Below are 72089 nucleotides of genomic sequence, written 5' to 3' on the forward strand. Positions count from 1 at the left end.
GCCACAAGTATGAATTGATTACCATATGAAGATGGGAATGGTCCCATGAAGTCAATCCCCCAAACATCGAACACCTCTAACTCAAGATAGGCTGTTGAGGCATCTCATTCCTCTTGGAGATATTTTAAACCCTTTGACATCGGTCGCATGACTTTACAAAGCCCCATGAATCTTTGAAGAGATGAGGCCACCACAAACAACATTGAAGAACCTTAGTGGCGGTTTTTGAAACGCCCATATGACCGCCACTTGGATCTGAATGGCACATATTTAGAACACTTGGCACCTCTTCATTCGGGACACAACGCCGAAGCAAGCCATCCACCCCGCGTTTATACAAGATTGGTTCATCCCATAAGTAATGTCTTGCCTCCCTCTTGAGCTTCTTCTTTTGGTTCTTGGAGAAAGAAGGTGGAAACTCCCCACATGCTAGAAAGTTCACCAAGTCGGCATACCATGGGAGATCCTTAACCTTAATGGCATACAAGACATCATCAAGCATTCTATCTTCAATTGGTAGACCATCATAATGAATTTGATCACCCTCAAGGCGAGAAAGATGGTCCGCCACAACATTTTCCGCACCCTTCTTATCCCTAATCTTTATTTCAAAAGTTTGTAATTCATGAACCCAACGAATCAACCTTGGCTTGGACTCTTTCTTGGCAAAGAGATACTTGAGAGCCGCATGATCCGTAAAGACAATGGTCTTGGAACCCAACAAATAACACTGGAATTTCTCGAAAGAGTGAACAATGGCCAAGAATTCTTTTTCCGTTGTTGTGTAATTCTTTTGGGCCCCATTAGTGTATTGGACATATAGTAAATCACATAAAGCTTCTTGTCCACACGTTGTCCCAAAACACCTCCAATTGCCCAATCACTAGCATCACACATCAATTCAAAGGGCAGATCCCATCTTGGGGCTTGAACAATGGGGGTAGAGATTAGGGCCTTCTTCAATCTATTAAATGCTTCCAAGCATTTATCATCAAAAACGAACTTAACATCTTTTTGAAGAAGATCATTAAGGGGCTTGGCAATGAGTGAGAAATCCTTGATGAATCTTCTATAGAAACCCGCATGACCCAAAAATGATCTCACTCCCTTGACATTCACCGGATGTGGAAGCTTCTCAATAACTTCAATTTTGGCCTTATCCAACTCTATTTCTTTATGAGAGATCTTATGCCCAAGCACTATCCCTTCCTCCACCATGAAATGGCATTTCTCCCAATTCAAGACAAGATTAACCTTAACACACCGAGCCAAACATTTCTCAAGATTAACTAGGCACTCTTCAAATGAAACCCCACCTACGGAGAAATCATCCATAAACACCTCCATGTCTTCCTCCAACATGTCTCCAATAATTCTCATCATTCATCTTTGGAAAGTTGCGGGGGCATTACAAAGGCCAAAGGGCATTCTCCTATAGGCTAAGATCCCATAGGGGCATGTAAATGATGTCTTCTCTTGATCTTCGGGGTTGGAATTTGGAAAAATCCCAAATAGCCATCAAGGAAGCAATAGAACTTGTGCCTTGTTAGTCTCTCTAACATTTGATCAATGAATGGAAGGGGAAAGTGATCCTTTTTGGTGGATTTATTTAGACGTCTATAGTCTATACACATCCTCCAACCGGTGACCGTCCTAGTTGGAATGAGCTCACCATTCTCATTCTTGACTACGGTCATACCCCCCTTCTTAGGAACGACATGAACGGGAGAAACCCACCTAGATCTTGAGATGGGGAATATGATTCCCGCATCCAAGAGCTTGGTGATCTCTTTTTTCACCACCTCTCCCATTTGAGGGTGTAGCTTTCTTTGTCGTTCAATAGAAGGGAGGGTGCCTTCCTCAAGCGTTATGTGGTGCGTACACACAGTGGGGCCTATACCTTTAAGATCATCGATAGTATAGCCCAAAGCACCTTGGTGCTTTCTTAAGACACAACATAACGCTTGAGCTTGGCTCTCGCTCAAGGATGCACTAACAATTACGAGGTAAGTGGAATTTGGGCCTAAGAATTCATACCTAAGGTGTGATGGTAGAGGTTTGAGCTCTACCATAGGCACACCTTTACCTTCTTTTGTTGCGGCCGCTTGCAAGGCTTCATGGCTTGAGATCATCAAGCACAATTGTTCATCCACTTCCTCCATGCTTCCATTAAGCAATTCCTCATAAATGCTACCTCCTTGCATGGGACACCTAGCTTGTCTTTGTTCATTAAAACATTCTCAAGAGCATCGTTAGAGGTGAGAAAGTGCTCATGCATGGAAGACACAACATGATCAAGAGAGTCAATCATCATGCAATTTTCAAGAGAAGAACTTGGATATTTCATGCTTTCATTCAAATTAAATTCTATGACCTCATCCTCAGTGACCATTAGGTCTTCGTCTGGAAATTTGTTGTCTTGTATTGGAGTTCAGTCTTCTATTGGAAAATCTGCTAGGAAGTCCGACACCACAGATCCTTTGATAGCTTTTTGTGGCATGAACCTTACATCAAATTGGGCTAGATTGACTATCCATCTCGATATGCGTCCATTGAGTGTAGATTTCTCAAATAGATACTTAAGTGGATCTAATAGGGAGACCACGAAGACGGTATTCACTAGCATGTAATGTCATAACTTGGTTGTGGCCCACACCAAGGCGAGGCACAACTTCTCGAGTGGTGTATAGCGTGCTTCGTATTCGAGCATCTTTTTTCTTAGATAGTAGATTGCATTCTCTTTGCATTCTACTTCTTGTGCTAGCATAGCTCCCATTGTCTCTTTGGTAACCGTTAAATATAATCTGAGAGGTATTCCGAAAAGTGTTGGTGCTAACACGGGAGGATTTGCGAGATAGGCTTTGATCTTTTCAAAGGCTTTTTGACACTCGTCATCCCATATTACTGGTACGTTCTTCTTGAGCTTTTTGAAGATTGGTTCGCATATTGTCGTCAATTTTGATATGAACCTACTTATATATTGCAACCGGCCAATAAATCCTCGAATCTGTTTCTCATTCTTGGGCGGTGGCATTGACATGTTCGCTTTGATCTTGGTTGGGTCTACCTCTATTCCTCTGGAGCTTATGACATAACCCAAAAGCTTGCCTGAGGTGACTCCAAAAGCACACATAGCTGGATTCAACCTCATATTATATTTTCTTAGCCTTTCGAAAAATTTCCTTAAGGCTATTTGATGGCCTGGACGTTCTTTTGATTTTACAATCTTGTCGTTGACATATACTTTGACTTCTTTATGCATCATGTCATGGAATAAGGCAGTTGCTGCACGTTGGTAAGTAGCATCCGCGTTTTTCAACCTGAATGGAATTACCGTGTAGCAGTAAGTGCCCCATGGTGTTATAAAAGATGTTTTCTCCATGTCTTCTTCTACCATGAGAATCTGGTTGTAACATGCGTACCCATCCATGAACGAGAGTAGCGCGTGATTTGTCGTGTTATCTACAAGAATATCGATGTGTGGCAAAGGGAAGTCGTCCTTTGGACTTTCCTTATTTAGATCTCGATAGTCGACACACATTCTTACCCTTTCGTCTTTCTTCGGTATTAGGACGACGTTGGCGACCCATTCGGGGTATTTGGATACCTTGATGAAACCTGCAGCTATTTGTTTTTGAACTTCTTCTTTTTATTTTAAGAGCTACGTCGGGTTTCATTCGACGTAACTTTTGTTTTACGGGTTTCATTCCTGGAATTAGTGGTATAGTGTGTTGAGCTATTTCTCTATTAATGCCTGGCATATCTTCGTATGACCAAGCAAATACGTCGATAAATTTTTTAAGTAAGTTAATTAAATCGGTTCTTTCTTGTTTATTCAGTTTTAATCCGATTTTAACTTCTCTTTTATGGGTTGAATCATTTGAGATATCAACAATTTCAGTTTCTTCAATTACCGGTGTTTTTTTCGAGTGTTTCCATTGCTTTAATAATTTATTTGTCTTTTTCATTGTTCGTTAAGCAATGCTCGTCATCTTGGGTTAGAGAAGAACACGAGAAGTAAGGAGAAGGAGAAATATTATTATACTCTGAGATCATTACATCAAAGAGTGATATGTCCTCAGGGACTTGATCTCTAACTATTCTAGGAGAAGAAATAGGAGGGGAAGGTGCTACTACTAAAGACTTAGAAGACTCTAGGGGAAAAGACTCCGACTCAGACTTTGACTCAGACGACTCTTCAAACATTGGTCCTTGCCCTGTCGTGATGGATATCTTCCTTCCACTTGGAGTAGTCACCTTGATAGTCTTGCGCCACCCTTGTAGTGATCCTTCAGCCGGAGTGATTAACTTCGAGGGGTCGAAGCTTTTGCTTTGTAGGACTGTTTGAATGAGCGAGGAGTTATCCTCTTTATAAGTTGGCTCATTCTTTTCTCGCCCAAACAGTAATCCCATGACGTTAAAGTCAAAGCATGGGGGTGCTTTCTCCTTGTGGACAGGAGTTGGGATTTCATTAGTGAAGTAGAAATCCAAGAAAATCTCAAATCCCGGTTGTCTTATGCCGTTTACCACAAATGGCTCGGGAAATTCATGGCATGGATAGTCCTCTCCTTCTTTTATAAATTGACCATTAAGTGTGAGAGGGTAGCGATCCATTGGGATTGCTCTCTTTTGAATGCGAGCGTCCCTACGTGCTTTTGACCTTTCTTGGGCTCGCTTGAGATCTTTCCGAGTCGGTTCGAAACCAAGTCTGAAAGTGTCTAACTTAGGGAGGCCAGGTGACTCCAGCGATTTTTCCATTCCTTTCTTCTTTCCTAGGGTCATTCTAGGAAAATGTCCTTGTTTCTTCAGCATGGCATTTACAATCATGTTGGAATGGGGGTCATGGCAAAGAGGGGTCCTTTCATCCTCCTAGATTAAGGAGACTTCTTCGTTAAAGCCCCAAAAGTCTTCATCATCCTCGTCGTGCTCCATAGTAATGATTGGATTCTCTATGGACTTGATCCTCATAGGCGAAGCATCGATGGTGATAGGAATTCCCCCAACTATAGCTTTTACTTGTTGGTGGAGAGATGAAGGGACGGCCTTTAGGTCATGAAGCCAAGGGCGTCCCAACAGCAAATTGAACGAAGCTTTAACGTCTACTACTTGGAAAGTAGTAGCATGTTCTATTGCTCTTGCCGTTACATTCAGGGTAACTTTGCCAAGAGCTTGACGACGAGTGTTGTCATAGGCCCTTTTTCCTTGTGTAGACGGCGTTAAATCTTCATCCCTTATGCCTAGCATCCTCGCAGTTCTAAGTGGACAGACGTTGATGGCCGATCCATTGTCTACAAGAGTCATAGGAACATTCATCCTCTTGCAAACTACCGTGAGGTTTAATGCCTTGCAGTGTTTGTCACCTTCCGGGGGTAAATCCTTGTCAGAAAAGGTGATCAAATAAATTGGACTAGGAAGATCACTTGTGAGGAAGTTGGCTAATCCCTCTGGAGTAGTGTCAGAATCTATCCCAATTTTGTCCAAGGCATTCATTACAGCCAACCTATGTTCTCGAGATGTTGCCAAAAATTTCCATACGTTCATCTCAACTTTTGTCTTCATAAACATCTTAACAATATCATTGTCTTCAATGATAGGTATGGGAACTTGTTGTGTGGTTGGCATAGGTTGTGTTGAAACGGGAGGTTGCATTCTCCTGGATCTTGTGAGGACGTCTATCGATGAGTCTTCTTCAACCCAAAAATCATCCATGGCGTATGACGTAGAGGGTGGAGATCCCATTATGTCTTTTAAGTAGACATCTTCTTCATCACTATCCCAAACTCCATTAATAGTTGCATCGTCTTCTTGTGGAACTTGGACTAGTTTCTTTTCATCAATCATTTTTTGAACCAAATCCTTGAATTTGAAACAGTTTTCTATAGTGTGACCCCCTGATTGATGATACTCACAGTAATACATATCGGTCCTTTTCAATGATTCGAATGGTCTTGGTTCGAGAGGTTTGATCTCGCCACTCTCGGAGAGCATTTCAAACATTTGCACATATCGGATCCCAATTGGAGTGTAGATTCTATTACTCTTCTTGGGTTTTTCAGTGACTTGTAAAGAAAAATGCTTTGCCTCATAAGTAGCTCTCACTGGTGTGAATTCCCTTTTAGGTTCATCTTTCGGAAGTGGAACCTCGTCACATTTCTTTTGGGGTTCCCTTGTAGCTTTGAGAGCTTCACGTAGTAAATGCGATACCTCCATCATAGACAGCGTGAGCAATTGTATATCTTCCTTACTTGCCGGTTCTGGAAGGTTATCTTTGACATCAAAAAAGGTTTCCACCTCTTTTTCTGTGGCATAGATCTGTTTGACAGGTCTAATGAGAGACGAGGGGTCAACCTCGTTTTTCTAATCAGAGATAGCTAGGGTATAAGCGAGAGGTGCATTATCGATGCTTGGCTTCTTACTGGAAGGAGGCAATGGCAGCTTGTTGTTGTCAATTAAGTTTTGGATAGCTTCCTTAAGCTTCCAACAGTTTTCGATGAGATGGCCCCTACCTTGGTGATACTTGCAGTGTGCATTGGGGTTCCAATTAGCCGACCTCTTTTCGACTTGTGGGTCCCCAAACAGTCCAATAGGAGTTATATAAGACCTTTTGCATTTAATCGATCAAATGCGGTGTCATAACTCATGCCAATGGGAGTAAAGTTCCTCCTAAATGGTTTCTTTTGTCCTTGATTGTTCATAGAAAGGACTTCTCCTAAATTAAAAGTGCTAACGTTGTTTGAGTGGGTGGTTTTGGAAGAAGATGGATTGTCGTTCTTCTTTCCTCTCTAGCCACTATTGGAGTTATTGTTGGCAGCTTTTAACTTGGCCAGGTCGTCTTCAATATTGATTCCAATGTCATAGATGGCCTTGAAGGTATGGATATTATTTTGATACTTGAGATTCTTTAGGCTATGTTTTCTTTATATTTCTATGCTCTTTTTTAGTCTTTTATGTCGTGTTTTTAGGGAATAATGCTTGATTTTCCTGTTTGTGTGTTAGTTTAGAGAAATGCGTGCTTTTAGTGGTTTTCTTATTATTTTATTCATTTCTCGGCTTTGTCCCTCGCTTCTCCGTTTGTTTGACTTGTTTTGTAGGTGTGTCGAGCTTCCCGAGATTTAATCATCAAGGATGGAGCTCAAGTGCATTCAAGGAATTTAACGGAGCCAAGTTAGGGAAGCCAAGCACGCAAGTCAAGCCAATCCAAGAAACAAAGGAAAATGAAGGCTTACAAAGTATCAAAAAGGACCTTTGTGAATTGTTTCGGCCATATCTCGAGTTCTACAGATTTGATTGAGGTGATTCAAGTTGGTTTGGAAACTAGACTTGAAGAGCTTTCCAATGATAGGTTGCACGCCTTCATACAATTCTTAGATCGGAAGTTACAGCCTTCCGAAGTTGGCCCTGGAAAACTGCCGCGGGCGCGGGCTACAGTACCCACGGGCGCGGGGTTGCTGCAGCTCCAAAACTGCCGTATTTAGGCAGTAAGCACCCGCAGTTGTCCTGAGGGCTCCCCGAGGGTGCGGGCCTTGGCCCCGCGGGCGCGGGCTTGGGTCGCGGGCGCGGGTTTCTAGGTCTTTTACGATTTTAAGCTTCTTTTCTTCTTTTGTTTATATAGTTTTTGGTTTCCTTTATTCTTCATTCATGTAATTATTTAGTTTTAGAATAGTTTTCTCTCTCTTAGGTTGAGAGCTTCTCTCTCTAGATTAGGCTAGATTAGGAGTAGTTTTAGAGAGAGAAAGTAAGGAATTTCAATGGTGATTGAGAGATTGAAGATGCAAGTGTGACAATTGTGTTGGAGATCTTCTTAATTATCAATGAGCATTTCTAAACTCTATCTCATTCAATTGCTTTGTTTAATTTGATGTTTGTTTGGTTTGATTTTTATATTTGATGTTTGATTAGAGTAATTGTTTTTGATATTTTGTTGATTCTTGTTCTCTATAGTTGATAGTTGATTTGATGATGTTGTTTGAGTAGTTGTTGGCTAGGAATTGGGTGAAACTTGTATGATTGATTAATTGTGATTAATTTTGGAATTGTGTTGATTAATTGTTGAGATTAAAGTGATTAATGAAGGTTTGCATGTGTGTAATTTAATTAGGCCTTGAGAATTATGCTAGATTGCATTGTAATTGCTAATGACATGAACAATTGATTTAGGAATTGCAATTATCAATTGGTTTTGATTGTGATTCTCTTAGTTTGTTATTCATAGTGAACCCTAGCTTAACAATTAGGAGATAGCTCTTTGATTACTATTGATTGCTCTTATCATTTAGTCCTCACAACCTTTGATTGGCATGCTCTTCCCAAGTTGTTGCAATTGACATGATTACTTGTTGATCCCCGTTCCTAGTGTTTTATTTTCTTGGTTACTTGTTTTGTTAGTTGTTAGTATTCTCTCTTACCTTCGTCTTCGTCCTAGCTTAGGCGCATAATTGAAAGTGCTTGAACATTACCGTTCCTTTGGGTTCGGCCCTTGACTTGCCTCTATACTCGTATTTAGGTTTGTTAAGTGTTTATAAATTTAGTTTGACCGAGGGAAGATCAGATAACGGCCTAGTTTTCCCCTCGTCAGTTAAAGATTTGATTTTTACTGCTTAGTGACATGCTAGGTGATGAGTGACATTTATGTCACTCTTAGGGGTAGTATTTAGGTATTTTTCCTCTTATTTTTCTTAGGTTTTTCCACCTCATTTATCCTCTTATGGCTTCTTTATGTGTTGATGAAAAGTAATGCTTATTTGCGCTTATTTTGATAATCTTTATGCATTATTTTATCATCCCCATGCTCTCGTGAACTTTGGTATCTTCTGCAGGTTCCATGACGGTCCTATGCACAGTGGGAGGCCCCTTGGCCAAGTATGGAAGCCATGGACAAAGGCAAGAGGAGCAAAAGGAAAGGAGAGGAAGCAAGAAAAGGAAGTGCAAGAGGAGGTGTGGCCGAACCTCTGAAAGGTCCGGTCGAACCTAGGTGTGGTCAAACTTTTGAAAAGTTTGACCGAACCTCCAGGGTGCAGTGAAGGCAGTGTCAAACCAGTTTTCAGCAATTTTGCAGGAGAGGTCGAACCTCAAAAGTTCGACCAAACAAGGATCAGGGAGGTTCGACCGAACCTACACAGGGTTCGACCGAACCTACCCTGAGTCCGACTGAACCTACCCAGAGTTCGGTCGGACCTTTTCCCGATCTCAGCCAATTTTGTACGGACTATTTAAGGTCCTTTTGAGATCGTTTTTAAAAAGAAGGAAGGACAGTAGCCTAGTTTTCAGAAACCTCTCTTAGTTTGAAACATTCCTTAGGATTAATTTAGCTTAGTTTTCATCAAATCAAATCATTGTATTAGTGAAATTCAAGAATTATTCTCAAAGTTTGGCAATTTGTATTCAACATTTGAAGCTTCAATTAGTAATTTCTCCAACCTTCTTCCTTTTAATTTCAGATTTTATTTAGTATTTGCATGTTATTTAAATCTTCTTAGTTCTTGGTAATTTGTTATTGGATGATAGTTATTTCAAATGTTAACCACTTTTCCCCAATTATTGAAGTATTTAGAACCCTAATTCTTGATTGCATGTTGATAAACATGAGTTGTGAGTAGTCTTCTTGCTAAGGGTTGGGTGAAGCTCGACCTTTTGGGTTAACTATGCAAATGTGGGAGAAGAATTGATGTTTGTATTGCAATTAAATTGATTATATGAGATTGCTTGTTAGTTCCTCATGATAGGTTTAGCTACCCTTGATCAAGCGGCTTGCGAAGGCCGTTCACTCGGAGCAGGGCCTAAGTACAAAGGAACAGGCGTCAGTTTCCAAACAAAAAGAAAACAGGCGTCCAGAAATTCAAATACTCAAAAATATGCTAAGTTTACCTCAGCAAGGACCCCTGCAATCCCGTCTAGGTCAAGGGTGCCGACACCCCTGACCGCCTCCCTTTCAGCTGGAGGAACTGCCCTGATCATAGACTTGGCCATCTCTACCAAGTCAGGCTCCTGAGGGCCGGCTGCATCAAGCATAAACAAACGGATTAGACCTAGTAAAAAAGGGATCAAGTCTAAAATTTACAAGGACAACTTCATACTTCTAGGCGGCCCAGTTGGAGTTTTAGAAGAAGTGGCCGGCTGTTTCTCAGCCGCCACCTGTTTCCTGGCAGAACCAGGAGAGCTCGCAACAGTCGTCCTCCGGGCCTTGGGGTCCGGCTGTTGGGAAGATGAAGTTCTTGGAGCACCCGTCTAAAAAAGAAGAAAAAAAGTCTATATATGCATAAACACAACTCCAAAAAGAGGGTGAAAGGTTCGGAGCTCACCAAGGGTGCCCCCTTCTTGGGGGAGTCGGTTGAAGTTTGTTGCATGATGGAGGCCCGCAACATGGCCGCCGCAGTCTTGGAGGCGGTGATTTTTCTCATGGCGTCAGCGGCAAAAACAAACGGCAAAGTTAATAAAAGTCATAACAAGAAATGTATGGAACAACAGAGTATTCGACAGGCCGGCTACCTCTTGAGCACCGACTGCTGAGGCCACAGGCGGCCAAAAAGTACTCGTCGTAGAGCCATTTGAAGCTCGGGACGCAGTGCAGGGGTACTTGCTCTCGTACCCCTGAAGTAGAGTCGACCCTCGACTCTACTTTAAAGAGTCCTTTATCAAGGATCTCTTTCCTAGCTTTGGGGGGAACAGGCGGCATGCTACGGCCGCCTGCAAGAAGGGGCGGATTCCTGTTCCACCTATTGAAGCGCTTGTTCAGCTCAATGTCTGAACTCTCAATGATGAGGAAGGTGCTCCGCCAGTCCTTCCACTTGTTTGCTTTACCTCTCGTCATGAGGTAGCCCCTGTGGCTTGTCAATTGATACCAGCCGGTACCGCCTGTATTAGGTGTCCGGCTGAGATAGTTCATATGGGCGAAAGCCTCGAAGCTCGGCTCCACCCCGTGCAGTTCGCACCCGGCCACATAGCCGAGTACGTTGACCCAGGAGTTTGGGGCTAACTGCCATAACCCCAACTCATACCCATCCAAGATCCACTGAACAGTCGGATGTAATGGGAAGCGAAGCCCTGCCTTGATGGCCGCCTCGTAGCAGCCAAAGCAGGCGCTATCATAACTGGAACCAGCCGGCCAGACGACGGTGTCTTCTGGATCCGGCACAAACACTAGAAAGTCGGGGCCCATGGTGTGGTTCGCAATAAAGCTCTCCACTTTCTCTTGCATGGTTGTGATTCGGCCCCGAGGTACCGTGCAGTAGTAGGGGGTATTTAGCTCTCGGTAAGAGGCGGATGGCTCCGCCCAATTGTCCCCCTTCTCAACTGCGTGAGAAAGTCTCGCCTCTTGCAGGCGGCTGTTTTTCTCTTCTGTGTCCAAAGAAGCATGGCCAGAAGAGCTTGACTCGGAATCGTCCTCTGACGAGTCCGAAGAGGACGACTCCTCCCCTCTCCCGGAGGGGCCCGCCTCCTCTCTTTGAAAAGGAGCAGAATTGTTAACTGTTAAATGGGAAGGGGTCACTATGACTCCTCCCTCATAATTCCCGGCTTTTAGGCCGCCTTGTTTCACTTCCACATTTGGCGCCTGGTCAGATGTTTCACTAAGCGGCACCCTGTGGGAGGAGCCGTCTGAATTTGAGATCCTAGCAGTCTTTTTCGTTCTGGCCATCCTGCTCTGCATAGACACAGATACAGTCGGACTTTGTATAAAGGGAAAAGATGGGTCCGGAAAAGGATAGGCGGCACTCTTAGTCCTAGATTCAGCCGTCCCCGGTGACCGGCTGATCACTAACCTAGGTCGTGTCGTGTGCTTCCGTGGTGCCATTTCAAAAAATAAAAAGAAAATTAAGAGTAAGAGAACCGACAGTTACCTGAACGAGTGACGGTTGATGAAGTTCTGAAAATCCTGTGCAGTCGGCTTGTCAGAACAGGCGGTAGGCAGAAAAGGTCCGAAATGTCAGAGCAAGTTCAGGGGTCCGAATGTTCTCAAAAAGTTCTCAAAGTGTGAAAATGACTCAAGACAATCCTCCCTTATATAGGCGAAGTGAGAAGGCGAAGGGTCACTTTCAGAATTCAAAATTTGGGCGAGAAAATCTCTCGTCCTTTCGCCGACTGACACCTGTAGAAGGTCGCCGCATGTTACAGTGCGACACCTGTCACAGGTAACACGTGACCAATCACGTGCCACCTGTGAGGGGCAAATGATTAGGGGATTTTGCTCCCACCAATCGGAATGCGCCACGTGGGCCAATCAGGTCCTGCCAAGTGTTCCCCAGTTGGAACTGTCAGGGCTTGCCACGTGGCACGCGCTTATTCGTCCACCTTGGACCGGTTATGTCATGACATGTGGCATACTCCATGCCTAATGGAGAAACCGACCACCCAGGCCCAACTTCCGAGGGAAGCCCAATCGGCCCTAGGTTAACCTAAACCTGGGATGGGCACGTTTCCCAAGGTTATAAATACCTCCCTTAATCCTCATTAAGGAGGAGAACGGAAAAAACACATTAATTACACACAGTAATAACCGGCTGATCTCGCTAACAAAGAAGATTACCTACATTAAACCCTCTCACCTAGAGAGACCCAATCACTTTAATTTCCGCATTAATTACTCCTTAATCAAGTACTAACTTGACCGTTGGAGGCGGAGCTCCCACCACCAGGAGTCTTCGTTATTTTGCAGGTACAGGCGTCCGGTTCCAGTCTCGGAATTGTAACTCTCCCGCAGGACATCAGAAAACCCCGAAACAATACCCATTCCCTATAAATAGGGCTTAATACGAGGCACAAACAGACAGATTAACCTAAAACTCTGGCAAAAACTTTGTGAACTTGTGTGCTACCAAACCCTCTTTTCCTAAACACTCACCCACTCATACTTGTTACTACGGTGGAGGTTCCCGAACAAGAAGGAGTCCATAAGTGTTCTAATTGAAGATCTAACAAAGAGAAGTGGTAAAATCCTGAGCACTTAGATCAATCACCTTTATTTTATTGTTTAAAACAACTTTAATTAATTAATTAGTGTTGTTTGATCACTTTAAACGGATTTTTAATTAATCAATTCCACGGTATCTTGCATTAAATAAGAATATAATTGAATAATTAATTGTTGGTTGATCACTTAAGCCAAGGCAAATCTTGTTTATTTTGTTTTTTTCACGAATTGGAATTAAATAAAGAATAACGACTTTGCAATGTAATTCCTACGTGATTGGTGCTTGTAAATAAAACCAACTAACTTAGTTTTAGGTATCACATTGCATATAATGTTTGTTGATGAAATTGTGAAAAAGGAAGAACTAGTAAAGGCCATAACTAAGGAGGAAGAACTAGTAGAGGCCATAACTAAGGCTAGCATAGCGATTCCTCCCTAAAAGGAACGTTATTTTAGTACCCTCGCTCCCGAACTCATTTCTAGTACATGTAGATCAATTTGGGCATGGGTAAACTTACGATTTGTGCTAATTATCCCTTGAACTCTACTTGGGAGAAAGGCATGAACGAGGTTTATGAGTTTTCTTAAAACTCATTAGCGACTCCTACTTGTTTCTTACAAAAAAGCGTGATGAGAGGATCATTTCTAATTCAAGGTTTCCCAAAAAGTCATGAATTCAAATCCTAATACACCCTAATATGTGTAAAGTCCTAGGATTTTAAAGGGCCATGGAAATATTTAAGGAGAAAGACCACCTACGACGGGAACACCGTCCTTACAAGCGGCATGTAAAACCAAAAGATAGAAAAATGTTTGATTTGATATATACCTCTAAAAGGAGGGAGAGGAAGGCATCGAAATTGAGGGTGTCGACTCCTCTTATCGAGTCCTTGTCCTCAACAAGGACAACCCTCAACATGGTTTTCACCATGTTATGAAGATCAGTCCTTAGGGGAGCATTTGCACATTCAACACTCTGTAAGTAGGAAACATATATCCGGCCAATGGACCGGGTGTCTTCGGATTTACTCGGGTACTGGTGATGGAATTTAACACTAGAAGGGTAAGGCAATGGATTGAAGGAGTTTGTACCTTCCATCTCCTCCGGCCTTTCCTTACACGGCTTATCGTCGCCTGGAGCACGTTTTCTCCCCCTGCTTCTAAGCCGCCAGCAGCATAGAGTGGACCTTTGCCATTCTTCGACGCTTTTTCAGCGTCCGGCTTCCTCAACAGGCAGCTTTGTTGGATCCAATCTTTGAGTTTTAACTCTCCTAAAGGACACAAAAACACCCGAAACAAGCCTTATTTTAAAAAAAAAATTATATGACACCTTATTTTCTTAAATACTGTGAAAAATTGTGTTGCATATTAAAAAACGAAGGAAGTACTAGTGAAAGTGAGGTTGGTGAGAAAAAGAAATAATAAAATAATAAGTCATTTCCATTTATAGGGGTGTTGGTATTATTACTCTCTTTGTTTTAAATAAGTGTTACACTTACCAAATGCGGCCGTGTATTAATAAGTGTAACACTTCCTTTTTTTTGTAACAAAAAAAGTTATATTTTAATATTAAATCTTCTCCGGAAGAGTGAGGGATAGCTCAAGTGGTTAAAGCTTCCCCTCCCCATTCTAGGTGATCTTGGGATCGATTCTCATCACCTGCCCTTGTAGCTCTCTAAATTCCAAAAAAAAAAAAAATCTTCTCCTTTCATGGTCCCTACCAAACCCACTACTACTTATTTATTTATTTTTATTTATTTATTACTCCCTCCGTTTTTAAATACTAACTCATTTCTTCATGCGCGGAGTCTTAGAAGAAATTAGAGAAAGTAATAAAATATGGAGGTAGTGGGGTTGGTAGAAGAATAAATTGTAAAAACTAAAAGTAGTGGAGAGAATTAAAGGAGAGATAATATGAATTGTTGGATCAACTTGATGTGAGAAATTAATTAAATATTGTAAAACCTTTTTAAATAAGGAAATGGAGCAAGTATTTAAAAACAGCCGAAAAATAAAAGTGGAGCAAGTATTAAAAAACGGAAGGAGTATTTACTTTTATTGCTTCTCATATTTATTACTCCCTTCGTTTTTAAATATTTGCTCCATTTCTATTTTTTGCACTAATCATTTGTTATACTTTGTCTAATGTTTATGATTTATACATAAGAAAAAATATAATCTTGTGGGTACTTGTTGGAATCATCTCAATGAATAGATTATTAATTTTCAATTGTTAGAATTTATACTTATTGATAATTAAAGATATTAGTGATTAAAGTTTAGCATCGGATTGCGTATCAAAGAGAAATGGAGCAAGTATTTAAAAACGGAGGGAGTACTTTTCAACAAAAATATTAACTTCATTATTTTTCTTTATATATTTTTTAATGATCCAACTACCCTTCTAATCTCTTATTTTATTTGAATCATACATACCTAAAATTATATGCCGTTTAAATTGTAACACTTATTAAAATATGAAGTGAGTATGAAATATACGTAAAATGATAGCGTTGAAATTATTACGAAATGAAACAAGTGCTAAACGGAAGTCATAGTTTTGTTTGTTAGCTATCGTGGCAAAAATTGATTGGATATGCCACGCCAAATCGCTATGGTACATAGAACAATGGACATCTAGACTCTTCTTGTGAGAGAAAGTTTTAGTGAGAGGAAATTCTCTCTGTTGGGATTATCTTGTTCGTTTCATCCTAGGTTTCTTTACTCCTTTAAGTTTCTTTGCTTCCCTTTACTAGCTTAGCTTTTCTTCTTAGGTTTCTTGTTCCTACTCTAAGTTCTCAAGATGAGTGATTGTATTTTTCCAAATACTTTTGTTTATCTTCATCGTGTTAGAGGTTTTGAGTATCCACCTCCTGTGTTTGAAAATAGCCATTTAAGCTGGGATTTTGTGGTCATAGGCCGCCTTTGGGATACTCGTGAATTTTCAATTAATTTAGTGCAACACCTAGTCTTTAGGTATTGGCTATTCGTTGTCCAGTGGTGGTGTTTCCATATGAACGTGATTTCATTTTCTTTTGCTCGAATGAAGAAGATGTTGTAGACCTTGATAATCAGGGATGGGTTCACCTTAAAGGAAGTTTTATGGTCTTCAACGGCTTAAAGGACACTCTGTTCCAGAGAACCTTAATCTCCACTAGGCGGACATGTGGGTTACTATGGTAGGTCTGCCTATTCGCTACTCAACTCCGACGGTGGCATCGTCAGTACTTGCTCATGTTGGTGATATTACCATGGTTGAAGAGTTGCAAGGTGAGTTTCCTATCCCTCGTCATCGTGTTAAATTATTGGCTGACCTATCACAACCTTTGATTGTAGTTTGTTACTTTCCTACCTATGCAAATCAAGCCACGTGGGTTCGATTTAGATACGAGGGTATCTATAGATTTTGCAAAAAGTGTGGTTTTGTCGGACACGGTCGGACTACGTGTGCAAAAGAACAAGACGAAGTAATTTTCCACCTTGAGCGTCGCTTTCGTAGACTCCACGAAAGAGGCACATGTGTTCTATTTCGGCCAATGGATGTTCCTTTATATTCTAATGCTACTCGTGGTATTAATCCGACCCCAGAAAATTGGACAATAGAGCTATGGTTTGGCATTCATGATGATGACGACCCGTCCGAATATTCAGGGGATTCTCATCCATCTGATAGGGATATTTTTGAAATGGGTAGCTTGGAATCTTTGTCAACCAGGTAACTTCCTCCTCGGTCTTTGCCGGGACTATTTCCATCAGCGGCTCCTGGTGTTTTTCGCAGCGAGCAAGACGAAGTTTTGGAGAGAAACTTGGGGATTAATCGGGCTATCAGGGAAGAGTTTGAAAGTCCGGCAAGGCCACAACAACCTCTATCTATGCCTCGCCTGCGCCGCCCCTCACGTTTTCCCAGACTCTGATTACAGGGGCACGTGGCATAATAGCTCGCCACCTGTCGACCATGCAAGCCATATATGTTCGATGCGATGTAATCTTGCTGCACGTGATGGCCCCCTTCTACCTCATTAGGTGTTCAATTGAAATCCATTAGGGTCGGCTATGAATGTGACAGCTGGTGTTGTTGATGATCTTTCGGAACAAAATTTATCTTTCTCTAATTCAGATTCGGGTCGGGTTAAAGGACATGTTCATTTTCATGGGTCGGTTTTATTTCCAAGATCAGGGACTGATGTGAATGGGTTTAATTCTAGCCCAATTAGATCTGCTGGGCCACGTGACTCTAATCCAGACCCTTTTAAGTCTAACGTTGTCCAAAGCCCTCTCTCAGACTCTAGTTTGGAGGCCCATATCTTTGAAGGCCAATCTTGTTTTGATGCTCCTTATTTTTCACAGGGTATGCCCTCGTCTGTGTTGGCTTCTAACCCTTATGCTTTGTCTCGGAATGCTATCCCTTCGTCTCCGGTGGCACCAGCGGTGGCTGCGCACTTTTCTCCGCCTCCCCTGGGTCCGTCTGGACCTCTGTTTCTAGACCCCTTTGGTGCGGGACCTAGTAATTGGATTGGCTCTTCTTCTGCTTCTCAACGGGAAATTCAGCCACTTTTAATTCCTTCGCCGTCTCCGTCACTTGCATCATCTTTTCCGACTCATACTTCATCAGAATTCGGTTATATGGCGGACTCTTCGTCGGATGGGTTTGTGTTTCCCATGGATTCTCCGATTCCTATTGGGGAGAATGAGGCAAATTTGGTTAATTCACCTTCTATCATCCAAACGGATGATCTTGTTCCAATGGAGTGTTCTCCTCCTATTTCTATCCATTCCTCTTCTGCTGGAAATCAAGCTCAATCAGTTTCAAGTAAGGTGAGAGGGAAGAAACCACTTACTTTGAAATTAAGCAAAAAGGGTGATAAATTCTGGAATTGGGTGAAAGATGCTTGCCCGAGTAAACGTCGATCTACTTCTCGGGATGTTCCTGTTCCGGGTTCGCAGGCTCTTGATGCGGGGTCCATATGTTTATCATTTCTGAAACCTTTTAAAAAACGCAAATGTACAACAGGTTCTTCAGTTTCGGATGACTTTTCTAATGCTTCTGAGGGTGGGGTGACTCCCCGTACTGAGTCACCAAGGGATCCATGAACATAGCGGCTTGGAACTGTAGGGGTCTAGGTATGGCGGACGGGATTTGTTAAACATCGCCCGCGTTTTTCTACATAAAGCCCACATTTTTTAAAAATGTTGACATTATTGCCCTTGTTTTAATTTTTACCGAAAATAAAATTTTTCACTCATAAAAAATGTGGAGCAGGACTGGATCGCCGAGTGAAACCGAAGAGCCCTCAACGTCGGGTAGATGCACCGGAGAGACGCCGTTGACGCCGGAAAAGGAGGTACGAAGCCATCTAAAACCACGAATTGGCGGCTGGCGTCCTGCCGGGACGCCGTGACCGTAGTGGTGGCGCCTAGCCAGGACGCCGCCACCGTAACTCTAGCGCCTGGCCAGGACGCCGCCACCGTGGCCGTGGCGTCTGGCCAAGACGCCGCCGCCACGGTGGCGGCGTCCTGGCCAGGCGCCATCGCCACGGTGGCGGCGTCCTGGCTAGACGCCACCGCCACGGTGGCGGCGTCCTGGCTAGGCGCCACCACTATTTTTTTTTTTTTTTTAATTTAATTTAAAATTTGTTTATTTTTTTTTTTTTTGTGTTACAATTTTTTTCTTTTTTTTTTGTTTTTTTTTTTGTTTTGTTTTTAATTGTTTTAATTTGTTTTTGTTTTTAATTTATTTATTTTTTATTTTTTTTGTACAATTTTTTTCGTTTTATGTTTTTTTTTTGTTTTTTTTTTTTTGGTTTATTTTTATTTATTTAATCTAAAGTTTTGTTTATGTTTTTTATTTTTGTGTTTTGTTTTTTTTTTTTTTTTTGAATACTTTTTGTTTATTTCTTTGTTTGTTGTTTATAATTTATTATTGTTTTTGCTTTTGTGCTAATGTTGTGTCAAATGTATTAATTTAATCTACTCTTATGTGATTATATTTATATGTTATTGTTGCAGGATTATGGTGGAGACGGAAATGATTATAGTGGGATTTTTGTACACGATGGTCTGTTCGAAGATGCTCAACAAGCGGTTGATTGGGCGAAACAGGTTGCAATTAGATCAGGTTTTTGTTTAGTAGTAGCAACTCATAAATCTCAACGGGATGGTAGAATGGATCGCATTTTGAGATGCGACCGTTATCGCAAAAGGGAGGAACGAGATTTCAGTCAAGCGATTCGGTTTGATACAAAGCGGAAAGGTTGTGGGTGTCAGTTCAGAGTAAAGGTTCGACAACAGCAAAGGGGTGACGGTTGGGAAGTGAAGAGTTACGGTAAATGGGGGTATCACAACCATGAGATGATCGCATATGAAGTGGGTCATCGACAGTTAAGTGGCCTAAGTCCTGCTGCGAAACTAATTGTAAAAGAAATGAGTGATGCTCAAGTGAAGCCTGCTAAAATATTAGCATCTGTGTTGGAGAAATTTCCTGAAGACCAGCCAAACCGAAGACACATCTACAACGTCAGACATAAATTGAGGTTTGAACGGTCAGAGGGAAGGAACCCTATACAGCAGCTTCTACACCAGGCACAAGCACGTGGTTACCTGTACTGGTTTGAATCTGATGAAGACACATCGGAGGTGACTCATTTGTTCCTTGTGCATCCTGATTGTGCTGATATGATTTCGTCTTGGCCATCTGTGATTCTGATCGATTCAACGTACAAGACAAACAAGTATAAGTTTCCACTGGTTGAGATGGTTGGGATGACTCCAACGAACCAGAACTTTTTGATTGGTTATGCAGTTATGAAGGATGAGACGGTTGCGAGTTACCGTTGGGTTTTGGAGAAGTTGAGAAATTACATCGGCCCAAGTGTTCAGCCCGGTGAATATGCCCGGCACCGGTACGGTACTTTAGTTTAATTTACTTTTTAGAGTGTTTGTCAAGTTTTCTGCTGACTTGTTAATTGTGTTTTTTGATGTGTGCAACAGGCAGAATGGACATTGAACATTTTCCATATAAAGACAGGATCCCTAACATCATGATGCCGTTCCTGGACGGGTGGAATGATGTGGTTGCACATGGCAGCCACCCCAGTTGGCGGCCGCTGCAGCTGCTCAATCCATATGCGGGCAACCATCGGAAACTGCTCCCACGTGCCAATCATGCTTGCCGGCCATTGGACGACGTACTCCTTCGACGACGCAGATCGGATGGCCTTACTGGGCCATGCTGGTGGAGGAGGAACAACTTGGACATATCCAAGCTGGCGAAGACAGCGCTGCGGCATGTACGCCTCTACGATCTCACGATACTGAATCAGTCCCGTGTAGAGGGTCCTGGGTACCCTATTACTAGGGTTCTGGCCGAAAGGCATCCAGTTCACCTGCACATTTTTTAAAATTAGTAAGATTCATACAATAAACACATCAAACTATAAAAGTAGAAATAATTTAAACACTTTACCTCTAATGGGGACATCCTGTCAAGCAATAACCGTATCGATCGCAGGCGGTCAATGGACTTCTTCTCGACACGCGGACTCCACGCACAGGCACGTGGCTGGCCATCCCCAATAGGAACCGGGTCGCGGTGTGGTCGAAACGCCGGGAAATACTCGTATATCCACGTCTGTAACAACGTCATACATCCAGTGATACCTGCCGCATCAGCCCGGCTCGAGAATCCTAACTGGCGATACATGTACGCTAATGTAGCCGACCCCCAAGAAAACTGGCCTACTCTGTCGGGCTCACACGCGTCAACTATGTCGCGTGGCCTGAGCTTGTTTCCGCTCTTATCCGGAAACAAGGTACACCCGAGAAGAAGAAAAACATATGCAGCCAGCTGTGTGTCCTGCGTCCTACGTGAAGTGGGGTGCAAACATCGCTGCAAAACTGCTGCGATCTTAACACCGCCGTGATCCCACACACCAAGTGCCGCTGTGTACAGCGCAGCCCTATCCACCGCCAACAGCTCCGCCAATAAATCTGCCTGATCCGCATCTGTGACAACAGATGCTCGGTTTCCCTCTACGGGAATCCCAAGGATGGCCTCGACGTCATGCAACATGATCGTCATCTCACCGAACGGAAGGTGGAAAGAGTTCGTGTCCGGCTGCCATCGCTCAACGAAAGCCGTGATCAGCGTCGAGTCAATCCTCTCATGCATGGTGGCAGGAAGGTGGCTCACTCTAGTGGCCCTCAATCGGCCGACCATCTCGCTCTCCTCCGGCCAAGCCTCAGCCCAACTACACAAGAAGTTACAAGTCCTCTCCCGGGTTTGGCATTTCAAAATGCCGCTATCCAAAGCCCGCTCTTGGTCCTCCCAAATACGGGTAGCGATGTGTCCTAGAAAGCTAGGAATCACACTCCCGTCTATAGGTCCCCCAGCCACCTCGCCCCTCACCACCCAAGAATCATTAACGGCCCTCGACCGTTTTCTGCTAACCGCAGACACAGTGGACGCAGATGATGTGCCAGATCTACTAACAAATCTACCATCTCTACCCTTACGCACGTCTACCCTACGCGTCTCATACACATCATCAAGCCTCTGACTGAATGGACCGTAATCATCATATGGTCCACTCTGATCGTCCACATCCTCATCTGCATCCTCCTCCTCCTCCTCCTCATCACCATCATCATCTTCATCATCCTCAGAATAGTGCACCCGTTCTCTACGAGCCGAGGCCGAAATACCACGGGATCTAACGTGTCTGGGCCCCGAGCTCTCCATTGAGTTCATCGTACTTCTCATAATGTCCATACTCTTCCCAGCCCCAGAACGAAAATACGATGCCTAACACAAAATAACAAAACATGTAATATGCAATATAAACATGTAATATAAACATAAAAAAAGTAATTAAAATAAATAAATAAAACAATATACATATGATGGAAAATAAATTAAAAACATTACAAAATATTAACAACCTAAAAATAAAAAAATTAATAACCTAATAAATAAATAAATAAAAAAATTGGAAAAAACAAAGAAAAAAAAAAAATTACCCAAAAAAAACAAATTGGAAAAAACAAAGTGAAAAATATAAAATTATAAAAACTTAAAAAAAGAAGAACATCAAAATTTTAAAAAAAATTTATAAAAAAAAAAAGGGAACATAAAATTTTTTTTAAGTAAAAAAACTAATTCAAAAAAAAAAAAACAAAAACAATAAACAAGAACATAAAATTAAAAATTAAAAAAAAAAAAAGAGGAACATAAAATTTAAAATTAAAAAAAAGAAAAACAAATTTAAAAAAAAATCAAAAAAAAATTAATTATTTTCGAAAATTAAATTTCAAATTTAAAACCAAAAAAAAAAAAAATAAAAATAAAAAGGCGGCGGCGCCTAGGCCAGACGCCGTAACGGTGGCGGCGGCGTCTAGCCCAGACGCCACCACCACGGCGGCGGCGCCTAGGCCAGACGCCGGTGCCGTGGTTCTGGCGCCTGGGCCAGACGCCACCGCCACCGTCACGGCGTCTGGCCTAGGCGCCGCCGCCGTGGTGGTGGCGTCTGGCCTAGGCGCCTCCGCCGTGGTGGTGGCGTCTGGCCTAGGCGCCGCCACCGCCTCCGACCTTTTTTTTTTAATTTTTAAACACAAAATTAATAAAAAATACCTTCTCGCCGGAAAACCGCTGTCCACCCGCCGCCTGTGCCGCCACTTCCTTGCCGGGCCGCCTCGACATCGCTCGGAAAGTTTTTTAGAGAGAGAAAGTGGAAGTAGAGAATAGAGAGAAGAAATTGTGTTTTTTACTTTGAGGGCAAAAGTGACATTTCACTCTAATTTTGTGGGCTTTATGTGGAGATTCGCGGGCGATGTTTAGCAATTCAGATGGCGGACTCCCCTAAAGTTCCTTATGTGGTATATTTAGTCCGCTATTTGGGTGTTGATATTATGTTTCTTATGGAAACTTTTGTATCTGTAGATATAGCAGTTAAGAAGTTGTCTTCTGTAGGTTTTGATAGTTTTTGTGGGTCGGATGTTATGGGTCTTAGTGAGGGTTTGGTAGTTTTTTGGTTTGCCTCGGTTGTTGTTTTGCCTATCTCGGTTACTCCTCATGTTACATTTTGTAAAGTGGTTATCCCTGGTCAAGCAATAAAATATATTATATTTGTGTATGGGTCGCCTCATATTGCTGCTAGGCAATCAGTTTGGGATGAAATTTCAATTATTTTACAGTCTGTTCCTGATGTTGTACTTATAAGGGATTTTAATCAGGTTGAGTATTTTAGTAACAAAGTAGGTGGTTCGTTAGAAATTCCTGGACGTCATGGTTTCTTAGAATGCAAACTAGATTCTCGTCTAATGGATATTCCTTTTTACGGGCCTCCGCTTACTTGGACTAATGGACAACTGCAAAAATCCCACTTTTGAAAGATTGGATAAAGGTTTTGCTACCTCTTCCTGGTTGGATTTACACCCGGACGCTGTGATTTTACATCAGCCAATTTTATTTTCGGACCATGCTGCTATTATTTTAAAGGATTCTGGGAGTTTAATTACTAGAAAACGTCCTTATAAAATTGAAAATTGGTGTTAGGGACTTTAGGAAATTTCTTCTTTAATTGTTGATTCCCGGAAGGATTTTAGCCCTGGGTCTCAGATGTTTTCAGTTTCTAGGAAGCTTGATAAGTTGAAACATAATCTCTTATCCTGGTGTGTAACTCATAAGAAACAATGAGGTATTGATTGGCAAGATCTTTAGTCCTCAGTGCATTCAGATTCTCTTGACTTATCCCGGTTGAAGGATCGTTGTTCGCTTCTTAATTTACGAAAGGATAAGATATCCCATGCTCAGACCTCCTTTCTGTTTTGGAAGCAGAGGTGTAAGGTTCGTTGGGATGCTTTAGGTGAATCTCATTCTCGGCTTTTGTTTAGATCAGTTCAGACACGTCGTCGTAGGAACAAAATCTTGAGTTTAAGGGATGAGAATGATGATTGGATTTCCGACCAGTGAGGGATTGCCAATCTTCTTCAGCAATATTTTTCCCAGATTTACAATTGTCATGATACTTCTTCTTCTCCGGGTTCATGTGCTTGGGAAAGTCTTGATATGCTTTCTCTTTCGGATACAGATCTGCAATATCTTATAACTCCTTTTTCAGCTTCTAAGATTAAGAGTGCTATGTTTCATTTTGGTTCTGATAAATTGCCTGGTCTAGATGGCTTCACAACAGGTTTTTTCAAGTCTCATCGGGCGGTGGTTGGTAAGGAAACTACTGAAGCAATACAATATTTTTTCTGTCATGGTTATTTATTGAAAGAATGGAATCGTACCTTTGTTACTATGCTTCTGAGATTAAGAGTGCTCTGTTTCATTTTGGTTCTAATAAATTGCCTGGTCTGGATGGCTTCACAGCAGGTTTTTTCAAGTCTCATTGGGCGGTGGTTGGTAAGGAAACTACTGAAGCAATACAATATTTTTTCTCTCATGGTTATTTATTGAAAGAATGGAATCGTACCTTGTTACTCTGCTTCCTAAGGTGGATCACCCAGAAAATCCTTCTCAGTTTCGCCCGATTGGTTTGTGCAATGTTATTTATAAATGTATTGCCAAGTGCCTGACGAATCGACTTCGCTGTGTTTTGCCTTCTTTGATCTCAGACACCCAAAATGCTTTTGTTCCTGGTCGCTTGATGGCTGATAATGGTCTACTAGCTCATGAGTTGTTGTCTTATATGTCTTCTTCCTCTTCTAAAGTTTGCTCGGCGGCTTTAAAGCTTGATATGAACAAAGCATATGACAGAGTAAATTGGGATTTTCTATGGGAGGTTCTTCACCAGTTTCGTTTTCCTCCTTATTGGATTCATATTCTTCGTCAATGTGTTACTACAGTTTCCTACCAGATTTTGGTTAATGGTTCCCCGTCTCAGCCCTTTCGTCCTAAATGTGGTCTTCGTCAAGGGGATCCTTTGTCTCCTTACCTTTTTTTGTTATGTATGGAGGTGTTTTCGTTGATGCTGCGGCGGGATAAGCAACAAGGGTTTTTTCAAGGTTTGAAGATTTCTAGGCGGGCTCCTTCTGTTTTGCATCTTTTCTTTGCAGGCGATGCGTTACTTTTCTTTCGAGTTTCCCCGTCTGCTTGTGATCACATTCTAGCTGTTACAAATGAGTTTTGTTCAATCTCGAGCCAGATGATTAATTTGTAGAAATCCTTTGTTTGATTTAGTTCTAATACTCCTGCTGATTATCGGGATTATTTGTCCTCTACTCTTACAATGAAGGAGCGGTCGTCTATAGGTGATTATTTAGGTCTGCCGGTGGATTTAGGTCGCAGCAAATGTAAAGCTTTTCAGTTTATGGTTGATAAAGTGGTTCAACGTCTTTCTTGATTTGCTTCGCTTCACCTTTCTCCTGTGGCTAAGCTTGTGGTTATCAATTCGGTTCTTGTGGCTGCTTTTAACCATATTCTTTTAGTGTTTAAGATTCCAGCCACAATATGTGATCGCCTAGATTCCTTGTTTGCACGGTTTTGGTGGAAATCCGGCAAAGATGAAAAGGGAATGGCTTTAGCTTCTTCTGCAGCTCTTCATATTCCCAAAGGGTTAGGAGGTTTGGGAATTCAGCATTTTCGTACCTTTAATTTGGCTTTACTTGCTAAGCAAACTTGGCGGTTAATGAGACAGCCTCAGCTTTTAGCTTCTCGAGTTCTTAAGGCCAAGTACCCGACTTTATTGTCTTTGAAACCCTCTCTCTTGAGGGGCCGACCTTCGTGGGGAAGTCGGAGTCTTCTGGAGGGTGGTTCAGTTTTGGAAAAGGGGTTGGTCTGGAAGGTTGGTTCAGGGGAGAGTATCAGTATTTTGGGTGATAATTGGATTCCTCAGATTCAAGTAGTTTTTAAGGATCACATTCCATTGGCTAATCATCCTTCGTTGGTTTCTGAGTTATTACTTCCAAATGCTTATGCGTGGAATTCTTCTCTTGTGCTTTCGCTTTTTTCCCCTCATGTAGCTTCTTTCATTCTAGGCCTTGAGCTTCCTAGGCAGAAGATTGATGATTTTGTCTACTGGAAGTATACCAAGGATGGCGCTTTTACTACCAAGTCGGCTTACTCGTGTGTGATTTCTCAGCATTTCAACTTGGATTCCGCCACTAGTTCTACTACTTGGTGGAAACGCCTTTGGGGTTCTCCCATTCTGCCAAAATGGAAAATGTTGGCTTGGAAGATTGTTCATAATGCACTTCCGATGGCTGGTCTTCTGTCTTTTAAGGGTTTTCCTATTGATCCCACTTGTGTCTGCTGTCACCAGGCCCCTGAGTTGACGGCCCATTTGTTCCGGGATTGTCAGTTTTCTAGGAGACTTTGAGAGGTTCTTCCGTTTACCCCTCCTTAGTCGCTTGACCCTTCATCTCCGTGGCCTATTTGGTTTACGGAATTAATCTCTTCTCTTATTGGTTCTGGTAATTGGCACTCTTTGGATCGTGTTTTCGACCTACGTTGGCCTATTTGGTTGACTAGGAATAATGTGCGTTTTCGGTCGGAGTGGTTTCTCCTCATGTTATTCTTGAGCTGGCCTCTTCTTGGTATGATAGAAGTACGGCGACGCGTTTGGTTGACTCTTCTATGGCTAGCATTCTTCCCGGGTTCTCTGGGACTCCTCTGGTTTATGCCCTTTGTGGTAATATTAAGAACGATTGTCATATTTCCTTAATGTTTGACGGTGCTTGGGATCGTGAGAATAATAATGTTGGTGTAGGTTGGTGTTTTTGGAATGCTAATTCCTCTTTGATTCGTGGTGGTAGGGCTCATGCTTTTATGGCTTGTTTTGCCTTTCATGTGGAGTTGTTGGCGTGCTTTTTTGCTCTTAAGCATGCTCGTCGACAGGGGTTTTCTAGTGTTTCCCTTTTCACTGATTGCCAAAATGTTTTGAATTTGTTTTCGGGTTCTGGTCCCAAGGATATTGTTGTGGTTTGGTTTTATAGGATATTGGCACGGTTCTTGATTCCTTTGTTACTTGTCGTATATTTTTTTATTTTTTTTTTTTTTTTATGTTTTTTTAGTTTTTTATGTTTTGTGTGTTCCCTTTGTCAAAAAAAAAAAAAAATTAATAAAAAAAAAAAAAAAGAAAATCAGCATTATTGCAGTACTAGTGACATAACAGGATGAACTCACACATTACAACACTAATCAAAATCAAAGAATTGAAAAACAAATTCAACCACCTGTCGACGGCAAAAAATGCGGCAACGATTCAGGCATCTGATCTTCATTGTGATTTTATCTCTCCTCCCTCTGAGTTACCTTTGCCGGCCTTACGTCCTCGTTCTCACTCAAGATGATCTCAAAGAATCCGTCAACAATCCAACCGAAGAACACCCCAATCTTGACTCAGATCCCGACTCATCCGACTGGGACGAGTTTGGTGGAATTGAACCAAAATCCGAAGACGAGCTCGATTCTGGATCATAGCGATTTATTCTTGAACAAGACGAAGTGGGGAGACATCAAGATGTATCATTGTATTACTCAGGGGTTTCGAAGATGGTGGGTGCTGCAAGTTCGGGTGAATTGAGATTGATGGAGGAAGCTTCATCGGAAATTGAGGCTGCTGCTAAGAGTGGTGATCCTCATGCTAGGTCTGTTCTTGGGTTTTTGTATCATATGGGTATTGGTAGAGAGAGGAATAAAGCTAAGGCGTTTTTGTACCATTATTTTGCTTCTAATGGGGGTAATTTGCAGCCTAAGATGGCTCTTGCTAATTTCTATGCTCGCCAAGATGTAAGGGTTTTTCTTGCTTCTGTGATTTTCGATTTTGCATGTTTTTGACATTGAAGGAATTATTTATTAGTTGCGACAAATGAGTTTTTTATGTCTCACAAATAATATCATTTGTGGCTACTAATAAGAAACGGAGTTATTATATTGTTTTTATGATGATTTTGAAATTTGGTTGCTTATGTTGCAATGCTTTGTTGTTTCTATTACAAAGAAAATGTTCATAGTTCATTGGGGAAACATGGGTTATAGTTTCGTTTAGAGCAACTACATGCACCATTATAGAATGTCGAATTTTGTGTTTAATTTGGGTAATTTTAAAGGTTTATATGGTGGAATCAATTTTCATGTTTCTGATATTATTGTAATATGTGGTGAGTATTTTGTTTGGAGTTGTTTGCTTGTATATGGTTGAATTTGCATGTTTTTCGTGTTGTCTAGTGATGAATTGTAGTCTCGTTGCTGCAGATGTATGACAAAGCAGCTAAACTATATGGTGAATTAGCTGAAGTGGCGGTGAATAGTTTTTTGATATCTAAGGATTCGCCTGTTGTTGAGTCAGTAAGGATTCATGTTGGAGCCGAGGAAAACAAGGAAGCCTTAAGGAAGTCGCGAGGGGAAGATGATGAAGATTTTCAGATATTGGAATACCAGGCACAAAAGGGTAATGCTGCGGCAATGTACAAGATTGGCATATTCTATTATTTTGGACTCAGGGGATTGCGCCGTGATATTCCCAAGGCATTATCCTGGTTCTTGAAGGCAGCCGAGAAAGGAGAACCCAGGTCCATGGAGCTTCTTGGGGAGATATATGTAAGGGGAAGTGGGGTGGACAGGAATTATACAAAAGCTCTGGAATGGCTCACTCTTGCAGCTAAACAACAGCTTTACTCAGCTTATAATGGCATTGGATATTTGTATGTCAAAGGTTATGGGGTGGAGAAGAAGAATTATACGAAGGTAAGATCTTCTTGCCATGAGCTCTGTGTTGTCATGAACCTACTTTTGGTTTTTAACTTTTGCTGCTAACTGGTTTTTTATCCTGAGCTGTCAGTCCATTTAAATTAATTGCATTTAGTGGCTCAATTGCTTTAGATCAGAGTATAGTGTGGTTGGAAAAGTGCGTACAGTGTCTGTTGAGTTGTAAACAACCCAAATTCACTCATATTAGCTTTATTTATTTATTTATTTATATTTATTTTTTAATCTTACTAGCTGAGAGTTATCTGTATGTGTCCATAATTGAAGGTCTCTATATAATCCATAGCAGCATGGTTGAATTTTCTTCCACAGCCCCCCAGTATCTTATTTGGATTACATTGAGTACCTTAAAGTGTAGTTAACAGACGTGAGTGCAAAAGAGATCTGCCACTGGGGCATAACATGCATGTTCATGTGTGCACGATAGCTCTAGCTATATATGCTGTCAAGTAGCTTTTATTTTGTGGTTTTTTCAGCTAGCCGTTGAGCAATTGCATTCCCGCAACTACCGTCCAGTAAAGATGGCAATATAGTATGGAACTCTGGATCTGACCCTTATCCGATCTGTTTAAAGAAAAAAATCCGAGCTGAATCCGAAAAATAATAATCCAAATCCGACTCCGTTTTAAAAAATCTGAATCCGACTCTGTTTTAAAAAATCCGACTCCGACTTTGACTCCGACTCCAACTTATCTGACCCGACTCCGACTTTTATATGTACATGTACTTATATATTTTTGATTATTCTATTGGATTTATAGGTCTTTGGCATTGATTATATATTTTGTTGCTATTGATAATTGGTTCAAAATAAAATTTAAAGTACGGTCGGAGTTGGAGTCGTATATTGGAGTCAGAGGCAGATTAAAAATCTGACAGCTTGTAGGTTCGGATTCGGATTGGATGAAAAATCCGAATCTGACCATTGCCATCCCTACCGTCCAGCAGTGCTTGACTATTAGACATTTCCAGGCCACTATAAGCTGCCATTATGTGCCTAGATTAATTATAGCCTTATAGGTAACCTAAATCTCCAGAGCCTAGACACCTTATGGTCCTTTCAAGGCCTCTACATTTGAAAGTAGAAACCAAAACTGCTCGGTAACTATTTTGTGCGAAAAGTACTCAAGTAACCATATCAAAGCCCAGAATAACACCAAAAAAAAAAAAAAAAAAAAAAAAAAAAGAAGAAGAAAAAGAAGAGAGAGAAAAAAGAAAGATAGAAAGAAAGAAAGGGAGACAGACTGAGAATTCCCATCCTACTTGGGCTGGGTCATGTGAAAGATGTTTCAGCAATTAGTTCTGCATTTGGGATTAGGGATTTAAATTATGAAAACTATATAAATTTGTTGAGCAAGTTTTAATGATCTTAACAATTTATTTTTTTGAAAGTGTAAAAATTTGCCAAGAACCTGCATCTCTTTTCTAATTCTGATGATTTTGCTTAGCGAGTGTTGGTATTTATTTGTTCTGTTTTTATATTAAGAATTTCAGTTGTCTTAGGCAAAGGCTTTCTCTTGACAGGCAAAGGAGTTATTTGAAAAAGCGGCTGATAATGATGACTCTGGTGGCTTCTATAATCTTGGGGTATTGTATCTCAAAGGGATGGGGCTAAAGAAAGATGTGAAGCTGGCTTGCAAATATTTTATAATGGCTTCAAATGCTGGTCAACCAAAGGCTTTTTATCAGTTGGCAAAGATGTTTCATACTGGTGTGGGTCTGAAGAGGAATCTTCAAATGGTAAACTGATTTAGCTTGCTTTCTTAATTGCTGACATGACATGACTTTTTCAGCTATTCTCTTTGTCACTTTCCATCACACTTCGATCTGTGTTTGGTTCTATTTGAGGGGTGGTATGAGTTTTTGTTATCATGCAAAGTGTCATAAAGGGAGATGGAATCCTTGGCTCTAGAACCCTATTTCTAAATTCAAGGGTTTGGCTTCTTAGTCACTTTCATCCAACCCTTCAGTTCTTCCCATATTTCCTTTTTTTTTTTTTTTTAAATAAACCGCCGCCCTATTCTCTCCTCCTCTCCTGCTTCTACTGACACTCTGTTCTCCCCACTCCAACCACTCCTTCCTGCTGTCTCCAACCACATCACTGCTCAACTTTAGTTACCTTGATTCGTTTACTGGTACTTCACCTTTGTTTTTTTCTCTCTCTCTTTCTCTTGCCCTCCCCCTCAGTCTCTTTACTGCAACCACCTGCTGTGGGCTGTGAGGGCCCCTTGTCTTAGTCCAAGCTAAAGGTGCCTCTGCCAATGTTAAGTGAGCTAGTGAGAGTTGTGAGTGTAGGGTTACAGGTAAGTGGATCTTGTAATTGATCTGTCCATCAAAATACTTGATCACCATTAATTCTGTTAGTGTGATTATGATTCATAAGCTCATGATGTAGATGAATTTTCTCATGAGGTGAAGGTGGCAAGATCTGGTTAATATAGTATTAATTTTTATGCAATTGCAATATTAACACATTACTCATGGTATGAATAAATGGGAAAATGTGAAATGGTGCAAAATCGAAAAAACACAACACTCTTTATTATAGTGTTAACATATGTTAAGGGTATAATTCCTAACCACACCCCAAAAATGAAATAATTCACAAATGAGCACAATTTTTTGGGACACCTGAAAAATACGGGCATATCTATATATAAGACATAGGGAGTTTCAAATTTACAGGGGTCCAATTAGTTTCAGTGTCTGTCAGAATTTTGATGAAATTGTACTTCAATTAGTATTATTTCCATATGTATTTCTTAGGATAGTAAAGAATATTGACTTCTATGCCTAATTTTGCCTACTAAAACTGTATTGTGTACATGTTGGTTTCTACGATATTCTTTTCTGCGTAATTTTAGGTGCAGGTTGCACTTAAAATAATTTTAACTTACTTTAATTTTAATGTTGGGTTAATTTGATTTTCAGGCCACTGCATTGTACAAGGTAGTTGCTGAACGGGGACCATGGAATTCCTTATCTAGATGGGCATTAGAAGCATACTTGAAAGGTGATGTAGGTAGAGCATTACTCTTGTACTCCAGGATGGCAGAACTGGGTTATGAGGTAGCTCAAAGTAATGCTGCATGGATTCTTGATAAATTTGGGGAACGTAGCATGTGTATTGGAGCATCTGGGCTATGCATAGATGCTGAAAGGCATCAACGTGCACACTCTTTATGGTGGCAGGCTTCTGAGCAGGGTAATGAACATGCGGCGTTGTTGATAGGAGATGCATACTATTATGATAGGGTATGTATCTCTGAGTAAATCTATTTTTCTGTGCATTGGAAGAGTGAATTTTTAGTTTTAAATTTTGGGAGGTTGTCTATGTTTGAAAATTTTCATTGCTGATCATTGTTATCTTGATTTCTTTTTAGGGTACAGACAGAGATTATGAACGTGCTGCTGAGGCATATATGCATGCAAATTCTCAGTCTAATCCACAGGCAATATTTAATCTTGGGTACATGCATGAGCATGGTCAAGGACTTCCTTATGATCTTCATCTTGCAAAACGCTACTACGATCAAGCTCTGGAGATTGATTCTGCAGCAAAATTACCTGTCACCCTTGCACTTACAAGCCTATGGGTTCGGAAAAATTACGCCAACAGTTTTCTGGTGAGTTTAATCAGTTGCTTGCTTTCACTGAAATTCTATCCACAAGTCATTAATTAAAGGAAAATTTGTAATTATTAAGTCAACCTTTTGGCCGTCCGCTTTTATTACGTCAACCTTTTGATTATTTTTAAACACGTCAACCTTGTACTACTATTAACTTATATTACGTAAAATAGAAAATGACCTGCAAAAACGGGTTAATTGCTTACGTGGAGTATTAGGTGGAGGTAAAAATGCTGATGTAATTTTCCAAAAATGAAAATTATGTGAATAATAAGTCAATCTTTTGATTCTTTGCTTTTATTACGTCATCCTTCTGATTATTTTTTTTAATACGTTAACCTTGTAACATCATTTTTTTTACATCTGTTTTTTTTTTTTTTTTTTTTTTTTTTTTTTTTTTTTTAAAAAAAGACGAATGACGTTTTTTTTTTCTTCTTTATGAACGCATTTGTGTACCTGAACCTAACAAAGAATAATTTTGAGCCTTAATGTGGCACTTATGTGCCTTCTTCAATCCTACCTTGGACCTTTTTTTTTTTCTTTTTTTTCATTCAATCTCTTGCTGAACTTCATTGTATATAATATATTAATAATAATCTAAAACTATGATTTCTCACAAAGCAAGGGTTAGAAGCATACTCTTAAAATACATCTCTTAAGTGTATTACATACTCTAAGTCCATCAAATAACTTAAAATAGTCTAGTACATAGATAAATTCAATAACAGAAGCATCTTGATCAAACTTGACTTGATTGACTAGTCAGAACCCTTCCGGAGCCTCTTCTACCACTTGCCTGCAAATAAAAACCAAAAAAAAGAGAAAAAAAAAAAAAAAACAGATATGTCAAATGTAATTAGAACAAACTAGAGCATAGTGTGAAATTGTGAATATCATTAATGAGAAGAAGCTTACATTGGTCATGGGAGTTCCATCTTCTGTAATAAACACACCAACTCCACTTGGAATGACCTGAAAATGAACAAATTACGTTGTTATTAGATGGTGATCTGAACTATAACAATAACTTACAAATGATGAAGATATCATACTTGTGTGGAGCCTCGACCTCAACCCCTTCCCTTTCCTTTACCCTTTCCTTTGCTTTGAAAAGCTTGAGTCTGACCTTCACCTTGTTTAGTTGTAGTTCTTCCCCTTCCAGTTCCTCTCCCCTTTGATCCTAGGCCACCTAAAATCATTCTCCCACCTCTGAGCGGGGTGTGCGGTAGTGGTGAAGTGCTCTGGAGGAGCCTGAGGTGTACATGTGGATGCAACCTGACTCAAAGATGTTGTAGTGCTCTTCTTAGGCCTTCCCTTAGCTTTTTTAGGTGCTGGTTCTGTCACCTCACTTCCAATTTGACCGCCATTAGGGCATTTTCTTTTGTTATGCCCCTTGACCTTACACAAACTACAAGTCATCTTCATCCCATGTCTTCTCAAAGTCCCAGGTTTCTTTTTATCCTCAAATGGATCTTTTATCCTGTTTTTTCTTGGCCTTCCTGGTCCCACCTTGATTGCAGGGGGGTCTAACCTCATGTTCACGTTTGGCCAATGCCTCTCCCCAGCACAAGGTGGTATGTTTCCTGCATATGATCTCAAATAATCCTCCCTCGTAAACTAGTGGTCAACATAATCCTCAGGTTGTTTGTGTAAGAAGAAAATACATGCGACAACATGACAACAAGGTACTCCTGTCATCTCCCACTTTCTACATGTACAAGTCTTAGCTTCTAAGGCTACATTAAGTTGATCTAAGTTATGCCTAACATTGAACAGAGTATTTGTGGAAGGTATAAGCTGCCTTGGTCTTTTCTTTCTCTAATATAGCTTGAATTCTAGGGCAAAGGGTTGAGGTTTGCTTTTCCATATACTTTCTTTTAGAAACTAATCTTTCCATTAATGCTACCCTTATATCCTCTAACATATAAACCAAATGCTTAGTTCTAGCATTAATTATATATCCATTAAAAGTCTGCCATATTATTGGTAATAGCATCAGACCTCATGGTAGTGGATAAGAAAGCTCTACAAAATAACTCTGGTTTGTATGTAGTAAAGGCCTTAGCAGCTTCTTCGTTTGCATCACTCAATTCTTTTAGTGCATCATTATAATCAGCTTCATTGTAGGATTTAGCAACCTTCCAAAATAACAATTTCATCTCATCCCCTTTATATGCTTTGTGCCAATGTGCAAAAATGTGTCTTGCACAATGCCTATGTTCAGCCTTAGGCAATACAGTGCTAACAACATTCAATATGGCCTTCACATAGAAAATCACAAAATGTAAGTTAAGTAGTGAAACATAGGCATGCTTAAACATGAAATAAATTAAACTAGAGAAAAAAAAAAAATTACTTACAATGTTGGAGGCAAGCTTTAAGATGGTTGATAAACCATTCCCATGAAAGATTGTTTTCTCCTTCAACTGCGGCTCAAGCTATGGGAAACATTTGCTCATTTCCTTCCCTACCAACTGCACTTATTATTTGACCACCAAGAAAAGTCTTTAAGAAGGCAACATCCACACAAATGATAGGCCTACACCCATCCTTCCACCCTTTCTTAAGACCCTCGAAACATGTGAAAAATCTCTGGAACACAGGGGATCAGTTTGTTTATTTCCACCACACACAATCTCTAACACAGATCCAGGACTAGCCAACTGCAATGCCTCTCTATACCTCCCAATCTTACTATAATGATCTCTCATGGATCCATGCAACAACTTGTGAGCTGCATATTTAACCTTGTATGCAAAATCTCTAGTCACCAACGCTGCATAAGCTCTCTTTATAATCTCCACTATCTCCTTTGCAGGCCAATGTGGCCTAGCTAAACACCTCTAACAATTGCTTGGCCACCCATGTAGACTTAAGTTGTCTATTCTTTTTCATATCTCTGTTACAGGTATGTTTATCCCTCACAACCCTCACTATGAAACTAGCTTTATGAGAATGCCAAGAACCATAAAGATAAAATGGACAGTTAGGCACACACTTATAACCTAATTCTTGTCTCCTTTTCGTAGAGCTGATCCTTATAAATAAATTCCTACCATTCACTATAGCAAACTTAGCCACAACCTCTTTTAATGCTTCCCTATTAGAAAACCTTAACCCCACCTTCCACTTAAACCCCTTGAAGTCAGTTTCGGAATTCACTAACATCCCCCTTCTTGATCTTCTTTCAGATCTGTCCTCGTTATCACTCTCTGGTGGAGTATGTATGTCATCCTCACTATCAAAGTACTCGGAGTCATTACCTTCACCATCAACTTCACTTGCAACCTCATTCCCTTGATCTTCTTGTTCATTATTTTGTGAACTAAGCTTACATTTAGCTGCCTCCTTCTGGAGTTGCAAAGCAACATCAACTAGTTTAGAGTTCACCACCTTCACTTTATTTACAACATCCCTGTACTCATCATCACTATTATCACTCTCATTATCATGTATGCCATCAACAAACTGCTCTTCTACTTCCTCTAAACCCCCATAAATCCCTTCATTCTCTTCATCTACATCATAATCATAGAAAACCTCTTCATCACTTCCAACAAAATCTCCATCAGGTTCATAAGGCACATCTGAGTTAGTGCTCTCACTTATATCACTAACCAGAGCATCCCAACCTAATGATTTGGAAAAATTTGAATATGTAGGATTTTGAGCTTCTGATGTGAGACTAGGTTTAGTAGAAGTAGATAAGGGTGGATGTTGTATTTTTTGAGAGCATGTGGAGGGTTGCTTTTGGCATTTATCGACAGATGTTTCCACACTATTTTTTTGTTGGTCTGGAATCTTTTTTGGGGGGAGGTCCTCTTTACAGCATCAAGTGGGCCCCTTTTTGGTGTTAATTTTTTTAAAGTTGAGGTAGAAGAAGATGCTTTAGATGGTTGTGTTTTGGGGGGACCGTTTTCTGTATGATTGGAGGCCATATTCAAGTCCACAAATAAATGCACAACATACACATTTACAACCTTGAATTTCACAGCTAACTTTGCCATTTCCACAACTTCGGTATCACTATAAATTTTCCTTAACCCATCTTCCAATTTCAACCCAGGCATTAAGTATAAAATTTCATCAACATTGTTGTAACCACCACACTTCTTAGCCAAGTCAACCACATCAAAATAACTCATCTCATCAGGATCAAGGTCAAATGTTTTACTATCTCCTCCAAAATACACCAACTGCCCATTATCTATCACTTCTATCACTTTAAATTGACCACCATGCCAAAATCTTAATGTCACAGTATCAAAAAATTGGTCCACCATTTTCACCTAAATTGATTTTTATATGATTCAATATTAGATTGATTAAATAAAAATTAACACACAATTAAAATTACTTAGTTGAATTCCCTTTAATTTCACATCACTAATTACAATCACATAGTCATAATCCCTAATTCCCAATTTTCCCCCAATTTTAAAAATCCCTAGATAATTCCCAATTTTTGCAATTTAATTAATCACCATAAATTCCATCAACTACACCAATTACACATTAAACACACAAATTAGGAGATTTAATTTCGCAAACTAACCTTAAATTTTGCCAATTATGCTCGAAATGTCTTCTACGGCATGCACCACCTGGAATATGGAGTGTGTTTTAATGGAGTTTAAAGATAAAAGATGAATATAAGGTGATTAAAGGAATGAAGGAAAATTAAAGGAAGAATTGAATAGTATTGTGTTTAATGGAGAGTAGTAATATGATGATGAAAGGAACATGGTGAAAAGGAGGATCGTGAATTTGGAAATTTGGAGTATAATAGTACTAGGTCTTTTTTTTCATTAAAATTGGAGTATAGTCTTGATGAGTTGGCATTATTAAGTGATAATTTTTAATTTTTTTAGGGGTTAAAATGCCAAGTCAGATTTTCTATCTCATAAGTTCAAAAAATGTGAAGGGTTTAACAGGTAATCAGTAAATAAACGTAATATAAGTTAATAGTAGTACAAGGTTGACGTGTTTAAAAATAATCAAAAGGTTGACGTAATAAAAGCGGATGGCCAAAAGGTTGACTTAATAATTACAAATTTTCCTTAATTAAATGATACATTTAAATTTAATTTTTCAAGATGCAAATGATACATTTGAATTAAATCTGCATATGTGATAAATGTCAAGCTGGTAATGTTCTCCCATCAAAGTTCCTTCAAAATTTTGTAACAGATTTAATAACCGGTGTATTATTATTTATTACAACCTCATAAAATAAACAATGGCCATAAACAATTGTTCCCCTAATTTAGCTCCCTGGTATTGTTCTCCCATTTAAATCTAATCCTTGATTACTTAATCATACCATGTAAGCCCTTGTTATTATAATAGTTGTCAGCAACGCTAATGTAGTAGTTTATTACAGGTGCACACAATTGATTCTCTGCCAGAAGTCTATCCAAAACTTGAAGCATGGGTTGAAAACATCATCATGGAGGAAGGAAATGCAACAATACTTACTCTTTTTGCTTGCCTGCTGGCGGTTCTTTACCTTCGCGAGTGGCAACGGAGACATGCTGTTGTTCCACAGGCTGATGATGCTGCACAGCAGCTAAACGATCAGATCATCCAACCACATTGACCTGCCATGTATGTGTAATTTAGGGCCCAAAGGATTGTATGTCTTAAATGATTCCTTTACCTTTTTTGGGGCACATCCAACTGTTGAAAGTAGCTCTTCTTCTTATTATGTGAAAGGCAAGTCTACTATTGAAGCTATTGTACATCTGAAACTCTACAGCAGCCTTGTTTTTTGAAGAGCAATTGTTAGCCTCTTATGTTAGCTGAATTGAACTTTGGTATTTTTCTGCTCTTAATTGGTAAAGTGAATCTAATTTTATTAACCAAAAAAGACACTATTCTCTCATTACATGTGATAGCGAAAAACTATTGAATCAGTTAGTTAATCCAAATGCAAAACTGAACTTCTTTTTCCAGTGCGTAATATCTGTGGTTCCTCAGTAGGATCTAAACCATTATAATATCTCCATTTCTTCATTACATGCTTATTTGGATTAGAATTAGAAGACTTCATTCTAGACAGCTCAAATGATAGGAGTTGAAGTGTGAGAAATAATCTCAACCACATTATGCAGATTAATACTATTGAATGAGATCTTATAGATCTCCAACTACGGAAATCAGTGCAGTAGGATGGTAATTGAGAGCAAGGTACACGATCTATTTAGATCTTTAGACAGATACATCTTCAATACTCCACCAAATTAAGTCCCATTTCTTGAACATCAGACATGTTTTTCTGTTAAAAGATTGACAAAATAGGTCATTGAAGGAGCACTTGACTGACTAGCAATTACAACACCTGGCATATCATCTGAGGTAATCTTACTGCAAATAAATATTAAAACGGAAATAATAGTATATCACTAATCTCTACTCACTAGCTAATAAAAAAATACGCAAAATTAAAATCTAATACTTCAAATCAAAACGTTCTTTCTACAATTTTTTTCCCAATCTTGGGAACATTACTACTTACTAGTAGTTTTCATACTAGGAGAATTCTTAGCAGATTTACTGAAATAGTAGGAAAAAATATGAGGAAAAAAAAACAATATCAGTCAACAGATGACTGATATCATCCAACACCTGAATAATAACAGCTTGATTTCCTCTACCAACATGATAATATAATTCATAAAAGGATTATATCAGCCTACAGCAGGATGATATACATCATGATATACGAAGTATATCATCTATTGAATAAAAGATGTCATTTATTTATTTTTGAATAAAGGAATAGAAGACATCATTGAAAAATAGTAAGTTTCATTGAAAGTTCAAAACATGCCAAGATTTTGAATTTGATTTTCGTTTTGTAGTAACATTTCTGGCTTCAGAAAGTGCAGATGGTTGAGAAATTAAAAATATATCCTCTATTATAGGGAATATCAAGTCATCCAAACGCTAAAGTATAACCTCTATTACAGGGAACATATATTCACAAAGAATTCAAAAATCCATAAGTGGACAAATGATTTCAGCAAACTCCTAAAACATATCCTCTGTTATAGTGACGATATCTTCAAACCTTAAGTAAGAAAAATGAAAATTTTAAAATAAACTAATCAACAATCAAATTTCAAGTCCAAAAATCGATAAATTATTTCATCAAACACATAAAACATATGATCTATTACAGTAAATATATCTTTACAACCCAAAATAAATGAAATGTCAAAAATATAAAAAATCAACAATCAAATAAAAAAACTCCATCAAACACATAAAACATATTCCCTCAAAAAAGAAAAAAAAAAAAAACACATAAAACATACTCCGTATTATCTATTACGATAACGATTGTTACATCAAAAAATCAAATTTTTGACTTTTATTAACCTTTTTCTTGATTTGACCTAATTGCCCAAGTAAATTGGACCTTAGAGTCAGTTATTGGTTTCAAGCTCAACAAACAAGGGTGAATGAAACTAGGCTAATATTATCCAAAAGCCCAAGCGTAGTTTTTCTTAAGGAAAAATACAGTTTAATTATCCCAACTATTGGTGATTTACCTACAATAGTCCCAACTAACATTTATTCTACAATAATCCTAACTATTGACCAATTTTTCCTCTAGCAGTCCCAGCAGGTGACTTACCTACTAATGCAGGTTAAAAGCCTACGTGGCATTTCTTTTCTCTTTTTTTTTTTTAAATTTGTAATTTTGAATTCCTTGTTTTTAGGTTGTTAGTAAGTTGAGTCAGCATTCCTCAAAAAAATTTTTGCCCGTTATTTCTTCTTCTCTCTTCTCTCTCCTCTCTTATGTCTTCTCTCATCTCCCCTATTTGAGTCCTTAGTTAATTTTGAAATTTTTTTTCTTTTTCTTTTGAATTATCAATGGCTACTAGAAGGAATCAGTTTAATGGATCCCCAGCATCATCATCAAGCTCTAGGGGAGGATTTTATGCTACCACGAGATGCAATTGTGGGCTAGATGCGGTTGTACGTACGGTGAAGAAGGGTCCTAATATTGGTTATCCTAAATGACCTGTAAGTTAATTGAGTGTTTATTGATTGAATTGTAATTGTTGTTGCCTGTAACTTAATTGTTGTTATGTTGTAGTTGAAATTTGATTGAAATTAGGGTATTTGTGAATTTGTACAGGATACAGAGTGTAATTTCATGAAGTGGGTTGATTGTACCAATGGGGATGACTTGCGATTTGAGATCTTTGAAAGGGAAACAACTATAGCTGAATTGGAGATGCAAAAGAGTATGTTAGAAGACAAAGTGAAGAGGTTGCAAGGAAAGAAGGGAAATTTTGAGGAAGAAGAACAAGAAATGAAAGCTGAAGTTAGCCAATTAAGGATTGAGCTGATGAGGTCTTCAAGGAATGAATACAATTTGACAATGGCTTTGTTTTGTTCATGGTTGTTCTTTGGCATTGTGGTGTTGATGTTCAAATAGTGGTGTTTAGTGGGTGTTATTGTTTAGTGGCTGTAGGGAATATTTCAAGCATTACCCCTAGCTTGAACCCCACTGTGATCATACACTTAAGTACGGTGGCGTCCAAAGGGAAAGAAGATAGAGCAAAAGAGTCGCCAACAAGTTTAGAAGCATTACCCCTAGCTTGAACCCCACTGTGATCATACACTTAAGTACGGTGGCGTCCAAAGGGAAAGAAGATAGAGCAAAAGAGTCGCCAACAAGTTTAGGAACTTGTAAACCGTTCGCGAGGTGAAGATTACACCCCTTAACGATCTAGGAGATCGTCAACTCCAATAGGTCTGGAACCATGACTGGTAGTTCGGGGATGAAGGTTCAAATCCAACCTAAAAGAAATTGAACCTGCCCTAATAATAGGTCTCTAATTTATTCTGATCGTAATCATGTGCGCTTTCTAACTAACATGAAATCAATAGGATTAACTCTAAACCTGTTTATCTATGTTGGTTGAATATTAATGCACAAATAAAACTATTATTGACGATCACTTGAATTATAATCATATTAACCCTAAACAAGATTATTAATTATCTTATTAAGCATGATTACGAGTACAAATTCCCTTTAAACATGCATAAAAGGTGTGATCAAGCAATAACAAATAAATATCAAGCAACATAATAATAATCATAAATAATAATTATAAAAACAAACTATAATTAAAATAATCATAATCATGTTCAAGCATAATATTAATAGCAAGATCCTAGGCATGATACTAACAAGATTAATAACAAACCCTAGCATGTCACTAAGCAATAAAAATCAAATATATAGCCCTAACATGATACTAACATGAATATTAGGAAAGAAAGTAGGAAGCATCGTATGAATCATAATAAGCATATTTGATATTATAACTTTTTCCCTAAACATGATACTAGGAAGATCAAAACACCCTAACATGACATTAGGAATTATAATAACAACCTAGACATGTTTTCTATTTCATAATAACAATGCAAACAATTAAAGAACTTACTTGGATGCCTCGTATCTATTTCTAATAACAATATACACACGTTATTACTTCAAGGAAAATATAAAATAAACAATTAAATAAAATAATTGAAATAAAGAATTGAGACCAAATTCTCAAAAATTAAAACCTTTCACGTCTAGGGAGAAGGCAACTTCGAACTTGGCTAGGTGTGTCTAGTGCTAATGTATGAGGAATTGTGTTTGTAAAAGGGTTGGTTTAGAAAGAGAGAGAGAATCAAGAATTTCTTGATGAGAATTGGTGAGAGAGAATTGATGATGATTGATGAAAATTGATGATTGAAAACAGAGGTTTTAGGAGGCTATTTATAGAGAAAATCAGTCGGATGGATAAAAAAAAAGAATTAGAGTTTCAACGAGAATAAAACACAATTAGCCTAGACGCTGGTCATTAGCGCTAGGCGCTGAAGGTTAGCGCTAGGCGCTAATGCTTGTCATCAGGCGCTAATAATCAGTTTCACGTGTTTTTTGTTTTTATCATATCTTTTGATCTGGAAGTCAAATAAAGAATATAATATGTCGTTGGAAAACTCTTGAAGTCTACTTTCCAACCCAATTGAAATCAGATTAAAATCGTTTGTATATAAAAAGATATGTCCGAAATAGTGGGACGGTGTCAGTTTTGGATAGAGTTTCATATTCCATTCATATCTTTTTCGTTATAGCTCAGATTTAATATTATAATATATCATTGGAAAGATAATTTCAAGATCTATCGAACCATATAAGATTTGGATAAAGATTATGAGGCACGAAAATAAAATCTGAATATATTCCACTTCGTACAAAACAAGGATTCTAAAAAGGAGTAGTTTTATTCAATTTCAAACTCTTTGAAACTTAATTATCAATCCTAACTCCATTAGGATTTAAAAGAACCTTCTAGAGTATTCTAGAAGACTATAATCAATCCTAATATCTTTAGGAATGATAATTAATAATAGGCCCTCCTCTAGATCATTGGGCCGCATATAAAAACCAAATCGGGCCCAGTTTAGTATTTTAACCATAACTTCCTCATCATTCATCGGAATTGGGCTTATAATATATCGTTGGAAAGGTCTTTTCAAGTCCCATCCAAATACACTATTATTGGACCCTTATCATGGACAAAAATAAACTGGAATGCACGTTTTTCATAAATAAGGTAAGAAAAAGAAATATTTTAAAAAACAGAAAGAAGAGATATTTTAATAAAAGCATCCTCATCACTAGACTTTTCACACTTTCGCTTTGTTCGATAATCAAATGACATGAAAGGTATTCATCACTGGGTTTGGTTTTGGGGAGACACATTTGGGTGTCTACAGTGGCAATAATCTAAGTAGCTTAGTCTTTGGACTTTGAATTAAGGAAGTTAGTGATGTTGTAGGCAGTGAACTTTGTTGTTTGTAATCTGTGCCTTTTTATGAAATGAAATAAAGTTAATTTTGGATTGAAAACATGAGTCATGTAGTACTTCATGAATTACTAAATTATAATGTGTCACAAAAGTACTTAGAATCCAAAATAAGTAGCCAAATGTACAGGCTACACCTACTAACCCAATATAATACTAGCACAAAATATGTTGGGGTTAATTGTTTCATACACAAAAAACCTAAGACTATTGAGTTTGATGATGCTGGTTTGATTGTTGACTTGAGCTCAATCCACCAATGTAATTTCTTTGTTGCTGACTCATATCTTGTCTGCTCTTCATAGTTGTTGTTGTTCCTGACAGCTTTCTAGTAGACTTTCCTCGAACCTGAAACAAGTGTGCAAGAGTGATTAGTTACAGCTGCCACTATCATAAAACCATGATATAATGACTATTTAGTTCACTTACATTAGTAAGGACAAATCCATCATCACCAAAAAGAACTCCTACACCCCTAGGAGCTCCTCTTCCTCTACTGGTTTGGCCTCTTCCTGCACCCCTTGTACCTCTTCCTGCACCCCTCCCTTAACCCCTTCCTTGACCTCTGCCAGTTTCAGATGCCTGAGTCCCGACTAGTGGTATAACTGATGCCCCTGTAGAGTGTAAAATCCCTACACCTGAAGTAGGTTGTTGGGCTCTCCCTGCCTGAGATTGTTGCCCACCTCTTGCTCCTCTTCCTCCCAATATTGTCCTCCCACCTCTCCCAAGCTGTGTGGGTTGGGCACTAATGTCATGGTATGGTGCATCTACTGCAGCAGGGACTTGGATTTGTGGAGCTTGTCCCTCCATTCTAGGTCTACCCTTAGGCTTCTTTGTGGGTGGCTCACTGGTTTCCTCAGTAGTTGGCTTATAAGGGCATTTCCTTTTGTTGTGTGTACACACAGAACAGGACATTTGAATACCAATTTTTGATAAAGAACCTGGTTTTTTGGGGTTCTCGAATGGGTCTTTAACTCTGTTTTTTCTAGGCCTCCCTGGTCCTATCTTAATGGGAGGTGGGGCTAGGGGCAAGAGACTCTAGGCCAATACCTTTCACCTTCTATATGAGGAATAGTTCTTAACACAAAGAAGTGACACAAGCTACACTAATTAAACATAACAGGTGGCATGTGTATTTAAATTTGAAGACTGAAAGTAATTAAATGTACCTGCATATGCCTTCAAATAGTTCTCCCTTGTGTAGCATTGATCCACAAAGTCTTCTTCTTCTTGATTTAGAAAAAAGATGCAGGCACAAGCATGACAGCAGGGAATGCCAAGCATATCCCATTTGCTGCAGCTACATCTCCTCTCCTCCAAATTAACCACAAGCTGATCCATGTTGTGAGAGACATTGAACAAAGTCTCTGAAGATGGATACACATTACAATAAGCAGCCTTGTTTTTTTCCTTATTCAACTTACTCTGAATTCTTCGGCATAGGGCAGTTATGCACTTAGTCATCTCTTGTCTTTTCTTCACTAGCCTTTGCATTAGCCTAGTTCTAATTTCTTCAAGCATATACAAAAGATGCTTTGTTCTTGCTTGTATTATATAACCATTAAAGGTTTCTGCTAAGTTGCTGGTTATGCCATCTGTCTTCATTGAGGTCTTCAGGAAAGCTTTGCAGAAAAAAGGAGGGTTATATTTCTTGAATGCCTCAGCTGCATCATTGTTTATTTTAGCAAGTTCATTCAATCCTTCTTCATAATCTGCCATGCTGTATGATTTTGTTATTTTCCAGAATTGCTGCTTAAGTTCATCTCCTATGTAAGTCTTATGCCAGTGAGCATAGATGTGTCTGGCACAGTGTCTATGCTTAGCTGTGGGCAAGACAGTTGACACAACATTGAGTATTGCCTGAAAAACACAAAAAAAAAAAGTTTAATAGCAAGAGTGGATATGATTTGTAAAAATAACATCACTAATAAGATAAGACACTTATTTTGTGTTCATCTGAGATGATAGCAACTTCATCTCCTTCACCCAAGTCAAGACATTTCTGAATATGTGTAAAAAACCACTACCAACTTAAATTGTTTTCTCCTTCTGTAACAGCGCATGTTACTGGGTACATTTGGTCATTTGCATCCCTGTCTACACCATAGAGGAGCTGACCACATAGAAAGGTCTTCAAAAAGCAAGCATCTACTGCTAGGACTTTCCTACACCCTTCTTTCCACCCTATTGCAAGACCCTCAAAACACATAAAGAGTCTTTGGAAGACTGGTGTAGGCACCTTTGTCTGAACTGTCACTAATTGAATGTGGCTGCCAGGGCTGCTCTTCTGCACAGCAGCTAAGTACCCCCCCACCTTTTTGTAATGCTCATGCATAGATCCATGTAAAAGCTTGTGTGCTGCATACTTGACTTTGTATGCAAACACCCTGTTCACTATCATCTCGTATGCCCTCTTTATACATTCAACTATTTCCTTGGCTGGCCAGTGAGGTATTGTTTTAAACACATCTAGAAACTGTTGTGCAACCCATTTAGCCTTTAACTGTCTATTTTTCTTCATGTTTCTCTGGCAGGTATGCTTATTGCACACTCTCTTTATCAAAATGGTTGCCTTTCCAGTATGCCAGGAACCATATACTCTAAAGGGACAACCCTTGATGCACCTTGCCTTAACCCTTTGACCTCTGTTCTTGTTGTTATTAGTGATTACTAGGTTTTTCCCTTAGAACACAGCATACTTAGAAATTGCCTCCTTAAAGTCATCTCTTTTTGCAAACCTCAAACCAACTCTCCAAGTGAACTGTGAAAAGTCAGTGTCTGGGCTAACTAGCAAAGCAATTCTCCTTCTCCTGGAACCATCATTTCCTTCATCATCAGTTGGTTCTGGGGAGTTCTCTTCCTCCTCACTATCAGCATACTCACTTTCATGCTCAGACTCTTGTTCTTGCTCTTCCTCAACCACAATGGCCTTTCCCTCAATTGCCTCCTTAGCTAATTGAGCTTCAGTTTGTACTAATTGTGTGGTGCAACTCGTCACTATCTCTCTTGCTTGGTTTTATTCTTCATCACTAACATCAGAATAAAAAAACTCCCCTTCATCCAAAATGGCCTCATTATTCTCATTCTCTAATTCTGCATCTAATCCATCCAAACCAGTAAGGACCTCTGTATCTTCCAAGTCCAGATCATCTCCATCATCTTCCTCATCTTCAGTGCATACTCCTTAAAAAAAAGGACCTTCACCCCCCTTCCCCTTCTCACTACCCTCTACTAAAACACCTTTACCTTTATCTGTTAGAGGATTATATGATGAGTTTGCATCATCACTTCCAGTACTGTAGTAACCTTCACACAACTGATCTAGCCTAAGTGGATCTGGCCCATTATCAAGCCAATCATATTCAGCATCAGCAACAGGTTTAAAGGTTTTTTCTGGTGTGGTATTTTTTGTTGATGTTGTTTTGTGAGAGGTAGTGTGTTTCACAAGACCAAGATCTGAAGTATTAAAGCAGTATGGGTAAGGTAGGGGGAAGTTGGGTGTAGACATCTAATTTTGGCCTCCTGTCCCGATAGGAACTACAATGACGATAAATAAAGCCATCTTCGTGTTGGATCAAAGTGAAGAATACTTATGGATAACTGGTTAAGCCACAAAACACAAAAGACCAGCCCGAATAAAAGAACAAGGCCAATACAAGGTCCAATTAACTAAACTTGATCATAATTAGGCTTAAGCCCGTGCTTAAAACCCAATAATGGCGGATTTAGGAGCGTTTAGGTCAAATTTAAGCAACCGCGGAAAATGTCGCGCACATCTCACAAAGTCGCGCTCAGCTGTCGCGCGCAACTTATTTAGTTGCGCGCAGCACTCCGCGCAACTTCTGCAGATGCGCCCGCTAAAGATTCAGAATATCAAAATATTGGAAAATCGAATCTTACCATAGAGCTGCGCGCAAGACAAATAACTACACGCATCATCCGCGCGCGACTTATTCACTTGCGCGTGACTACCGCGCGCAACTTATCCAGTTGCGCGCGACACCTGCTGCGGCAGAATGCTCTTAACCCTAAACCTAATCATTCCCTATAAATAAGACCCTAATCCGAGGCTTAAACACACAGAAAATAACCTAAAACGCTGGCTGAGTACTTGTGACCTTGTGCTTCCTAACCCTCTTGTCCTAAACACTCACCCCTTTGATACTTTGTTACTACGGTGGAGGTTCCCCAACAAGAAGGAATCCATCAGTGTTCTAAACGGAGATCTAGCAAAGAGAAGTGGTAAATTCCCGACCATTTATTAAATCACGTTTATTTTCTTGTTTAAAAGATCCTTAATTAATTAATTAGTGTTGTTTGATCACATTTAAAATAATTAATTAATCAATTCCATATAACATCTTTCGTTAAATAAATATTAGAATTGAATAAAATAATTGTTGGTTGATCACTTAAGCCAAGGCGAATATTGTTTATTTTCTTGTTCTTTTCACGAATTTAATTAAATAAGAATAACGACCTTACGATGTAATTCCTACGTGAATTGATGTGTGTAAATAAAATCAATTAACATAGTTTTAGGTATCACGTTGCATATATTGTTTGGTGATAAAATTGTGCAAAAGGAAGAGCTAGTAGAGCCGCACTAGGGCTAGGATCGTGATTCCCCTCTAAAGGGAACATTATCTTAGTACCCTCGCTCCCGAACTCATTTCTTGTTTATGTAGACCAATTTGGGCATGGGTAAACTTATGATTCATACTAAATATCCCTTGAACTCTACTTGGGATAAAGGTATGAACGAGGTTTATGGGTTTATCTAAAACTCATTGGCGACTCCTACTTGTTCCTTACAAGAAAGTGTGTATGATAGAATCATTTCTAATTTAAGGTCCCCCAAACAGTCAGGAATTCAAATCCTAATACACCCTAACAAGTGTAAAGTCCTAGGCCTTTAAAGGGCCATGGGCATTTAAGGAAAGTACCCCTTACGATGGGATCACCCTCCTTACAGTGGCGACTCCACTGGGGACTTAGAGGTTACATGATTAGTTCGTAGTTATGGTCCAAGGTTTTCAACACCAGGTTGCCTATTGGTTGTAACGAGAACTAAATTGGATAATCTCTAGTTAGAGAGCGAGACTTGAACGCATAATATCTTCCTTTTGCACAAAAGTAAAAACCAAACAAGGAACATTGCATCATGCATAAGTATAGCACACTTAAACATTGGGGATTGGCTCATTGACTAGGGGTTGCCAACACTAGGCTTCTATCCCAAAATCAATAACAATCATCCCACCCATATCGCCAACAAAATGTTGGGAGGACAATGTCATAGGTCAACTCGTTGAGTAATTGATTTGTGCGTTGTTTCTTAAGATATGGTACCTTGGACAAACAAACCTTTTTCGACCTTAGAATGGCAATACGTGAATCTTGACTTGTGGCATGCTTATGTGATTATGTGACTATATGCAACGTGTTAGGATATTCTTCCTTTTTTTTTCCTTTTAGTTTGGTCTAGGTTCCCAATCACGAAGTCGTCTCTTCGTGATTTAGAGTCATATTCGAAGGGTAACATAAAATAAAAAGAACAATGCAAAAAAAAAGGGAAAACAAAAAAAAAGCGCTTGAATTAAAAAAAATCATACGAGCAGGTGGCGCGCGCAGCTCATTGAGTTGCGCGACCCCTCCTAGCGCAAGTAATTTCGTTGCGCGCGACATCCGCCCGCAACTGAATCACTCGCGCGCGCCCACTGTACGAATCAATTTTGATTTTTCAAAAAACAAATTGACTCGTAAAAACGATATCTTTATTCAAGAATTGTTAAGGGCGATGTTATCCGTTCGAATATATCTTGCGTTATTTGCTTTTTCTTTCTTCCCCTTCTAAACAAGCATATCAGTTTACTTATTATTTCGTACTTCTTTTAGGGCCGGTTTCCAATCTTGGGAAAGAAGACTCTCGGGCACTCGCATTCTACGTTTACCATACAAAGATCAATCACTTTCAAACCATTTTTCTTCGGAAACTAGTCCTAGTCCAACAACAATGTCAACCATTGAAGAACTTCAAGAGGAGATTCTTCGTTTAAGAGAGGAAAAGGCTCAAGAAGCCAATGAGAAAAGAATTAAGAAAATTGAAAAGGCTAATAAGAAAAATGCTGAAGCTAGTTCATCAAAGAAAAGTTGTTGGAGAAGCTAGTTCTTTGTTCTACAATGGGAACAAGTACTTCGACGCAGAAAAGTTTGCTCCTCCCGCAGGACTTGCTTTACCAGGAAAGTTCGTAGCTACGGACTTGCCAATATTTAAGGTGACCAATAATCCAAAAAATCATTTAATGTGTTTTACTGGCACCATGGCATTAAAGGGAGTTGATCCTAAGCTTTATGCTTTGACCCAACCACAAGAGAGTGGTACTATGGGCTAGATTCAAAATTCAAGGCAAAATGGGAAGATGTAGTTTCGGCTTTCATTACTCAATATAAGAGTAACGTAGTGTTCAAATCCACTCTATGTGAACTCGAAATGCTAAAGCAAGGCGACGATGAAGGTTTCCTTGCTTTCTATGGTAGATGGCGAGAAAAGGCGGCCCACCTTGCCCAAAGGCCACCCGAACTCAAATTAGTACAAAAATTCATTGACAACTGTCATGAAAAGTGTTTTGGGTGTTTTTGTCCCTCGGGAGTAGGGATGACAATGGATCTGGACCCGACCCGAATCCGTGGATCCAGATCCGTTTTTCACGGATCTGGGTCTTCAAATTTTGGACCCGACGGATCCGGGTCGGATCTGGGTCCTGCTGACAAAAACGGATCTGGATCTGGGTCTGGGCCCTAGAACCAGATCTAGATCCGTGGACCCGTTTTTTTATTTTTCCTATTAAAAAAACTAAAATTGTTTGTTTTTTATTAAAAATGTTGATAATGTTAGTAATGATAAAGATTAACCCTTTCAAGAGATGAATTTTGGATTCTCATATTATATACATCATCGTTGTTTTTTCACTTCACTAGATCATATGTAACATCGTATCTTTTTTGTTGTTTTTAATTTTAATTCAAAATATGATTGTATAAGTTGGTTAATTTGGGGTTGAACTTAATAACCAACAACGTAAGTTTGAAATAAATTTTTTGACCCGAAAATTACATTTTTTGCAAAAAACTTAGGCAAAATATATTGGACCTATTTTGGACCCGGATCCGGACCCGGATCCGTTGGACCCGACGGATCCGGATCCGGGTCTTCATTTTCTAGACCCGACGAATTCGGGTCGGATCTGTATCCTACATACAAAAACGGATCTGGATCCGGGTCCATCCGGACCCGGTCCAGATCCGACCCGTTGCCATCCCTACTCGAGAGAGTTACCACACGAAGTCTGATCCGGCGTGAGCTGTACCTGCAAAACAAACGGAGACACCGGTTGGTTGGTGCTCCGCCTCCGTCGAACAAGTTAGTAACTTGAAGGGAGAGAAAAAGGTGCGGAAATTTAGGTGGGTCTCTGCTCGGATTCCAAGCTCAAATGTCTCTATCACAGGGACAGTTTGTAATAAATGGTAAAACGTGCCCTCCAAAAGAAGGAAATCTCCCTATTTATAGGGTCCTCGGGATTTGTGCCCTTGATTAGGTCACTGAACCCTAATCATTGGTGGGCTGCGCCGCATTGCGGCTTTCTCGGGATTTGGACCTGAAGGCCGCCATTCCTCCCAGGTTTCTGGAGTGACATGTGTCAAGTAGGGATAGGTCCACCTAAGGCCATCCTAGGACTGACACGTGTCATCCTCTGATTGAACCACGTGGCGGGGTAAAATTACCCTAAACATTTGCCCCTCACAGATGTGACGTGGCACGCCACGTGGCATATGTGACACGCGTCACGCTCCGGTTGGTGGTAATTTTACCACCAAAGAGTAACCGTTTGCCTTCCGAGTAAATTACGGGAATGCCCCCGCATTTACCCTCTATATATAGCCATTTACCCTCATAATTTTGTACGTTTACAAAAATTTTCTAGAGAGACAACTTTGAGAGAGCAGAAGTCATCCGTTTGAGTCAGGCGCAAGCAAGAAAGCTCGTTCCTCGTCAACCCAACCGGACCCGTCTATCTTCAGATCTCAAATCTAAAGGTACCGTCTCTGCCTCTCTCATCTTTTTTTCTTGTTTCACTGCTTGTACATATTTCTTGCAATAAATGGATGCATCACCAACACATACGGCATAGCCTAGGTTAGAGTCTAGCCGGTCACCAGGGACGGCTGAGTCTAGGACTGGGAGTGCCGTCTCGGGGTGTTGGGACCACCCTTTGGCTTGGATTCCGACCATTTATGTGTCTGTGCAGGACACAATGGCTCGGACTATGCAGACGCCCCCCGATCCGGACTACAGAAGCGAGGGCTCAAGCGGCCAAACGCCTGAGGGAGAAACGTCTGGTCAGAGAAACCAGACGGCTCTGGAGAGCTCCCCTCCGCGTGCCCCTTCAACTCCCGCAGATTCCTTTTTGGAAGAGTGCGACCAAGGCGACGATGAAGCCGTCTCAGCTCTTTTGCCACAAAATGAGGAGGAGAGGGAGAACGACAGCTCCGCCTCCACTTCTGAGAGCAGTGACGACTTGCCACCGCTTGAGGACAGTGAGGAGGAGGAGAGGAAGAAGTGGACCGAGAAGGACGACCCCTTGAAAATTCACGTCTAAGCCTGGGAAGACGATCAACAGAACACCAACAACTACTTCGGATGTTATGAGGCGGCGTTCAAGGCCGGTCTTCGCTTTCCCCTTCACCAGGCGGTGAAGGAAACTTGAGAGGCTACGGCCTCAGAGTCTGGCAACTTACCCCCAATTCTTGGGCAAATATCTTGGGGTATGTTGCCGCATGCGAACTCCAGGGGCTCCATCCCGGCTGGGAGGCTTTTAATAAGATGCATTATCTTAGCCAAAGCCCAGGCGGTTGGAGGGTGTGGTACACTTTAACCACGTATCCCCAATACATGATGACCTTGGAAAAGGTCTCTAAGTTCGACGGCTGGAAGCACAGGTTCTACATGATGTCAGATCCCAGTAGGCGGGAGAACTATGAGTTCCACCATTACAATAAGAAGCCCGACCTAATGGGCCGGAAGTGTGCTCTTCCCCGGATCCCGGATGAGGATTTTGACAAAATCATTGAGGTAGACTTTTTCGGCCTCACAGACGCGACCTTGTCAACTGGGGACACAATAAAAGTCCCCAAGAACTGGATCCCCAAGAGCGCCTGGTTCAGGGACGAGTGTTTGTTAGCCGCCTGCGGGCTGGGACACATGTTTACCAAACGTATGCCCCTAAGTTCACTTCCGCCTATAGTACTTTTGTATCAGAATTGCTTGATGACATATTGACCAATATTTTTCTTTTTTGCAGAAGAAGCTTTAAGCATGTTGCAGACGGAGAAGACACCCAAGCGGTCCTCTGCAGTCATCCGCAAGGAGCTTGCGGAAAAACATGCGGCCGCAGTCAAGGCCAAGGTAATAAACACTTGACCCTTTCTTAGATTGGCCTCAAAGATTACTTTCTCCGGATGCTAACTTTAACTTGGTTATTTTCACAGGGGGGGAGAGAGGTAGGAAAGACATTTGAGAAAAACCTCAAACGGGCCAGGGAGGAACCCACCTCCACTCTTAAAAAGACCAAAAAATCCGCCTCCGCCTTAACTCCTGGCGCCTCAGCCTGGAACCAACAGATGCGGATAGGGGGCGGGGGCGAAACGAGAGGGTAGGCGACAGCCTGGGCCTCGACCTCGTCAACCCCCTATCAGCAACCGGGGGGTTCACCAGCCTGCAAGCGGCTCCCGCTTGGCTGGCTCTGAAGGTAAGAACCCATTTGAATCCCCGCCTGAGGTGGGGTGGCCTTTTTGAGTGAAATCCCACTCCCAACAGACGTCATCCTCAGACTGTCGGCAACAGATAGGTGCTGCCTTAATTTCACACTCATCACCTATTGATTATGGTGCAGATCAATCTCCCCGCTGGCCAGACGTCCAGAAGCATGCTAAAGCCATGCTGGAGGCGGTGAGCAAGAAGGACAAGAACGCTATCCTTGGGATAGAGACGTTCAACCTGGAATGAATCTTGTCCCTTCTTGCTGAGGTAAGAAACTTAACAATTTTTTCCAAGTGCTTTACTCCGCCTGCAATACTAACTTGATATGCTTTTTTGCAGGCTATGCTGCGGGTAGACGGGCTCAAGCGTCCTTATTCCCGTAAATGGGAAGAGGTAAAAAGGGCCAAGAAGTCCGCCACAGACGCTGATAATGTTGCTTTATACTCCATTATCGTAAATGAACTTGAAACTAAAGCAATCATAATGACATAGGCGTCAAAAATCCAGCAGCTGGAGGCGGATCTGAAAACGGCCAACCAGCGGGTGAGCGACGCTGAGACGGCTCAGAAGGGGGCGGACGAAGCCAAGAAAAAGGCGGAGGAGAGCCTCAAAAATTCTGAGGAGGCGCTAAAAAAGGCCCAGGAGGACCTTGGCACATTGCAAGGTGCTTCTGAAGAGAACACCAACTTGAAGACCAAGGTCGAGAAGCTGGAGAAGGAGGCTGCTCAGGCTAAGATAAACTTTGCAGCAACTCTGGAGGCGGAGCAAAACCGCCTGGTTGTTGAGAGCGATGCTGACAATGACGCCTGCATGAAGACGCCTGGGCTGCCTTGTACCCAGACATGGATTTTGGCATCTGGGCATTGGCTCACAGGTACGCCGAGGACGTGGTGTACTTGAGAGAGAAAGGTGAGCCAGGGCCTGAGTCCTTCGACGCCTGGGCTAACGCCAACACTGAGCTTCCCACGCCTGAGCTACCTGGTCCTGGTGAAGCACAAGACATTCCTTCAGATGATGAGGAAGAGGACCAGGAGGAGCCGCCTGCAGGCCAGAAGTGATTTTTCAGCGGCAGTATGCCAACTCTTCTCTTTTTTTATTTTTTCTGTAATTTGCGGCAGTATGCCATTAACTTTGCTTTTCCGGCCTGTGTGCCGAGTATTCTTGTATTTACTGGCTGAGGAGCCGGGTTAATTAACAATTTCTCTTTTCTCCCGGACGGGGTCTGGTTAATATTTGATCCACTACAATCGGTTGGTTGGGTGGACTTTTAATGAATGCACCGAGTGAGTCGGTTTTGATCATTAGATTTCAATTTTTGCATTTTTGCGTATATGCCTGATTTTGCATAACTTATCAAAAGCATGCTGCGATTTTTTGCCTAGCTTATCAAAAGCCGGCTGTCCTTGCCTCTGGACGGGTGTGTGGTTGGTTTCAAATGGAGTTGGTTGATTGATTTGGGAACGTCTGATGCTGCAAAGAGCATGATACGTTTGCAAGTCAATCAATCACTATAGTGATTGCCCCGAACCAAGTGCACAGCCGTACACCAACAGGCGTTCCAGTCACTACCCAAACGGTTTTTCCCGTCTTGGTAGAGATTGCACAGCCATTGCACAACTCTTTTGCTCCAATTAGGATAGAAAATGCAACTTTGGAATAAATAACCTAAGGGAGAACTTCAGCCGGTGACCGACTGATGCCTAGGGGCATCCGTTCTTCACAGATCATTCTGGTCAGACGATTATGAGTTGACCAATTTGGTCGTTTAATTTTTGTCGTCTACATAGGTACGTAGAACCGACGAATAGTCTTTTCTCTATGACGATTGCACCCGAAGGGGTGTCGCCGGACGCCTTTGTCCAGATTGGGACAAGTGGTTTTATAAAATAAGTAACCATCCGGCCATTTTAGCCTTTGGTCTTGTTTGAGATCGGTTGTATAGCCACTAAGCGTTTTTGTGCTTAGTTTTTAATCGGAGCATTGGCCGAACGTTATTGAATTACATTAAGTATCGAACTTAGTTAGTTAAACAAAAAGTCCGTCTTGATAATTACCCAGGCGGATAGGCAATTATTAAGTCATACCAAGTATTAAACTTAGTAATATAAACAAAGGATCCATCTGAGTATTACCCTGGCGGTCAAGCAATTATAACCTTTACTAAGTATCAAACTTAGTTAGTTAAATGAAGAATCCGTCTGAGTATTACCCAGGAGGTCAAGCAATTATAACCTTTACTAAGTATCAAACTTAGTTAGTTAAATGAAGAATCCGTCTGAGTATTAACCAGGCGGAACAACAAAACAATTTTGCAAAAAAAGTCTGGATTCTCATTAATTGACTCACTGTTTACAAAAAACTTACATTCTAAGAAGTAGTACTTTTTCAAATTGTGTACATTCCAAGTTCTAGGCAGGCGCCTGCCGTCTAGAGTTTCCAGGCGGTAGGTGCCGTCTCTTACTTCTTCATAGATCCGGCAGGGGCCTTCCCAATTTGGAGTCAGCTTTCCCAGCTCATTGGCCCTACCGGTTGCCTCCATTTTCCGTAACACTAAGTCGTCAACTTTCAAGGGACGCTTGTGTACTTTCTTGTTGTAGGCTCTAGTCATTCTCATACGGTAAATCTCATGACGCAAGGCGGCATTGCCCCTACGTTCTGGGAGTGAATCCAATGCCAGGCGCATTGCTTCCTTGTTTGCCTCTTCATCATATAGCATGACTCTAAGAGTCGGCTCGTAATGTTCAATGGGAAAGACGGCTTCAGCACCGTAAACCATGAGAAATGGGGTTTCATCGGTTTCCCCCTTTGCTGTTGTCCGGATGGCCCATAGGACATGGATTAACACTTCTGCCCACAAGCCACCGAATCTTTCGATTTTCTTTTTAATGCCGTCTGAGATTTGTTTGTTGAGGGCTTCAACTTGGCCGTTTGCTTGGGGTCGGCCGACTGATGCAAAACAGCTTGAGATCCCTTGATCTCCCAACCAAGTTTTGAGCTGAGGCGTCTCAAACTAAGGACCATTATCGAACACCATAGACATAGGTACCCCATACCGAGTGATAATGTTCTTCCAGATGAAGGAAATTACGTCTGAGGTCTTGATGTTCTTAACCGCCTCAGCGTCCACCCACTTGGTGAAATAATCCACAGCCACCAAGATGTAGCGCTTTCCGCCTAGAGCATGCGTGTAAGGACCTAAAATGTCCATGCCCAATTTTGCAAACGGGATTGGGCTGTGGATGACCATCAGATCAGTAGCCGGACGGTGAATAAGTTTGCCAAATTTTTGGCACTTGTCACATTTCTTCACCAACTCCTTGGCGTCTGCCTCAAGAGTGGGCTAAAAATAATGTCGTCTGGCTCTGACGGCTAGGGACCTGCCGCCTATGTGGGAGGCGCCGAATCCCGCGTGCAAGTCTTCGAGAACTTCCTTCCCCTTTTCTGGGGTGACACACGGGGGCTTCAGAAACCCCGCCTTGAAGAGTTCTCCGTTTCTCAACTCGAAGCTTGCAACTCGCATCTTCAGGACGGCTGCCTCCTGTGGCGAATCAGGAAGCGTGCCGTCTGAAAGGTAGTCCCGGATGCCATCCATTTCGGTCTAGAATTACAATGGGATCTTCATAGATGCTTCTTTTTTCAAGTATTTCCCAGAAGACTGACCGAGGCGTATCATGGCAGGCAGAAGATGCCAGTTTTGACAACGCATCCGCCTGGTTGTTTTCCGACCTAGGCACTTGATTCAAACGGAATTCCTCAAGTGCCCCAGCCTCTTCTTTGACTGCCTGAAGATATTTGATCATAGCCGGATGAGTTGCCTCATATTTTCCCTCATACTGGCTAACGACCAATTGTGAATCAGAGTAGGCGTCAATTTTCATGGCCCTTACCGCCTTACACATACAGATGCCGGCTAGGAAGGCTTCATTTTCCGCCTCATTATTAGAAGCCTGAAACTTGAAGCGTAGTGCATACTCAAATCTGTCCCCTTCAGGAGACTCGTAGATTACACCTGCACCACAGCCGTTCTTTGTAGAGCTCCCGTCTGCATACACTTTCCAAACCTGATCGAGATTAGCCGGAGCCACCGGACGGGTCATTTTGACAATGAAGTTGGCTAACGCCTGACCTTTCACTGCCTTTATTGGTTCGTAAGTGATTTCAAGACTTTGCATTTCAATAGCCCATTTCAACATTCTCCTGGATGACTCCAAGGTAGACATTGGCCGCTTGGGTGGTTTGTCGGTGTAAATCACCACCGGATGTGCCAGAAAGTAAGGCTTCAGCTTTTTGAATGCCATATACAAAGCAAGGCCAAATTTTTCATCCATGGGGTACCGGAGTTCAGCATGTTTGAGAACATGGCTAATGAAGTAAACCGGGAGCTGAACGCCGTCTTGCTCAGCAAGGAGAACGACACTGAGAGCATGATCTGAGATGGCTAGATACAAGTACAACGTCTCCCTAGGCAAGGGACTGATTAGCCTGGGTAGAGAATGTAGATGTTCTTTTAACTATTGGAATTCCGTTTCAGCATCATCCCCCTATTCAAACCTGGTCTTCTTCCAGATTGCTTGGAAGAAGTAAAGACATTTGTCGCCTGACTGGCTGAGGAACCTCCCCAAGGCGGCCAGACAACCGGTCAGTCTCTAAACTTCCTTGATAGAACGGGGTAACTTCATGTCAATCACCGCCTGTATCTTTTCGGGGTTAGCCTCTATCCCCCTTTGATCAATCAGGAATCCGAGAAACTTCCCAGACTCAACACCAAAGACGCATTTCTTGGGGTTTAACATGACCTTATGCCGCCTGAGGGTGGTGAATGTTTCTCGTAGATCAGCAAGGTGATCCGCTTGCTGCTTGGATTTGACTATCATGTCATCAATATACGCCTCCACAGTTCTCCCAATTTGATTAATGAAGACCGTATTAATCATCCATTGAAAAGTGGCAGGCGCGTTTTTCAAGCCAAAAGGCATCACAGTATAACAGAATAACCCTAAATCAGTGATGAAGGCCGTCTTCTCTTTATCTTTCTTCCAGAGGGGTATCTGATGGAAGCCGGAGTAGGCATCCATAAAGCTCATCAAGGCGTGGTCGGCTGTAGAGTCGATAAGACTGTCAATTTTTGGAAGAGGGTAACTGTCCTTTGGACACGCCTTGTTCAGGTTAGTGTAATCAACATACATGCGCCAGGTCCCATTCGGTTTCTTAACAAGGACCACATTGGCCACCCAGTCGGGAAAATTACAAGGCCGAATGAACCTGGCGTCTAGCAGGTTTTTGACTTCAAAAGCTGCCGCCTGACTTCTTTCCTCGCCGTGGTTTCTTTCATTTTGCCGGATGGGCTTCTTTTTGGGGTCCACGGCGAGTGTTTGGACAGCGAGATCCGGGCTGACGCCTGGCATCTCTTCCACTTCAAAGGCCAAAATGTCTTTAAATTCTTTCAGCAGAAGGTGCAAGCTTGCACCCAAGGTAGAATGAGCAACCGTCCCAACCTTTACCAGTTGTAGGGAATAGTTTTAAGCCTTTAAAATCCCACTAGCTTGAACCCCACTATGATCATACACTAAAGTACGGTGGCGTCCAAAAGGGAAGAAGATAGAGCAAAAGAGTCGCCAACAAGTTTTTTAAGGAACTTGTAAACCGTTCATAGGATGAAGGTTACACCCCTTAACGATCCAAGAGATCGTCAACTCCATAAGGTCATGAACCAAATAAGGGTCCAGGGATGAAGGTACAAATCCAACCCAAAAGAGATTGAACCTGCCCTAATAATAGGCCTCTACTTTATTCTGCTCGTATTCATGTGCGCTTTCTGACTAACATGCAATCAATAGAATTAACCCTAAACCTGTTTAATCTATGTTGGTTGAATTTAATGCACAAATAAACTATTATTGGCGATCACTTGAATTATAATCATAATTAACCCTAACAAGATTATTAATTATCTTATTAAACGTGATTACAAGTACAAAATTCCCTTTAACATGCATAAAAAGGTGTGATCAAGCAATAAAGAATAAATAATGTATCAAGCAACATAATAAAATAACCAAAAGAATAATCATCATCAAAATAATAATAAATCATAACAATTATAATCATAATCATGTTCATGTTAATATTAAAGCATAATAAAAATAGCAAGATCCTAGGCATGATACTAACAAGATTAATAACAAACCCTAGCATGTCACTAAGCGATAAAAATCAAATCTTTAGCCCTAACATGATACTAACATGAATAAATATTAGGAAGAACATAGGAAGCATCATAACAATCATATTTAATATAAAAATTACCCTAGACATGATACTAGGAATATCATAATAACAATATAAACATGATTTCTACATCATAATATCAATAAATCAACAAAGCACTTACTTTGATGCCTCGTACCTCTTTCTAATAACAAAATACACACGTTAGTAACTTCAAGGAAAATAATAAATAAAACAATTAAATTAAATAATTGAAATAGAGATTTGGGACCAAACCCTCAGAAATTAAACCCTTTCACGTCTAGGGCGAAAGCAACTTTGAATATGGCTAGGTGTTTCTAGATCTTGTGAATGCGGTATTTTGTATTTGAGAAAAGGCTAGTTTAGAAAAAGAGAGAGAGATAATAATGAAGAAAATCTTGATGAGAGTTGGTGAGAATTGGTGAATGTAGATGATGAATTTGTGAAATATGGTTCATGAAAACGGAGTTTTTGATACGATATTTATAGAAAAAATCAGCTAAAAAAGATAATTTAACAAGACAGAGTCTGAAGATCGCAAAACAGGATTGGCGCCAACCCTGGCTAGCTGGCGCCAGGAACCAATGGCTAGCGCCAGGCGCCAATGGCTAGCGCCTGACGCCTAACCTGGTTCCAGGCACCAAGGCCTGGGGTTGGACGCCGAATTGGATTTCATTACGTTTTCGATAATCTGATAAATTTACCGTATTGGAAGATAAAATAATATAATTTCTTCGAAAATGCTATTTGATTTTGATTAAATGTCTGAAAAGTCCTAATTGAATTAGGAATGAAAAGAACCTTCTAGAAGATTCTAGAAAACTAAAACCATTTCTAATTGCATTAGGAATGATAAATCATATTAGGCCCTCCCCTAGATCATTGGGCCGTACATAAAGCTCAAACCGGGCCCAGTTTAGTAAATTGGCCATAACTTCCTCAATATTCATCGGAATTGGGCTTATAATATATCGTTGGAAAGGTCTTTGCAAGCCCCATCCAATTACACCACTATTTGACCCATATCATGGACCAATCAAACTGGATTGGCTGTTTTCTTAAAATAAAGTTTTCTAAAACAGGGAGAAGAGAAAAGAAATAAAACTTTCCGCAACACTAGACCTTTCCATACTTTCATTTCATTCGATTATAATTTTATGTGAAAGGTACTCATCACTGGGTTTGGTTTTGGGGAGAGACATTTGGGTGTCTATAGAAGCCCCCACTTTGACTGAGTTTGGAGAAACGCGGGTTTTGAAAACGAAAGTCAAAGTAACGATAGGGACGGAGGATGATTCAGAATGTTCTGTGATCCTAAATCACTATTGTAACGCCGATACCTGCAAAACTAGCATTAGTTAAACAGATAAAAGAGTTAAGAAACCGATTGTTTTGATGACCTCCTGCAAGCTAAGGAACGCCATCCCGCTTGAAAACCGCTACGCCCGTAACTGCTTCCAATTTGGAAGATTGCTTCGCCTGAAACTATCCTCCTTCGCAATGATAATATTCCACATCCTAGGGAATACTATCGAAGATTATTTCTCTCGAAACAATCCTCATCCGCATTGATAATATTCCGCGTCCAAGGGAATACTATCGAAGATTGCTTCTCTTGAAACAATCTTCAGTTGTTTGTGACAACTCTCCATAATCCAGGTAACGCCACCTTGCTGTTTCGATGTTCACTCGTCTTTGAACAAAGAGCTTCTTCTTGATATGTCCACGCGCCTCTGAACAAAGAGCTTCTTTTTTATATGATTTTCTGAACGAGGTGTCACGCGTCTCTGAACGAAGAGTTTAATAATAGGATGCCCACGCGTCTCTGAGCAAAAGAGCTTGAAAATAGGAAATGTCCACGCGTCTCTGAACAAAAGAGCTTGAATAATATGCCCACGCGTCTCTGGAGCAAAGAGCTTTGATGATATGTCCACGCGTCTCTGAACAGTAGAGCTTGAAAGAAATGTTCACGCGTCTCTGAACAAAGAGCTTTGGTTGATATGTCCACGCGTCTCTAGAGCAAAAGAGCTTCTGATGGAAATGTTCACGCGTCTCTGAACAATAGAGCTTCGGTGCTTGAATGTTTGTTGCGATAATGTTCTAAAGAAAAATTTCCGAAGAACAACGTTTGTCGATCTCTAAAGCTCGCCTGAACTTTGCTTTCGCTAAAACCAGTATGTCGGTGTTTCCGTAATGAGCCATATCTTAGGCGCTTTAAGCTAAGCGAGACGATCTTTCATCAGGTCGACTACTTATTGTGATTTTAATCAAACTGACTACTTAATCATGTCAAATTGCTTATAGGGGCTAACTGGCGCACCAAGGAACCCAAAATTGCTGTATGAAGTCAAAATCACCTTTCTGAGAGGCTTTGAGCTCTGTTGTTGTTGAGATATTTCTGGCGCCAAGAATTGATTCTGTCGCCAAACGCTGTGATAGGGTCTTCCCTGTTCTGCTACACCTATATTTATTTTTGACTATAGAACTTTGCCAATTTCTTTAATTATCTTAGGGTTGACCTAAGGCTTAATGTAGCTTGACTCATCGACTTGACACGACTCAAGGTATAAACTTGACTCGGTGATTGACTGACTCGAGGTTGACTCGACTCGAAGTGTAATGACACATGTGTTAGACTTAAATCAACGTGATATGGCACGACATGACTCAATGTGTACATGACTCGTGTGTGCATTGTAATGTGATCGTGCGACTCGAAAAATGTAAAAAAGCAAAAATTTTCCGTCAATTTTGTGGAGGGTACCGACTTTCTCCTAAAAAAGAAAGACGTGAAAAAGAAAATCAAAAGTTTGAAGATGCATGTTGAATGAGCTTAGTCAAATGTTGTTTGATACTATCTCTCAAGGTTTAAGGATTAATTCATCCTAGGCTATCTCAACTGTGGACTCCATGATGAAAGTATTTGGGTAACTTAGGTACGGAGGCTAAGCACTTCATACTTCGTGATGCATTGACAATTATGAGTGATTTTGACGAAGCATGCTTCAGCGTTAAGATTTCATGACAAAGGGTTCCTAAGGGAAGTATATTTGGTCTTGTATGCGTGATGTGTGTGATAGTGACGCTAAAGTTAGGCCGCAAGAGCTAAGTGTGTGGAAAAATATATTATTGAAAAGAGTCAAATGGTGGTGACTCTTAGGCTAGGTAAGCTAATGATGTAGGGATCAAGCCCCAAAGTCTAGCTCTAAGTGAATAGGGATGAGCATAGGGAATCCCTTGATATGATCATGGTGTAAGTGTGTGAATGTGAATATGAATGCATTTTTATTACGGCCGCACCTCGATGTGAGGTTGCCTACGTATCCGTTAGGAATCAGGCCGAACGTAGCTCTAGCCAAACCTCGCACAAGTGTGTATACCTCAAAATGGTCTTTTTAAGGGTTGTAACGTGGTTAGGCTAAAGGTTTAAAGAAGAAGGGGATAAAGGCTCAAGACCCTAGATAAGCCCCCAAGGTGTGCAACCTTGCTTTTGAATATTTGTATTTTTATGCTTGAGGTTTTCTACTCTTTTTTAGCTCTTTCTTTTGTTTTAGCATCTATTTTATGTTTATAAGTGTGGACAATCCCGATCATGCGGTCTATCACTCAATTGGCATTCATGTTTCTCAGGCACGGTATTGAGCACTCGATAAGAGACTCAATTTGAGACGTGTTCTTATCAAAGATAATTTCATATCAAAGACATTGGAACACTTTCCCTTTTGTACACTTGTTTTCATTTTTTATTATTGCTTATTTTTTTTTCCTATTGCTTTCTTTTGAAGTTGCTCAAGCTTTCTTTAGAATTGCATAAGTTGCACACCATCCCATCCCGAGGTTTGGTAAATGTAGGTTGAAAAAAAGAAGGGTCTATCGTTAGACGAGGCTTAAAGTGGTTTATGAAGAAAGGATTTGTAAATTAGAAAGGCGAAAGGAGATATGATGTGGCTACAAGGGGTGCCTCAAATCATTGGTATACCTTGTGCTTAATTCGACATGGATTTATTTTATTTTATTTTTTTTAACGCAATATAATGAAATGATCATATATAAGGAAATAAATGCTCATTTTATTAAAAGAAAATAAATAAGGAATCTACAAAAATAATCTAAGGGAAAAGAAAGGTGCCTATGCTAGACTTATTGCGGAAAGGAAAAAATGAAAAAGAAATAGAAAAAGAGGTTATGAAATCTTGTCATTGAAGCTCGTCTCTTGTCTTGTGTTGCTTCCCTTATCATTACTCGCTCTTCTTGTTAACTGGAGGTATAGGAAGCTTGTTGTTATCAATCAAATGTTGGATAGCCTCCTTTAGCTTCCAACAGCTCTCAGTAGTATGACCCCTACCTTGGTGGTACTTGCAGTGTTCGTCTGGATTCCAACTAGGCAATATTTTCTTAAGTGGGGGATCTTTAATAGGTCCTATGGGAGTAATGATTCCCTTGGCATGGAGTCGATCGAAAGCATCATCGTAGCTAATTCCGATAGGGGTAAATTCCCTTTTCGGTTGCTTTCGATTACACATGGCTAGGATCTCACTAAGGTCGAAAGTACCAACACTATTACTAGAGTAGGTGTTTTCGGAAGAAGAAGGATAGTCGTTCTTCTTCCCTTTACAGCCACTGATACTATTGTTACTAATCTTCGCCTTCTTCCGCGTGGAGGAACATGAAGGAGATTTGAATCAATGAGATCTTGAACACGATCTTTGAGGGCGAGACATACTTCGGTGGTGTGACCACGACCTCTATGGTATCGACAATAAGAATTTGGATCCCAATTGGGAAACCGTTTTTCAGGTGGAGGGTCTTGACTGGGACCAATGGGGTGGATAAGACCTTGATCGTGAAGGTAGTCGAAAGCTTCATTGTAAGTCATTCTTATTGGTGTGTATTCTACAATGGTCCGTTTTTCCTGTGGCTTAGGAGCATTGAGTTCTTCATTAAACTCTTGGCGAGAATTCTGTTCAATGGCCATCACCCGATTTGCTAATCCTTCTACCACATTAAAAAGCATGGCAATGACGTCTTGCAGTTTTCGAATTTCCTTGTTTAGACTTGACGAGTCTTCCTTGGTATTATCTATGAAAAGACTTTCATCCTCCTCAATTATGGCCACTTTATCGAGAGAGGTCATATGAGCTGTCTCGATCACGGGCTCTCCTACGGTTGTGATAAGAAGTGATGGATCAAAGGATGCTTGGTCTTCTTCGATGGCTAGAATCTCGGAAGTTTCATTGTCATCGATCAGATCTTGAATAGCTTCTTTGAGTTTCCAACACTCCCCGGTGTCGTGACCCTTTCCTTGATGATATTTGCAATGCTTATTAGGATCCCACTTAGGTGGCCTGGCTTCTGGAACCGGATCTTTGATGGGCCCTATGGGCATGACTAGTCCTTTGTGATGTAGCTTCTCGAAAGCCATTTCATAACTTATACCAAGTGGAGTGAACACCCTTTTTGATCTTTGGATTCGTGGTTTAGAGGTGTTTGTAGCATGTACCTCATTAATGGGAGAGGAAGAAGAAGGATGGTCGCTCTTCTTTCCTCTTGCACTATTATCTTTCAGAAGGTCATCTTCAATGTCAATGCCTATATTATAGACAGCTTTGAAAGTATTCAAGTTGTGTTGGTACTTTAAGTGATTTGAATACTTCTCTTGGAGATTCTTGATAAACATCCTCACAGATTCTTTTTTCGGTAGGAGCCTTGACCATATTAGCAGAAGTTTCCCTCCATTTAGTGAAGAAAGAAGTGAACCCTTCGTTTTCCTTTTGTTTTAACATCTCAAGTTGTCTATGGTCTGTTTCGTCTTGGATGTTGCACTTATATCTATCTATGAAAGTGTTTGTTATCGACTCCCAAGAAGAAGTTTTTTCTTTCTCGAGAGAAAAGAACCATTGTTGACAAACGGTTTCGAGAGATAGTGGGAACATAGAGGGGAAAACCTTCTTATCGATACCCTTAATGCTCATTATAGTTTCAAAGCTCTTAGATGGAAGTAAGGGTTATCTGTTGCCTTGAATTTAGGGATGTCAGTGGTGTCGAACTTATGTGGAAGAAGTTCCTTGTCCAGCGAGACCCCTTGCGAACTCATGCCCTGAAATTTATAGTCACTAGATATCTTGCTTAGACTCTCTTGCATGAGGTTCATCTGTTGTTGCTTCACGGGGTCATCGACCCTAAGTGCGAGAAGTTTCAGTGTCTCAGTCACAGTAGCCAGTTGGTTCTTAAGATCATTGACTTCTTCTTGAGTTGCCATTATCTTCTTAGCCTTCCTCTTTTGACGAATCGGTTTATCAAAAAGCGAGACTAGAATAAAGAGGTTGTCCTTGATTAATCGCCCTTCTCTCCTCGACCAAGTACTGTGGAAAAGGAAATTGGGGATATTTATTGTTAATTATTTGACTCAAACTCTATTCAATCATGCAATGGATGGAGAAAGTAAAGAAAGATTGGAATAGAATGTGAAGAAGATTGATGGAGGTGGAGGGATATGAAGAATTAGGAGTAGAATATACCCCCCAAATCAAATGACGAAAAAGGCCGACTCATGCATGAACCTAAGACATGGTCATGGTGACATATACTCAAAGTGTGTGCTAAGACTAGTGAGTGTAGGTGACATGTTGAGACTCGTGTCATGACCATGTGGCTAGACTATGTGACTAAGACTCGATTAATGACTCGACAAGGTGTTATTGACAGCAAGATTAATCGAATTAAACAGAAGACTGATTAATTAGACCCTAAGTGATGACTCGACCAATAATCCGAACTGTCGGCCAACCGACAAGACTGGCGTCGCATTATGGTGATTGGCGCCAGACAATTTAGTAAATGTCTGGCGCTACACACTATAATGTGGCGCTACAGCTCAGACTTTGGCGCCAATATTGGAGCTTTGGTCTGGGACTATTTTCGGTATTATTAGTCAACTGGGGTATGCCTAAAGTCGTACTTGGTCAATTCCGATTAAAAAAAAGACTTTATTGACTCAAATTAATTAATTAATTGATTAATTAGGCAAAGTTCTTTAAGTCATTAATTTTAGTCTCAACACAAATCAACAAACGGTTAAGAGAAACATATAATATATATGCACAACAAATAATGCACAATTAGTCAAGTAGGCACAATATGATGCAATGAGTTTGCAACCTAACCATGGCTCTAGTACTCTAAAGTTCGGGATATGGTTTAGTCAATAGAGGGTCCATGGTTAATTGTCCGGATGCACCGCGCGGAAGTCTAACCGTGAAGGGTTGGCGCGAGTGGATGGGACATCGCGAGTTTTAGAAAAAACTCACTTCCATGGTTTGGTGAATTCAACATCTCGGATGTACCCTTTGTTGCCAGGAGCGTTCAATCGGGTAGATGGAGCATGAATTCCCAGAGGGTTATGTCCATATGTAGAACACATATGGGTTTCGGAAAAGTGAGAAAAAATTGAATCAGAAAGTAGGATCGAGCAAACAATACGAAAAACCGGTCGAGATTAGAACGCATATTTCTGGCTCAGTATTGGGGGAAATTGGCGCCAGCAAACAGAGACTGGCGCTAACTTTTAACTATAGCGCCTGGCGCCAATACTGGCGTCTGGCGCTACGGCTAAAAGTGTGGCGCCAAGCTCTGGCCCCTGATGCTACTTCCCACATGCCTCAGCAGCTTTCTGTGCTCAATAAAATCTTCCAGTTTCGCGCGGTGTTATTTCAGTCCTAGTTGTGAAAGATATTCCTCAAATTTCCTACGTGTAAAATCCCATGTTTTTAACTCATTACGGATGGTCTTTCCAATGAGATCTTTTTTTGCATATGACAATAATATTAATCAAAATTACGCACATGAAATACTAAGAACTTTTCGAGTCTCATCCACTCATTCTAGATCATTGCCGAAACAAATTCAAGAATTAAAATAGAAATCCTCCCCAGTGGAGTCACCAAAAACTGTAGAGAATAGTTTCAAGCCTTTAAAATCCCACTAGCTTGAACCCCACTATGATCATATAGTAAAGTACGGTGGCGTCCAAAAGGGAAGAAGATAGAGCAAAAGAGTCGCCAACAAGTTTTTTAAGGAACTTGTAAACCATTCATAGGATGAAGGTTACACCCCTTAATGATCCAAGAGATCGTCAACTCCATAAGGTCATGAACCAAATAAGGGTCCAGGGATGAAGGTACAAATCCAACTTAAAATAGATTGAACCTGCCCTAATAATAGGCCTCTACTTTATTCTGCTCGTATTCATGTGCGCTTTCTGACTAACATGCAATCAATAGAATTAACCCTAAACCTGTTTAATCCATGTTGGTTGAATTTAATGCACAAATAAACTATTATTGGCGATCACTTGAATTATAATCATAATTAAACCTAACAAGATTATTAATTATCTTATTAAACGTGATTACAAGTACAAAATTCCCTTTAACATGCATAAAAAGGTGTGATCAAGCAATAAAGAATAAATAATGTATCAAGCAACATAATAAATAACCAAAAGAATAATCATCATCAAAATAATAATAAATCATAACAATTATAATCATAATCATGTTTATGTTAATATTAAAGCATAATAAAAATAGCAAGATCTTAGGCATGATACTAACAAGATTAATAACAAACCCTAGCATGTCACTAAGCGATAAAAATCAAATCTTTAGCCCTAACATGATACTAACATGAATAAATATTAGGAAGAACATAGGAAGCATCATAACAATCATATTTAATATTAAAATTACCTTAGACATGATACTAGGAATATCATAATAACAATATAAACATGATTTCTACATTATAATATCAATAAATCAACAAAGCACTTACTTTGATGCCTCGTACCTCTTTCTAATGACAAAATAAACACGTTTGTAAATTCAAGGAAAATAATAAACTAAACAATTAAATTAAATAATTGAAATAGAGATTTGGGACCAAGCCCTCAGAAATTAAACCCTTTCACGTCTAGGGCGAAAGCAACTTCAAATATGGCTAGGTGTTTCTAGATCTTGTGAATGCGGAATTTTGTATTTGTGAAAAGGCTAGTTTAGAAAAAAAGAGAGAGAGAGAATAATCAAGAAAATCTTGATGTGAGTTGGTGAGAATTGATGAATGAAGATGATGAATTCGTGAAATCTGGTTCATGAAAAAGGAGTTTTTGATATGATATTTATAGAAAAAATCAGCCAAAAAAGATAATTTAACAAGACAGAGTCTAAAGATCACAAAACAGGATTGGCGCCAACCCTGGCTAGCTAGCGCCAGGCACCAATGGCTAGCACCTGGCGCCAAGGCCTGGGGTTGGACGCCAAATTGGATTTCAACGCTATTTGATTTTGATTAAATGTCTGAAAAGTCCTAATTGAATTAGGAATGAAAAGAACCTTCTAGAAGATTTTAGAAAACTAAAACCATTCCTAATTGCATTAGGAATGATAAATCATATTTGGCCCTCCCCTAGATCATTGGGCTGTACATAAAGCTCAAACCGGGCCCAGTTTAGTAAATTGGCCATAAGTTCCTCAATATTCATCGGAATTGGGCTTATAATATATCGTTGGAAAGGTCTTTTCAAGCCCCATCCAACTACACCACTATTGGACCCATATCATGGACCCCAACCTAGATTGGCTGTTTTCTTAAAATAAAGTTTTCCAAAACAGAGAGAAGAGAAAAGAAATAAAACTTTCCGCAACACTAGACCTTTCCACACTTTCGTTTCATTCGATTATGATTCGATATGAAAGGTACTCATCACCGGGTTTGGTTTTGGGGAGACACATTTGGGTGTCTACACCAGTACGTTCTGGACGGTTGTCATCCAAAACGAGATCTATGTTTTCACCAGTCGGTTGGGGACGAAGCTCGTCTGACCGTTCACCGGTCAGTGATTGCTATTTTTTCTCTTTCTTCACCTTCACCAGCAGAGGTGCTTTTTTTTTTCTTCCCGACTGCTGGTGGGGCAGGTACTGGGTCGGCATCCTTGACATTGTCAAGGTCTATTGGTTCCAGACCGCCTGGGGCCACAGTATCTTTGACGGCTGAGAGGTAGCACTCCCGGGTCGTCTTCTGATCCCCATTCAAGGAACCAACAGGGTCGTCATCCCTCTCATACTTGATGAGCATGAGAGACAGGATGATTACCGCCTAGGCTTCTTTGAGAATATGTTGTAGGCACTCAACTCTTCAACGACCAAGAATCCGACGACAATATGTCGTCCCTGTCCTTTCTCCCCCAGCCGGATGGGTAAGTCAATTCTTCCGGCTGGGTAGACCATCCCACCTCCAAAACTAACCAAGGGGTGGGTGACCGGATGCATGCTGCTGACATTGTATTTCGGCTTTTGTAGGCACCAGAGGCTGGTGATGTCTGATGAGCTGCCGGTGTCAATAAGGAACCGTCTAACCAGCTGGTTTGCAACCTTACATTCAATGACGACCAGGTCATCATGCGGACGGCGGACGCTGCCCCTGTCCTTCTCAATGATCAAGACGTTGGGGAAGGAGGACCTTGCAGACGTCTGCTCATCATCATCTTGGTCCATCTTTCGAATATGGCTTTTGGTGCCCCGGATGGTAGGGCCACCACATGAGAACCCGCCTGCTATTGTGTAGACCGGCTCCTTGTCGGTATCCAAGCTACTAGTAGGCTGGGGGGTAGTCTTGGAGGACTGACCCTTGCTCTTCTTCTGTGCCCCGGCTGGGGACTTAGAAATGTAGGACTTTAACATCCCCTTGTCAGCCAGACGGTCCAACGCCCGTTGAAGGTTGAAGTAGTCGTTGGTGTCATGGCCAACTTCCTCTGGTATTGGCAGAATATGTTCTTGTTCCTTGATTGAATGGAACTTTTCATTGGATTCGGTTTCTCTAGGGACACCCGGTCCTTAATTTCCATAAGGATGGAGTTGCAGTCCTTGTTAAACTCGTACTTAGGGACGTACGGTTTAAACTCTTTCTTTTTCTTCTGGGACGGCTGGTCTGAGTCATTAACCGCCCAGATTTCTTTTCTTTTCTTCTTCTAACTTCTTTATTTTTGGCCGGCTGAGCAGGCCGACTGTCTTTCTTAGAGTCTGATTGGTTACCAAGCGAGCAGAGGTCGGTTGCTTGAATGTAGCTTTCCGCCTCCCTCATGGCCGCTTGTAAAGTGAAAGCCTCTTTTCTGACTAGGTTGAACTTAAAGGTCGACCCGTCTCTCAGGCCCTTAAAAAAGTCTGTAAAAGCTACCTCATCAGACATTCCTTGAATCTGAATTCTGATAAGATTGAACCGCCTGACATAAGAGCGCAACCCTTCTCTCTCTCCCTGCTTAACAGTGCTCAAGTCAAGAATTGTTTTCTTAGCAGGGATGTTCATTGAGAAGTTGGAAGCAAAAAAGAATGCGAGCTTCCTGAAACTGTCAATGGACCCGCCAGGCAAGTTTCCAAACCATTTTTGGGCAATGCCCTTCAATGTAGCCGGGAAGCATCGATACCAAGTGGCATCATCCAACCCCTGTAAGTACATGAGGTTGGTGTATGCCATGAGGTGATCTTCCGGGTTGGTGGTACCATCATAGGTACCGACCAATACATTCTTAACCTTGGTCGGCTGTGCCGCCTCGGTTATCTCCCGAGTGAACGCAGAAGGTTGTTCACCCAGGCGAAGTAGACGGAGCTGCTAGTCCAGTGGCTGGACATTTTGATATGCCGCCTGACCTCCGAAGAGGGCCGGCTGCATGAAGTGAGGGGGATACTGACCGTAGACCTGAGTAGGTACATACGGTACAGTTCCAATCATCTAAGGGCCAAAATGGACGGTATTGCTGCCTGTCTCGCTCTCATGCAGGAAAGTTCATTCCCTGCAGAGGTGTTGTTAAAGCTGTCAGGAAAGTTCGACGTGGAAGCCGACTCAGAAAAATGTTGATTTCTCTTCCGGTTGATTATTTCCCGGGCATCAGGTGTTGATTTTTTACTTCCCACCGGCTGTTGAGTCCGGCGGGTATCGTTGGTATTCCTCTTAGGAAGAAGAATTTTGGACCAGTCAATGGTCCCGGCTGCTTTCTCCTTTGGATGAGGAGTGGGCTACCGATCTCTGACTAACTTCCCCTTTTCTAGAGGAGTCTTCTTGGCCGTCTGACCCCTACTTGGGCCAGCCCGGTTCTTAGTGATCAACTCTTTAATTTCACCCTTGAAACTTGTCATGAGTCTCATGAGTTCGTCTCGGGTGACAGGTGCTGATCCAGCTGCCGTATGGGTTTCCCCTTCCGGCTGCCCAGGGGGTCGATTTGCACCCGCCTGGGAGGCGCCACGCTCCAGAGTGTCTCTGGGCCGGATATGCTTGGTTCTGAGAGAGCCATCATCGGCTGTAAAGGTTTCGACCTGAGGATCTTTATCCTCCTGGTTTGTAAAGACTTCTGGGTCATCGCCCAGACGGTTAGGGGGTGGTACAAACTCTTGAACAATCTTCGAGGTACTCTCCCCACAGACGGCGCCAAATGTTTTGGGTATTTTTGTCTCTCGGGAGAGTTACCACACGAAGTCTGATCCAGCGTGAGCTGTACTTGCAAAACAAACGGAGACACCGGTTGGTTGGTGCTCCGCCTCCGACGAACAAGTTAGTAACTTGAAGGGAGAGAAAAAGGTGCGGAAATTTAGGTGGGTCTCTGCTCGGATTCCAAGCTCAGATGTCTCTATCACAGGGACAGTTTGTAATAAATGGTAAAACGTGCCCTCCAAAAGAGGGGAATCTCTCTATTTATAGGGTCCTCGGGATTGTGCCCCTGATTAGGTCACTGAACCCTAATCATTGGTGGGCTGCGCCGCATTGCGGCTTTCTCGGGATTTGGGCCTAAAGGCCGCCATTCCTCCCAGGTTTCTGGAGTGACATGTGTCAAGCAAGGATAGGTCCA

The 72089-nt window shown here is 40.8% G+C and overlaps 3 protein-coding genes and 1 long non-coding RNA gene across 4 annotated transcripts; 2 read left to right on the top strand and 2 right to left on the bottom strand.

Moving 5' to 3' along the window:
* The first annotated feature begins 15646 nt into the window (after window positions 1–15646).
* Window positions 15647–18954, top strand: LOC110696872. Its single transcript, XM_021874212.1, has 2 exons — window positions 15647–18246; window positions 18911–18954. The coding sequence occupies exon 1, from the start codon at window positions 16958–16960 to the stop codon at window positions 17993–17995; it is 1038 nt and encodes a 345-aa protein (XP_021729904.1). The 5' UTR covers window positions 15647–16957; the 3' UTR covers window positions 17996–18246; window positions 18911–18954.
* Window positions 18955–19812: 858 nt separating this feature from the next.
* Window positions 19813–22695, bottom strand: LOC110696873 (protein MAINTENANCE OF MERISTEMS-like). Its single transcript, XM_021874213.1, has 3 exons — window positions 22530–22695; window positions 20367–21704; window positions 19813–20286 (listed from the first exon to the last, which is right to left on the bottom strand). Exons 1-3 carry the CDS (start codon window positions 22596–22598, stop codon window positions 19843–19845), a joined length of 1851 nt encoding a protein of 616 aa, XP_021729905.1. The 5' UTR covers window positions 22599–22695; the 3' UTR covers window positions 19813–19842.
* A 3248-nt stretch (window positions 22696–25943) lies between these two features.
* Window positions 25944–38193, top strand: LOC110696874 (ERAD-associated E3 ubiquitin-protein ligase component HRD3A-like). The gene is made up of 6 exons (XM_021874214.1): window positions 25944–27632; window positions 28098–28589; window positions 30135–30350; window positions 31542–31865; window positions 31994–32236; window positions 37623–38193. Exons 1-6 carry the CDS (start codon window positions 27396–27398, stop codon window positions 37836–37838), a joined length of 1728 nt encoding a protein of 575 aa, XP_021729906.1. The 5' UTR covers window positions 25944–27395; the 3' UTR covers window positions 37839–38193.
* Window positions 32260–37556, bottom strand: LOC110696875. Its single transcript, XR_002506406.1, has 4 exons — window positions 34600–37556; window positions 33292–34500; window positions 33155–33211; window positions 32260–33035 (listed from the first exon to the last, which is right to left on the bottom strand). It is a non-coding gene; the product is annotated as an uncharacterized LOC110696875 (long non-coding RNA).
* Window positions 38194–72089: the final 33896 nt, after the last annotated feature.

Source organism: Chenopodium quinoa, unplaced genomic scaffold, assembly GCF_001683475.1.
Source record: "Chenopodium quinoa cultivar QQ74 unplaced genomic scaffold, ASM168347v1, whole genome shotgun sequence".
Taxonomy (NCBI): domain Eukaryota; kingdom Viridiplantae; phylum Streptophyta; class Magnoliopsida; order Caryophyllales; family Amaranthaceae; genus Chenopodium; species Chenopodium quinoa.

Coding starts and splice junctions, on each gene's coding strand:
- LOC110696872 (XM_021874212.1), top strand. CDS start 16,958: ATGAATGTGACAGCTGGTGTTGTTGATGATCTTTCGGAACAAAATTTA.
- LOC110696873 (XM_021874213.1), bottom strand. CDS start 22,598: ATGTCGAGGCGGCCCGGCAAGGAAGTGGCGGCACAGGCGGCGGGTGGA. Junction 21,705..22,529: donor AGCGGTTTTCCGGCGAGAAG/GTATTTTTTATT, acceptor ATTTTGTGTTAG/GCATCGTATTTTCGTTCTGG. Junction 20,287..20,366: donor ACAGGATGTCCCCATTAGAG/GTAAAGTGTTTA, acceptor AAAAATGTGCAG/GTGAACTGGATGCCTTTCGG.
- LOC110696874 (XM_021874214.1), top strand. CDS start 27,396: ATGGTGGGTGCTGCAAGTTCGGGTGAATTGAGATTGATGGAGGAAGCT. Junction 28,590..30,134: donor AGAAGAAGAATTATACGAAG/GTAAGATCTTCT, acceptor TTCTCTTGACAG/GCAAAGGAGTTATTTGAAAA. Junction 31,866..31,993: donor ATGCATACTATTATGATAGG/GTATGTATCTCT, acceptor ATTTCTTTTTAG/GGTACAGACAGAGATTATGA.